Source organism: Phocoena sinus, chromosome 10 (assembly GCF_008692025.1).
Source record: "Phocoena sinus isolate mPhoSin1 chromosome 10, mPhoSin1.pri, whole genome shotgun sequence".
Classification (NCBI taxonomy): Eukaryota; Metazoa; Chordata; class Mammalia; order Artiodactyla; family Phocoenidae; genus Phocoena; species Phocoena sinus.
The window spans coordinates 87,216,591-87,288,679 of record NC_045772.1 but is presented as its reverse complement, the minus strand read 5'-3'; positions in this window follow the sequence as shown (position 1 = coordinate 87,288,679).

Sequence of the window (72,089 nt, the reverse complement as noted above, 5' to 3'; positions counted from 1 at the left end):
ACATTAGCTCCTCAGACCTTATTCGTCTTATAACTGAAGGTTTGTACCCTGTTACCATCCTCTCCGTATTTCCACCCACTACTGCTCTTGGCAACCACCATTCTACTCTGTTTCTATGAGCCTGAATTTTTTTTTTCAGATTCCACATATAAGTAATATGGTGCACTTATATTGTCTTTCTTTGTCTGGTTTATTTCACTTAGCATAATGTCCTTCAGGTTCATCCATGCTGTCGCACTGACAGGATTTCCTTTTTTTTTTCTTGAGGCGGAATAATATTTCATTGTTTGTGGTTGACCCTTGAATAGTGCGAGTTTGAACTGCATGGGTCCACTTATACGTGAATATTTTTCAGTAGTGAATACTACACGGCGGTAGTCACAACCCCTGTACTACACAGTCTGTGGTTGGTTGAATCTGTGAATGTGGAGGAACCAAAGATATGGAGGGCCTACTATAAATCATACACAGGTTAACTCCTGTGTTGTTCAAGGGTCAACTGTATATATACCACATTTTCTTATCCATCCATCCGTCACAGGACTTGTAGGTTTTTTCCATATCCTGGCTATTGTGAATAATGCTGCAGTGAACATGGGCATACAGACATCATCTGAGATAATGATTTCATTTCTTTTGGATACATACCCAGAAGTGGGATTGTTGGATCATATCGTAGTTCTGTATTTAATTTCTTGTGGAACCTCCATACTGTTTTCCATGGTGGCTGTACCAGTTTACATTACCATTGATAGTGTACAAATATTTCCTTTTCTCTACATCCTTACCAACAGTTGTTATCGCTTGTCTTTTTGATAACAGAAATGTGAGGTGATATCTCATTGTTGGTGTGACTTGCATACCCCTGATGATTAGCGATGTTGAGCACCTTTTCATGTACCTATTGGCTATTTATATGTTTTCTCTGTGAAAATGCGTATTCAAGTCCTTTGCCCATTTTTAAATCAGATTATTTGCTTTTTGGCTATTGAGTTCTATGCATTCCTTATACATTTTGGATATTAACCCCTTTTCAGATATATTTTCAGTATTTTCTCTCATTATGTAGTTGAATTTTCATTTTATTGGTTGTTTCTTTTACTATGCAGAAGCTTTTTAGTTTGATGTAGTCCTGTTTTTTTTTCTTTTCTTTTCTTTTTTTTTTTTGCTTTTGTTGCCTTTGCTTTTGGTGTCAAATCCAAAAAACATCATTGGCAAAACCAATGTCAAGGATCTTATCCTCTATGCCTTCTTCTATGAGTTTTATGATTTTGGGTCTCATGTTTAAGTCTTTGATCCATTTTGAGTTGATTTTTTATGTTTTGTGAAAGATAGGGTCCAGTTTAATTTGTTCGCTTCTGTATATCTAGTTTTCCCAGCACCATTTATTGAAGAGACTATTCTTCCCCCTTTTGTATTCTTAGTGCCTTTGTAAAAGATTAATTGACAGGGACTTCCCTGGTGGTGCAGTGGTTAAGAATCTGCCTGCCAATGCAGGGGACACGGGTTCGATCCCTGGTCCGGGAAGATCCCACATGCCGCGGAGCAACTAAGCCCGTGCACCACAACTACTGAGCCTGCATGCCACAACTACTGAAGCCTGCATGCCTAGGGCCTGTGCTCCACAACAAGAGAAGCCACTGCAGTGAGAAGCCCGCACACTGCAATGAAGAGTAGCCCCTGCTCTCTGCAACTAGAGAAAGTCCGTGAGCAGCAACAAAGACCCAACACAGCCATAAATAAATAAATAAATAAACAAACAAATAAATGTATTTAAAAAAATATTAATTGGCAGTACATATGTGGGCTTATTTCTGGGCTCTCTGTTCTGTTCCATTGACCTATGTGTCTGTTTTTGTGCCAATACCATACTGTTTTGATTACTATAGCTTTGTAATATAGTTTGAAATCAGGATGCATGATGCCTCCAGCTTTGTTCTTCTTTCTCAAGATTGCTTGGGCTTTTGAGGTCTTTTGTGGTTTTGTTCAAATTTTAGGATTTTTTTTCTACTTATGTGAAAAATGTTATTGGAGTTTTCATAGAGATTGCAATGAACCTGTAGATTGCTTCAGGCATTGTGCACATTTTATTACTTCTTCCAAATTCATGAGCATGGGATATTTTTCCATTTATTTGTGCCTTCAGTTTCTTTCATCAGTGTTTTATGGTTTTCAGCGTACAGATCTTTTACCTCTTTGGTTAAATTTATTCCTAAGTATTTTATTGTTTTTGATACTATTGTGAATTGAATTGTTTTTGTAATTTCTCTTTTTTAGTTTTTTTGTCGGTGTATAGAAATGTAACTGATTTTTTCCCAAATATTTATTCAGTTGTTCCAGGTGAAAGGCACTCTGCTTAGGCATGTACATGTATGTGCTCATGCTTTTTAGACCATTTTAGGTGGAAGTATTGAGGGAAACGCAAATGCAAAATATTAAACATTTTTGGAGTTGACTTTCATGTTATTACTCTTCAATTCTATGTGAGCAAATAAAATTCAGATATAGGTCAGGCTCAACTAGTAGATGAAGGTAAGACTATTTGTGTGTTAAAATATCTGGTCTAGAGGCATGCCACTTTGGCCATTTTCAGCTGGTGGTTTTCTCCTTCTTTCTTATGAATAATTTTTCACTAAAGAAAATGTTTATATGTGAAGGTAAAGAGCCAATAGTTAATCATAGAATTTGTTTTTAATTTTAAGAAAAACAAGGAACCTTCACACAGTAATGACTATACTTCTTGAATAAATACTTTATTCACTGTAGTCATACTCTCTATCTTTTATAATGTTCACTCTTTCAGAATTTAAAAAATAAAATTTGTACAAATTCCTAATAAAAAGATGAGCAGAAATTAATATCTACTAATAGGAAGTAGGCTAAATAATTTTGATTGAAATACTCTATGGGCATTAACAATTATGGTGTAGATGTAGGTTCAGTGATATAGAAACACCTTGAAGCCACATTATTGAATAAAAATGTAAGTTACTCACAGCTAGGACTGTGTTATTTCATCTATGTGAAGAGTGTGTTTATATGTACATGTATGTAGAAAAATGACTAAAATAATGTTTACCAAAATACCAATGTCTGGGTAGAGGATTTAAGGTTTTCTTTTAAAATCTTATTCTTTACACTTTATATGCTCTTGGGATTTTCAAGGTCACCTCTCAAATTTATAAATCTTCATTCTGAAGAAGAAATGGATAGATCTGTCAGTTTTGTCTAGTTATATCACTTGTTTTAGTTATTCATATACTGCATTACATATCACTTTTAGTGTTATATAATTCATATTATTTTACTCTTTATATATTTCAATTCGACATTATTTTGTGCACCTGCTAAAGGGTATAGTGGAAAGTATACGTGTGTCGAATATTTTCTATCTGGGTTAAAATTCAAAATCCCGCACTTAAGAGTGGTGTGGTACTAGCCAAGTTACATATCCTCTTTCTGCCTGTTCCCTCATCTGTGAGATGTATTTCAATAAAATCTACTTAACAGGATTATTGTCATTATCAGAGATACTATTTAGAAAGTTGTGAGCGCAGTGCCTAGTTCTTGTCGGGTATTTCATAAATAATATACTTTTATTACTACTAGGATCAGGCATGCAATCAGATGCCCAGTGCAATAGCGTGCTAAGCAACAGGAATTCAAAGATAAACACTCTCTGACTCCTGCAGTCTGCCCTCAAGAACTCATCAGCTAAGTGGGGAGATAGAAACATAAGCAAAGCAGATCTTATGTCATATGATTTACCGCGTGCTTGTGAGAAAAGGAATGCAGATGCAATACGTGGGCAAAAGCAAGGGGATTTGAGGCAGAGAGAACAAGCAGTCTAAAGTTGTTTTACGTGTATACTATACCTCCATTCTCTCTCTCTCTGTCTCCTCTCTCTGTCATTCTTAGATAAATGGAGTGAACTTGGTAGGAAATATTTTGGGTTTGTATAATATACTAGTGCTATTCTTCTGTGTACTAAGTAAACGTTTCAGATTTATAGATTGTCAAGCTCTTCCCGTTATAGAGAGCTTGGGGATGATGCATTTTGTGAAAAACTGGATAAAGTAGCTTTTAAGTTCTCCTCCAACTTGAGTGATTAATTTCTATGATCTGTTAATAATATGGGTTTTATATCTTTATTATGCATATAATTAAGCTATAACATTCAAACAACCAAACAGTGATAAGTTTACACAAAGAAAACGTACTGTTGCAGAGAACCAACCTTCCCCTGCCTTTGGGATGCAGTGCAAGTGCTCTATTGTCAAATGCTGTATTTTGAGTAGATTTGATAACAACCACTCTTCTTTTTCATTATCTTGTTTTTTACCTTGTTATTCATTTTTTAAAAAAAAATTTATTGGAGTATAGTTGCTTTACAATATTGTGTTAGTTTCTACAGTACAACAAAGTGAATCAGCTACATATAAACATATCCCTTCTTTTTTGTATTTCCTTCCGGTAACAACCATTCTTAAGGGGTCCATTGCAGTGAAGTTCAGGAGCTCATTTAAGAGCATTTTACTTTCTGGCCTGTTTTCTGATTTACAAGCCAAGTGTGTCTTGTTTTTTCAACCTAATGTGGCCCTTTTCTGCCTTGTTATTTTGCATCTTGATACAGGAAGAGTTAATGATCAGAAAAGGTGTTGAAGAAGGACTTTTTCCTGCGTCAGTACTTTTGGAGTTGACTTGATGAGCTTCCATCTAAAGTAGCACTTGGCTTCATACCAAGCCATGGGGCAGCTAATTCAAAAAGTTGTCACATGGGCTAGAAATTGTTGAGAGACTGAATGAACCTGATATTTGAAAGATTTGGATTCATGAAGTTTCTATATGAATTGGTATCTCCTGGGTGATATTGTTTCTTTGGTCTTTTGTCTCTTATTTCCCTTGTACTTATGATCTGCTATATCCAATGATAGTACAGTGGGCTTTAATTAGACTAAGTGAGGAGAAATTTGGTTATTTTTGCTGGAGCAAGGACATGGTTAACTTCTTTCTTTGTTCCCATAATTATTACTTTTGGCTTATTTTTACCATAGGCTCACTCTGGTCCCCGTATAATATAGCTAAACGGAGAAGAAGGTCCTTTTCAACTAAATTTTAAAACCTGTTGAGTTATGGAATAAAGCAAAATTGGTGATGGTTGGGAAAAGGGAAAGATTTTCCCTTTGGAAAATCTAACTAGATCTGTGACAAAATTCTTACCTGATAAAAAGAAGGAGGGAGAAAATATTTAAAGGGAAAAAGAGCCAAAACAGGAACCGTATTTATAATTAACAAACATGAAACATAGCCTCTTGCAAGTTTTTTTTTTTTAAGTTAAAAAAATTTTTTCCTTAAATATCATTTATTTAGCATGGTGCAAATTACCATGAGCTTTACACACTGTAACAAGTAATGGATTGTGTTTAGCTGTTAGTACAGAGAACTGACTACAGTTGGTTATATAAACTGCAGAGTTTTTTCCTTAAAAAGAAAAAGTCTAAAGGTAGCCCAGGGGCATCCACACATTCATCACCGACTTCCTCCTTTCTGCTCCACCATCCTTGGCATATAGCTTCCTTCCTTAAGACTACCTCATGGCCAAAGATGGCTGCTGTAGCCCTTGCAGTCTTGCTTGTGTTTCTAGTAGAAGGAAGGAGGATGTAGCTGCACGTTTTAAAATAATAACTTGCACCATTTTATCTTCCATTTCTTTTTTTTTTTTTTTTTTTTTGTGGTATGCGGGCCTCTCACTGTTGTGGCCTCTCCCGTTGCAGAGCACAGGCTCCGGACACGCAGGCTCAGCGGCCATGGCTCACGGGCCCAGCTGCTCTGCGGCATGTGGGATCCTCCCGGACCGGGGCACGAACCCACGTCCCCTGCATCGGCAGGTGGACTCTCAACCACTGCGCCACCAGGGAAGTCCCCATTTCTTCATTTTTAGGTAACACAACAAACAGAACACTTGTAGCAGGAAAGACTAATTAGCTCATAAGAGAATGTTATTTCCAGGTTTTTTGATACTCAGGGATTTTAGATACATTGGATTAGATTCTAATGTCTCATTCAGAGTGGATTCGTACTCTAAAGACACCCTCCAAATGACTCAGTTGTTGTTTCTAATAGTAAAGGAAAAGAAAGAAAGAATTGGAGAGGTCGAGGAGGAGAAGAAAGAAAAAAACAAGGATTTCCAGAATAAAATAAGCCTTAGATGTGCCTTTTTACTAAGGCATTGCTGGCAATTGAAGGTTAGGGGAAATGATTGAGTGACTGTGTCCTTCATCAGACACCCCAGGGGAGCTGATGAATAGCTATGTCTTACTTCCACCTACTTGAAACAGTGTCTTTTTGAAACAAAAAAATATTGATTAGATTAATGAAATTCTGTTGTATTATGGCCAGATAGGGGATTCTTTTACCAGATGCAAAAGAAAGTGGTTTTGCTTTAATTGGCAAACTCTCCTGGCATTGTATATGCATCCCCTCCCCTGAAAAGCCTGAGATTATAATTGATTAACCAATAAGACGGTTAGTAAAATATTCTCATCCTGTATGTATCTGATGTTGATTCTGATTGCCTTACGTTGATAAACCTAATGGTAGTGATTGGTCATTTTAAGTTGTTGACATAAAACGACATCGTTTTACTACATGGGGGAAATGAAATTTAAAAAGCAAAATAACTTTTAAGCTGAATTTGATTCTTCCTCTCTGGTTTACATAACCTAGTGTCCTGGGTGCTTGTGAAAACTACAGATACCCAATCTCCAGGCCAGTTTCTCTACATCAGAAATTCTGGGGATGGGCTCAGCCTCTGCATCCTCCCTAAGTGCCCCAGGTGAGGCCGCCCATCAGGCCCTACGGAGCTGGAAATTGTTAAGGGTGCTGCAATGGCCTCTCAATTGTTTGTATTCTCTGAAAAGTGGTTCCTTCAGCTTAATTTGCAGCTATCTAGCCAAGACTTCCTATTTCTTGTCTTTCTATTCTGGTTCCTCCTCTGCTACCCAGAGAAGTCTCTGCTCCTCAAAACATATGGTGTTACTGGGAGTCTTTTATAAAACCTACTCTGCTTCTCAAGTCAGTGCAAGCAGCATTTAGATGAAGTGTGCGAATTAGATGGTGGTGGCAAAAAAGGCCCCTCAGCGACTTCTTTCTTTATCTTCCTTCAGCAATAATGCAATGAATGATTTCTTCACATTTCAAGACATGATCCCAGGGAGGAAGTTCTCACTGGTAGCTGTTGCCAGATGACAAGCCACTTGCACCAGGTCATTTAATAGTTCTCCTTGGCTCTCTGACCACTCTAAAGATGGGGCCAACATTTTTGTCTATTTTGACTTTGACTGTAATGATCCTTTCCTCACCAATAATTATAACGTTATATTTAGTTGTAAATATCTTTGGCTCCGGTAATGCTAGTGAGGTATTGGTCTAGGTATTTCATAATAAAAAGTATGAATTAAATATGCAAGTTGCCCATAAGGTGTTTATAGCCTAGGAAGAGAAATAAATCACACATTAGTAATTAAAACCGAAAGGAGAAGTTCAGTGATTGCAGTCAGGGGAGTACAAGCTCATCGCTATGGGGAGTTTGGGGAGGGATAAAGTCCTTCTAACTCGCAGCGAGGGATTGTGGAGAAGGTGATTTGCAGATCCAACCTTGAAAGTCATCTAGATAAGGACCTCTGGAGATGGGCTCGTTGACAGAGCAAAATGACAAAGGCACAGAAGTGGCAGAGTGTGAGGGACTTTGTAGGAGGGTGGTGAGTTGTTCAGATTGGTTCCTAGAGAGTGGGGTCGCACCAAAGAGAACCTTGTCAGGTTAGGGCATTCAGACTTGCCCTTTGGTTAATGGGGAGGCAGGAAAAGTGTTTATATTAGGAAGACATTCTTTAGTAAGATTATCCTGGCAGCAGGAAGTAAAACTGACCAAAAGAGGAAGACGCTAGAAAGAACCAGGACTTATTTGAGGTGACGATGGTCCAACTTTAGTCTTGTTTTAAAATTAAACTCACCCTGTATGTCTCCAAGATGTTTAAAATTCATGGAGCAGGGCTTCCCTGGTGGCGCAGTGGTTGAGAGTCCGCCTGCCGATGCAGGGGACACGGGTTCGTGCCCCGGTCCGGGAAGATCCCACATGCCGCGGAGCGGCTGGGCCCGTGAGCCATGGCCGCTGAGCCTGCGCGTCCGGAGCCTGTGCTCCGCAACGGGAGAGGCCACAACAGTGAGAGGCCCGAGTACCGCAAGAAAAAAAAAAAAAAAAATCATGGAGCAGTCAAGGCATTAACTCTTCTGTGGAAAAATTCCATTAATGACAGAATCTGACAAGGAAACATTATTAATGATAGAGTATTTGAATTTGAAGGGTATATCCACATGATGTTTCTGCTCCTCCTACTTTATTTTTCTGTGATGCAAATAATTCTTTAAAGTTTTTTTACACTCGTATGGCACTGCATTCTTGCTTTGTTTTAACAGCATATAGTTAAGATAACCATAGCTCTCCGTAAGTCCTTTGAGCCTAGGCAGGGTGTACACAGAGAATTAATGGCTTCCCTTGAAGCGTCACTCAGATCTTGCAGCTCTTAGTCTTTCTGTGTTCCCATTGTCTTCCCTTTGCCGATGCTCCTGAAGTTAATACAGAGTGCTGGCTTACATCAGAAGCAGTTATTAGCTTGTATAGAAGTCCTTTTTCTATTCAGTTAAGGAAGAGGTTTTTTCCTTGTTTATACAACCACAAGTTCTATATTTTCTTTCAGGAATCAGACTCTTCAACTATCTTAAAATGGTAAAAGATGGTCGCAGAGGGGATGAAAGCATAGCTATCTTTGGGAATAAAAGTGTACGTTAAATTCCAATTAAAAAATTGGTCAGCCATTGCATGAAATCTGCTCCTGTGTTTCTTCCTACATTTATAAGCTCTGTGGGGTTAAACATGTCTCAAACAGTGTCTAGTGTTGGCGGATTTAAATGCTGATGAGATGGTATTTGAACTGATCTTTTCCTTCCTTGCTGCGCCTAATGGATTACTAAATTTAAATGCTCAGGGCATAGTTTTGCCCTCTTTTGTGGGTACGTGGCTCTCATTGACGTCATTGGGAGCCCTGTGTCTCTGCAGGGCAGAATTTGGCACTTCCATGTAGAATATTTTTAAACTATAAAATTGAATTACAAAGGTATTGCATCTGCTTTTTATATAGACATTGTTTGCTTTATTAAAGAATGTTTCATAAAGCTAGCCAATTCTGCAGGACCTACATATTTAGCTAGGCAAACTATTTTTAGAAATTACATAAAAAGGAGACTGAACTTTTAATTTAAAATCAGGGTTGTTTAGTCCTGGATTTATAGAAATCAGAATGATACGCTTATTATTAAACCATGCTTTTATTTTTAGCAGGTGTGCTGGGTAGCAAAATTTAGTTTTGTGAAAACACAAATGAAAATGGTAAACAGAATATTAAAAAGACGCTGCTACCAACTGAAGTATATTTTTTATCTTTTCTTTTTTCTTTGAAATATAGCTGATGTACAATATTGTATTAGTGTCATGTGTGCAACATAGTAATTTGACATTTATACATATTATGAACTGATCATCACAGTCTAGTAACCATTTGTCACCATACAAAGGTACTGCAGTATTACAGACTGTAGTCCCTGTGCTGTATGTTACTCTTCCCCATGACTTATTTAGTTTATAACTGGAAGTTTTTACTTCTTAATCCCTTTCACCTATTTTACCCAACCTCCCATCCCCCTCCCCTCTGGAAACCGCCAGTTTGTTCTCTGTATCTTTGAATTTCTCTGTGTTTTGTTTTTTAGATTCCACATGTAAGTGAAATCATATCGTGTTTTTCTTTCTCTGTCTGACTTTATCACTTAGCATAATACCCTCTAGGTCCATCCATGTCATCACAAATGGCAAGATTTCATTCTTTTTTACAGCCAAGTAATGTTCCTGTCTGTGTGTTTGTATGTGTGCTTGCGTGTGTACGTATGTACATATGTATACGCCACATCTTCTTTATTCATTCGTCTATTGATGGCCACTTAGGTTACTTCCATATCTTGACCATTGTAAATAATGGTGGAATGAACACAGGGGTACATTTATCTTTTTCGAATTAGTGTTTTTGTTTTCTTTGGATACTCAAAAATGGAATTGCTGAATTGTATAGTAGTTCTACAGGTCACCCGTGAACAAAGTGGGGGTTAGGGGCACTGACCCTCTTTGTGTAGTACTGTAATACATACTTATTGAAAAAAATTTGTGTATAAATGGACCTGCACAGGTCAAACCTGTCCTTTTCAAGGATCGACTGTATATTTAATTTTTGGAGGAACCTCCATACTCTCTTCCATAGCATCTGCACCAATTTACATTCCCACCAACGGTGCACAAGGGTTTCCTTTTCTCCACATCCTCCCCAACCCTTATTTGCTGTCTTTTTGATAATAGCTATTCTGACAGGAATGAGGTGATAACTCATTATGGTTTTGAACTGCAGTTCCTTGATGGTTAGAGATGCTGAGCATCTTTCCTTTGTCCGTTGGCCATCTGTATGTCTACTTTGGAAGAATATCTATTCAGGTCCTCCACCCATTGTTTAATCAGATGGTTTGATTTTGGGATATTGAGTTGTATAAGTTATTCATATATTTTGGATATTAACCCCTTGTTGGACATATCCTTGGCAGATACCTTCTCCCATTCACTAGGCTGCCTTTTCATTTTGTTGATAATTTCTTTTGCTATGTAAAATCTTGTTACTTTGATGCAGTCTTATCTGTTCATTTTTGCTTTTGTTTCCCTTGCCTGAGGAGACAGATCCAAAAAAATATTGCTAAGATCAACGTCAAAGAGATTATTGCCTATGTTTCTTTCTAAGAGTTTTATGGTTTCAGGTCTTACATTTAAGTCTTTAATCCACTTTTAGTTTATTTTTGTATATGGTTTAAGAAAGTGGTCCAGTTTCATTCTTTTGATAATGGCTGTCCATTTTTCTCAATATTATTTATAGAAGAGACGGTCTTTTCCCCACTGTATATTTATATAATTGATTATACACACATGGGTTGATTTCTGGGATCTCTATTCTGTTCCATCCTAATTTTATGCCAGTACTACAGTTTTGATTAGTATGGCTTTGTAGTATAGTTTGAAATCAGAGACCATGATACATCCAGCTTTGTTTTTCTTTCTTAACATTGCTTTGGCTATTCATGGTCTTTTGTGGTTCCATACAAAATTTAGGATCATTTGTTCCAGTTCTGTGAAAGATACAATTGGTATTTTAAAAGGAATTGCATAAATCTGTAGACTGCTTTGGGTAGTATGGACATTTTAACAATATTAATCCTTTCAGTACATGAGCAAGGTACACACATGCCTTGTTTTATTACACTTTGCTTTAATGCACTTCACAGTTATTGCGTCTTTTACAAACTGAAGATTTGTGACAACCAGGCATGAAGCAAGTCTATCAGCACCATTTCTCCAACAGCATTTGCTCACTTTGTGTCTCTGTGTCACTTGTAATTCTCACAATATTTCAAACCTTTCACCAGCAAAAAAAAAAGCGTACAACTTGCTGAAGTCTCAAATGATGGTTAGCCTTTCTCAGCAATAAACTATTTTTTAATTAAGGTATATACATTGGTTTTTTTGTTTGTTTTTTTTACATAACGCTGTTCCATCCCTAATAGACTACATTATAGTGTAAACATAACTTTTACATGACCTGGAAAACCAAAAAAATTATTGTGGCTTGCTTTATTACATTATTCACTTCATTGTGGTGGTCTGGAACTGAATACTCAATGTCTCTGAGGTATGCTTGTATGTATTTTTTTTCTTCCATCTGTCTTTTTTTTTTTTAACATCTTTTTGGAGTATAATTGCTTTACAATGGTGTGTTAGTTTCTGCTGTATAGCAAAGTGAATCAGCTATACGTATACATATATCCCCATATCCCCTCCCTCTTGCTATGCGGCTGCTTCCCACTAGCTATCTACTTTACATCTGGTAGTGTATATATGTCCATGCCACTCTCTCACTTGGTCCCAGCTTACCCTTCCCCCTCCCTGTGTCCTCAAGTCCATTCTCTATGTCTGGGTCTTTATTACTGTCCTGCCCCTAGGTAATTCAAAACGATTTTTTTAAATTCCATATATATGTGTTAGCATATGGTACTTGTTTTTCTCTTTCTGACTTACTTCACTCTGTATGACAGACTCTGGGTCCATCCACCTCACTACAAAAAACTCAATTTCGTTTCTTTTTATGGCTGAGTAATATTCCATTGTATATATGTGCCACGTCTTCTTTATCCATTCATATGTCGATGGACACTTAGGTTGCTTCCATGTCCTGGCTATTGTAAATAGAGCTGCAGTGAACATTGTGGTATATGACTCTTTTTGAATTATGGTTTTCTTAGGGTATATGCCCAGTAGTGAGATTACTGGGTCATATGGTAGTTCTATTATCAGTTTTATAAGGAACCTCCATAATATTCTCCATAGTGGCTATATTAATTTACCTTCCTACCAACAGTGCAGGAGGGTTCCCTTTTTTCCACACCCTCTCCAGCATTTATTGTTTGTACATTTTTTGATGGTGGCCATTCTGACCACTGTGAGGTGATACCTCATTGTGGTTTTGATTTGCAATTCTCTAATGATTAGTGATGTTGAGCATCCTTTCATGTGTTTGTTGGCAATCTGTATATCTTCTTTGGAGAAATGTCTATTTAGGTCTTCTGCCCATTTTTGGATTGGGTTGTTTGTTTTTTGGATATTGAGCTGTATGAGCTGCTTGTATATTTTGGAGATTAATCCTTTGTCAGTTGCTTCATTTACAAATATTTTCTCCCATTCTAAGGGTTGTCTTTTTGTCTTTTTTATCGTTTCCTTTGCTGTGCAAAAGCTTTTAAGTTTCATTAGGTCCCATTTGTTTATTTTTGTTTTTATTTCCATTTCTCTCGGAGGTGGGTCAAAAAGGATCTTGCTGTGATTTATGTCAGAGTGTTCTCCCTATGTTTTCCTCTAAGAGTTTTATAGTGTCTGGCCTTACATTTAGATCTTTAATCCATTTTGAGTTTATTTTTGTGTATGGTGTTAGGGAGTGTTCTAATTTCATTCTTCTACATGTGGCTGTCCAGTTTTCCCAGCACCACTTATTGAAGATGCTGTCTTTTCTCCATTGTATATTCTTGCCTCCTTTATTAAATATAAGGTGACCATATGAGGGTGGGTTTATCTCTGGGTTTTCTACCCATTACACTGATCTGTACTTCTGTTTTTGTGCCCATACCATACATCTTGATTACTGTAACTGTGCAGTATAGTCTGAAGTCCGGGAGCCTGATGCCTCCAGCTCCGTTTTTCTTTCTCAAGATTGCTTTGGCTATTCGGGGTCTTTTGTGTTTCCATACAAATTGTGAAGTTTTTATTCTAGTTCTGTGAAAAATGCCATTGGTAGTTTGACAGGGATTGCATTGAATCTGTAGATTGCTTTGGGTAGCATAGTCATTTTCACAATGTTGATTCTTCCAATCCAAGAACATATTATATCTCTCCATTTGTTTGTATCATCTTTAATTTCTTTCATCAGTGTCTTATAGTTTTATGCATACAGGTCTTTTGTCTCCTTAGGTAGGTTTATTCCTAGGTATTTTATTCTTTTTGTTGCAATGGTAAATGGGAGTGTTTCCTTAATTTCTCTATCAGATTGTTCATCATTAGTGTATAGAAATGCAAGGGATTGCTGTGCATTAATTTTGTATCCTGCTACTTTACCAAATTCATTGATTAGCTCTAGTATCTTTCTGGTAGCATCCTTAGGATTCTCTTCGTATAGTATCATGTCATCTGCAAACAGTGACAGCTTTACTTCTTCTTTTCCAATTTGGATTCCCTTTCTTTTTCTTCTCTGATTGTCGTGGCTAAAACTTCCAAAACTGTGTTGAATAATAGTGGTGAGAGTGGACAACCTTGTCTTGTTCCTGATCTTAGTGGAAATGGTTTCAGTTTTTCACCACTGAGACCAGTGTTGGCTGTGGGTTTGTCATATATGGCCTTTATTATGTTGAGGTCAGTTCCCTCTATGCTTACTTTCTGGAGGGTTTTTATCAGAAATGGGTGTTGAATTTTGTCAAAAGCTTTTCTGCATCTACTGAGATGATCCTACAGTTTTTCTCCTTCAACTTGTTAATATGGTGTATCACATTGACTGATTTGTGTATATTGAAGAATCCTTGCATTCCTGGGATAAACCCCACTTGATCATGGTGTATGATCCTTTGAATGTGCTGTTGGATTCTGTTTGCTAGTATTTTGTTGAGGATTTTTGCATCTATGTTCATCGGTGATATTGGCTTGTAGTCTTCCTTCTTTGTGACATCTTTGTCTGGCTTTGGTATCAGGGTGATGGTGGCCTCGTAGAATGAGTTTGGGAGTGTTCCTCCCTCTGCTAGATTTTGGAAGAGTTTGAGAAGGATAGGTGTTAGCTCTTCTCTAAATGTTTGATAGAGTTTACCTGTGAAGCCATCTGGTCCTGGGCTTTTGTTTGTTTGAAGATATTTAATCACAGTCTCAATTTCAGTGCTTGTGATTGGTCTGTTCATATTTTCTATGTCTTTCTGGTTCAGTCTCAGAAGGTTGTGCTTTCTAAGAATTTGTGCATTTCTTCCAGTTTGTCCATTTTATTGGCATAGAGTCACTTGTAGTAACCTCTCATGATCCTTTGTATTTCTGCAGTGTCAGTTGTTACTTCTTTTTCATTTCTAATTCAGTGGATTTGAGTGTGCTCCCTTTTTTTCTTGATGAGTCTGGCTAATGGTTTATAAATTTTGTTTATCTTCTCAAAGAACCAGCTTTTAGTATTATTGATCTTTGCTATTTTCCCTTCATTTCTTTTTCATTTGTTTCTGATCTGAGCTTTATGATTTCTTTCCTTATGGTAACTTTGGGGTATTTTTGTTCTTTCTCTAATTGCTTTAGGTGTAAGGTTTGGTTGTTTATTTGAGATGTTTCTTGTTTCTTCAGGTAGGATTGTATTGCTATAAACTTCCCTCTTAGAACTGCTCTTGCTGCATGCCATAGGTTTTGGGTCATCGTATTTTCATTGTCATTTGTTTCTAGGTAATTTTTGATTTCCTGTTTGATTTCTTCAGTGATCTCTTGGTTACATAGTCATGTATTGTTTAGCCTCCGTATGTTTGTATTTTTTACAGATTTTTTCCTGTAATCGATATCTAGTCTCATAGCATTGTGGTTGGAAAAGATACTTGATACAATTTCAGTTTTCTTAAGTCTATCAAGGCTTGATTTTGAACCCAAGATATGATCTATCCTGGAGAATGTTCCATGAGCACTTGAGAAGAAAGTATATTCTGTTGTTTTTGGATGGAATGTCCTGTAAATATCAATTAAGTCCATCTTGTTTAATGTATCATTTAGAGCTTGTGTTTCCTTATTTACTTTCATTTTGGATGATCTGTCCATTGGTGAAAGTGGGGTGTTACAGTTCCCTACTATGATTGTGTTACTGTCACTTTCCCTTTTATGGCTGTTAACATTTGCCTTATGTATTGAGGTGCTCCTATGTTGGGTGCATAAATATTTACAATTGTTAGATCTTCTTCTTGGATTGATCCCTTGATCATTAGGTAGTGTCCTTCTTTGTCTCTTGTAATAGTCTTTATTTTGAAGTCTGTTTTTTCTGATACGAGAATTGCTACTCCAGCTTTCTTTTGATTTCTATTTGCATGGAATATCTTTTCCAATCCTGTCACTTTCAGTCTGTATGTGTCCCTAGGTCTGAAGTGGGTCTCTCGTGGACAGCATATGTATGTATGGGTCTTGTTTTTGTATGCATTCAACCAGTCTATGTCTTTTGGTTGGAGCATTTAATCCATTTACATTTAAGGTAATTATTGATGTGTATGTTCCTATTACCATTTTCTTAATTGTTTTGGGTTTGTTATTGTAGGTCTCTTCCTTCTCTTGTGCTTCCTGCCTATAGTTATTCCTTTAGCATTTGTTGTAAAGCTGGTTTGGTGGTGCTGAATTCTCTTAACTTTGCTTGTCTGTAAAGGTTTTAATTTCTCTTTCTGATCTGAATGAGATCCTTGCTGGGTAGAGTAATCTTGGTAGTAGGTTTTCCCCTTTCATCCCTTTAAATGTGTCCTGCCACTCCCTTCTGGCTTGCAGAGTTTCTGCTGAAAGATCAGCTGTTAATGTTATGGGGATTCCCTTGTGTGTTTTTTGTTGCTTTTCCCTTGCTGCTTTTAGTATTTTTTCTTTGTATTTGATTTTTGATAGTTTGATTAATATGTATTTTGGTGTGTTTCTCCTTCGATTTATCCTGTGTGGGATTCTCTGCGCTTCCTGGACTTGACTATTTCCTTTCCCATATTAGTGAAGTTTTCAACTATAATGTCTTCAAAAATTTTCTCAGTCCCTTTGTTTTTCTCTTCTTCTTCTGGAACCTGTATAATTCAAATGGTGCATTTAATGTTGTCCTAGAGGTCTCTGAGACTGTCCTCAATTATTTTCATTATGTTTTCTTTATTCTGCTCGGCGATAGTTATTTCCATTATCTTATCTTCCTGGTCACTTATCCGTTCCTCTGCCTCAGTTCTTCTGCTATTGATTCCTTCTAGAGAATTTTTTATTTCATTTATTTGTTGTTCATCATCGTTTGTTTGCTCTTTAGTTCTTCTAGGTCCTTGTTAAACGTTTCTTGTATTTTCTCCATTCTATTTCCAAGATTTTGGATCATGATTACCATCTTTATTCTGAATTCTTTTTCAGGTAGACTGCATATTTCCTCTTCATTTGTTTGGTCCAGTGTTTTTTTACCTTGCTCCTTCATCTGCTGCATATTTCTCTGTCTTCTCATTTTGTTTAACTTACTGTGTTTGGGGTCTCCTTTTCACATGCTGCAGGTTTGTAGTTCCTGTTGTTTTTGGTGTCTGTCCCTAGTGGGTGAGGTTGGTTCAGTGGCTTGTGCAGGCTTCCTTGTGTAGGGTACTGGTGCCTGTGTTCTGGTGGGTGGTGCTAGATCTTGTCTTTCTGGTGGGCAGGGCCATGTCCGATGGTGTGTTTTGGGTTGTCTGTGAACTTAGTATGATTTTAGGCAGCCTCTTTGCTAGTGGGTGGGGTTGTATTCCTGTCTTCTTAGTTGTTTGGCATGGGGCATCCAGCACTCGAGTTTGCTGGTCATTTGGTGGAACTGGGTCTTAGTGTTGAGACGGGATCTCTGCAAGAGCTCTTGCCGATTGATATTATGTGGGGCCGGGAGGTCTCTGATGGTTAGTGTCCTGGACTCGGCTCTTCCACCTCAGAGACTCAGGCCTGACACCTGGCCATAGCACCAAGGCTGTGCCAGCCACATGGCTGAGAAGAAAAGGAAGAAAAGAAAGGAAAACGAATAATAAAATAAAAAATAATAAAATAAATTTAAAAAAAGGAGAAACCAAACCAATAAACAAAGGTACCAGTGGTAACAACCAGTGAAAGCTAAACTAAAATAAACATAAAAATCAGAAACAAATCAGTCACAGGAAGCAAACCCCAGTCTACAGTTGCTCCCAAAGTCCACCGCATCAATTTTGGGAACATTCGTTGTCTGTTCAGGTATTCAACAGATGTAGGGTTCATCAAGTTCATTGTGGGGTTTTAATCCACTGCTCCTGAGGCTGCACAGAGAAATTTCCCTTTCTCTTCTTTGTTCGCACAGCTCCTGGGCTTCAGCTTTGGTTTTGACCCTGCCTCTGCATGTAGGTCACCCACAGGCACCTGTTCCCCACCCAGACAAGAGGGGTTAAACAGTGGCTGATTAGGGCTCTCTTGCTCACTTAGGTCAGGGAGAGGGAGGGGTATGGTAGTCATAATTGGGATGTGGGGCCAGCCTGTGAAGTCAGAGACCAGCGTGACATTGCAACAGCCTGAGGCACGACATGTGTTCTCCCGGGGAAGTTGTCCCTGCATCTCAGGACCCTGGCAGTGGCGGGCTGCACAGGCTCCCCGGAGGGCAGGTGTGGAGAGTGACCTGTGCTTGACACAGGCTTCGTGTTGGCAGTGACAGCAGCGTTAGCCTTTCATGCCCGTCTCTGGGATCTGAGCTGATAGCCGTGGCTTGTGCCTGTCTCTGGAGCTCACCCAGGTGGTACTCTGCCTTCTGTGGGCACACGGGGAAGGAATCGCCTCTCCTCATGCACCCTGAAACAGTGGTCTCTTGCCTCTGTGTCAGGTCCAGACGTTTTCCCGGACTCCCTCCCGGCTAGCTGTGGTGCACTAGCCCCCGTCAGGCTGTCTTCGTGCAGCCAACCCCAGGCCTCTCCCTAGGGTCTGACCTCTGAAGCCCGAGCCTCAGCTCCCAGCCCCCACCCACCCTGGCGGGTGAGCAGACAAGGTTGGTCTCAGGTTGGTGAGTGCTGGTCGGCATCGATCCTCTGTGCGGAAATCTCTCCGCTTTGCCCTCTGCACCCCTGTTTCTGTGCTCTCCTCTGTGGCTCCGAAGCTTCCCCCCGGCCCAGCCCCTGTCTCGGCCAGTGACAGGGCTTCCTAGTGTGTGGAAACTTTTCCTCCTCCACAGCTCCCTCCCAGAGGTGCAGGTCCTGTCCCTATTCTTTTGTCTCTGTTTTTTCTTTTTTCTTTTGCCCTACCCAGGTACATGGGGATTTTCTTGCCTTTTGGGAAGTCTGAGGTCTTCTGCCAGCATTCAGTAGGTATTCTGTAGGAGTTGTTCCACGTGTAGATGTATTTTTGATGTATTTTTGGGGAGGGAGGTGATCTCCACGTCTTACTCCTCCACCATCTTGAAGGTCTCCCTTGCTTGTTTATATTTCTATTTATTTATGTTATCCTCAGTTTTTTTCATCAATGTCTTATAGTTTTCAGAGAACAGGGCTTTCACCTCTTTAGTTAAATTTCGTCCTAGGTATTTTATTCTTTTTGATGCAATTGTAAATGGGATTGTTTTATTTCTTTGATAGTTTGTTATTAGTATATAGAAATGCAACAGAGTTCTTTATACTGATTTTGTATCCTACAACTTTATTGAATGAATTCATTAGTGCTAATAGGTTTTTTTTGGTGGAGGCTTTAGGGTTTCCTATATGTAATATCAGGTCATCAGCAAATAATGACAGTTTTACTTCTTCCTTTCCATTTTCGGTTCCTTTTCTCTCTTTCTCTCTCTCTGTCTTTTCATTGTCTGATTGTCCTGGCTAGGACTTCTAATAGTATGTTGAAGAAAAGTGTCCATAGTGGGCACCCTTCTAAGATTGTTCTAGATCTTAGAGGAGAAACTTTCAGGTTTTCACCTGAGTATTATGTTAACTGTGAATTTGTTATATTTGGCCTTTATTATGCGGAGGTATATTACTTCTATACCAACTTCATTGAGTTTTCATCAGAAATGGATGTTGAATTTTGTCAAATGTTTTTTATGCATCTCTTGAGATGCTCATATGATTTTTATCCTTTAAACAAAGGATAACATGCTGTATCACACTGATTAACTTGTGGATATTGAAACATGCTTGTATCCTGGGATAAATCCCACTTGATCATGGTGTATGATCCTTTTTATATTTTGTTGAATTCAGTTTGCTAAAATTTTGTTGAAGGTTTTTGTATCTGTGTTCCAGGGATATTGGCCTATAATTTTCTTTTTTTGTAGTGTCTTTATCTGGTTTTGGTATTGAAATAATGCTGGCCTTGAAGAATGAGTTTGGAAGCTTCCCTTCCTCTTCACTTTCTTTGGACTCAATGGAGAGGATAGGTATTAACTCTTTAAGTGTTTTGAGAATTCACCTGTGAAGCTATCTTGTCTTGGACTTTTGTTTGTTGGAATTTTTTTGATTACTGGTTCAATTTCTTTACTAGTGATCAGTCTGTTCAAATTTTCTATTTTTTTCTGTTTCAGTCTTAGAAGATTGTATATTTATAAAAATATATCCATTTCTCCTAGATTGCCCATTTTATTGGCATATAATTGTAGTAATCTCTTACGATCCTTTGCATTTCTGTGGTATGGGTTATAACTTCTCTTTCATTTTTGATTCTATTTGTTTGTTCCATCTCTTTTGTTCTTGATGAATCTGGGTAAAGGTTTATCAATTTTGTTTATCTTTTCAAAGAATCAGTACTTAGTCTCATTGATCTTTTTCTGTTGTTGTTTTCTTTCTTTCTGTCTCCATTTCATTTATATCCACTCTAATAGTTATTATTTCCTTCCTTCTACTAACTTTGGGCTTTTTAATAGTCCTTTTAAAAGAGGTAAGATTATATTCTTTGAGATTTTTATTATTGCTTGAGGTATGCCTCTCTTGTTATGAACTTCCCTCTTAGTACTGCTTTTGCCATGTCCTGTAGATTTTGGAAATTTGTGTTTACATTTTCATTTGTCTCTAATTATTTTTTTTTAATTTCCTCTCTGATTTAGTCATTGCCCTGTTGATTGTTTGAAGTAGCGTGTTGTTTAGCTTACACACATGTGTGTTTTTTCCAGTTTTCTTCTTGTAATTGTTTTCTAATTTTGTACTGTTGTGGTTCAAATATGCTTGATGTGATTTCAATTTTAACTATTTTGAGACTTGTTTTATGGCCTTACATGTGATCTATACTGGAGAATGTTTCATGTCTACTTGAAGAGAGTGTGTATTCTTCTATATTTGGGTCAAAAGTACTGTATATATCTATTTATTTAGTGCATCTGGTCTAATGTGTCATTCAAGGCCAATGGTTCCTTATTGATTTTCTGTTTGGATGATCTGTCCATTGATATGAGTGGAGTGTTGAGGTCCTGTACTAATATCATATTACTGTCAATATCTCCCTTTGCGTCTGTCAATATTTGTTTTGTGTATTTAGGTGCTCCTATGTCCGGTGCATAAATATTTACAAGTGTTATAACCTCTTGTTGGATTGGTCCCTTTATTATTACGTAATTCCCTTCTTTGTCTCTTGTTACAGTTTTTGATTTAAAGTCTATTTTGTCTGAGATAAGTATTGCTACTTCAATTTTCTTTTTGTTTGCATTTGTATGGTATATCTTTTTCCATTCCTTCACTTTGTTTGTGTGTCTTTAGATCTGAAGTGTCTCTTGTAGGCAGCATATGTGTGGCTCTTTTCTTAAGATCTATTCAGGCACCTTACATCTTTTGACTGGTGCATTTAGTCCATTTACATTTAAAGTAATTGTTGATAGGTATATACTTATTGCCATTTTGTTAATTGTTTTCTGGTTGTTTTTGTAGTTCTTCTCCGTTCCTTTCTTTTTCTCATGTTCTCTTCCCTTGAGATTTGATGACATTCTTTAGTGTTATGTTTATATTTCTTTCTCTTTATTTTTTTGTGTATCTGTTATGTTTTTGGTCTGTGGTTGCCATGAAATTCATATATAAATATACCTATGTATATAGCATTCTGTTTTAAGTTGATGGTTGCTTATGTTTGAGCAAATTCTAAAAGCACTACATTTTTACTCCCCCCACCTAAATTTCATGTTTTTGATGTCATGTTTTACATCTTTTTATTTTGTGTATTGCTTAACTAAATATTTTAGTTATGGATGATTTTAATATGTTTGTCTTTTAACCTTCATACTAGCCTTATAGGTGGTTGGTCCACTATCTTTATTATATGTTTGCCTTTACCAGTGAAATTTTTTTTTTCATAGTTTTCTTGATTCTAGTTAAGGGCTTTCTTTTCCATTTAATGAAGTCTCTTTACTGTTTCTTTTAAGGCTGGTTTAGTGGTAGTGAAGGCCTTTAGCTTTTGCTTTCCTGGGATCTCTTTATCTCGCCTTCAGTCCTGAATGATAACCTTAATAGTTAGAGTACTCTTGGTTGTAAGTTTTTTCCTTTCAGTACTTTGATTATACCATTCCAGTTGCTTCTGACCTGTAAAGTTTCTGCTGAAAAATAAGCTGATGACCTTATGAGGGTACCTTTGGACTCGATGGAGAGGATGGGTATTATCCTTTTGTGCATAACTAGTTGTTTTTCTGTTGCTGCTTTTAAGATTCTCTCTTTAACTTTTGACATTTTAATTATCATTTGTCCTGGTTCACATTGTTTGGAACTCTCTGTGCTTCTTGGACTTGGATGTCTGTTTCCTTTCTCAGGTTAGGGAAGTTTTCAGCCATTACTTCTTCAGATAGGGTTTCTTTCCCTTTATCTCTTCTCCTTCTGGGACCTCTACAGTGGAATGTTAGTATGCTAGATATCCCAGATATCCCTTAAACTATCTTCATTTTTTTGTATTCTCTTTTTTTTCTTTTGCTGTTCCAGGTGTGTTATTTCCACTGCTCTGTCTACCAAATCACGGATCTGTTCTTCTGCATCCTCTGATATGCTGTTGATCCCTTCTAGTGTATTTTTTAATTTCAGTTATTGTATTCTTCATTTCTGATTGGTTTCTTTTTAAAAGTTTTTGTCTCTTTGTTGAAGTTCTCACTGAGTTCATCCATTCTTCCCCCCCAAGTTTGGTGAGCATTTTTATGACTATTATTTTGAATTTTTTATCTAGTCAACTGCTTATCTCCATTTCACTTAGTTTTTTTTCCTGAGGTTTTGTCTTGTTCTTTCATTGGGAAGGTATTCTTTTGTATCGTCATTTTGCTTAACTCTCTGTCTTTGTTTATATATATTAGGTACATCAGCTATATTTCCTGGTCTTGAAAGAGTGGCCTTATGTACAAGTTGTCCTATGGGGTCCAGTTGCTCAATCCCCCTGGTCACCACAGCCAGGTGCTCTAAGAGTATTTCATGTGTGGGTTGTGTGCACCCTCCAGTTGTGGTTGGATCATGACTATTGCCCTGATGGGTGGGGCTGTTCCCTGGCCTACAGCATGCCTACTACAGACATGCTGGTAGTTAGGACCAGCCGCTTGGAGTGGGAGCTGCTTTGGAGGGGTGCCGGTGCCAGCAGAGGCTGCCCACTGGGTGGGCTGAGGCAGAGCTACTTTGGAGCTTCTGGCCAGCTTGGGTGGTTTGGGCAGGGCTGGTCCTTAGGGGAACACTGGGGCCTGGCACAAAGTGTTAGGTAGGTTGATGGAGAGTGACAGAAATGGTGCCCTCCAGCACTGGGCCCGCTAGGTGTAAGGAGAGTTAAAAAAAAAAAAAAAGTATCCCACTAGTGCTTCTATACCTAGAGACAGTTGCACCAGATCCCTGCCCCTCTGGCACATACCCTAAAATTAGCCAGTCATCCTTCCCCTATGACCCAGGTACTTTTCAAGCTGCTGTATCTGGAGTGGGACTCAGAGTGAGTGAGTCTATGGACAAGCCCTTTTAGGGTGGAGTCTGTTTCCCACAGCCCTCTGGCTCTCCTGGACATAACCTTGTTAGTTTTCAAAGCAAAATGTGATGGGGACTTGTCTTCCTAGTGCAGGTTCCCTGGGCTAAGGAGGTTTGGACCTCTCACTCTCCATGGGATAACTTCACGATGGTGACATCCTTCCTGCTTGTAGGTCACCATACTGTGGGTGTGGGTTCTGCCTGGATCACGTCTCTGTCCCTCCTACCCCTCTTGATGTGGCCTTTTCTTTACATCCTTAGTTGTAGAAAGTCTGTTCTTCTGGTCATCAGGTCATTCTCAGAAGCAGCTGTTCTGTATGTAGTTGTAGTTTTGGTGTGTCCGTGGGAGGAGGTGAGCTCAGGATCCTCTTACCCTGCCATCTTCATCCAGATCCCTCTTTACCTCTTTTTCTTTTCCTGGTAGAATTTCATGGAGCATATTTATAACAGCAGGGTCAGGATGAAGGTAACTGAGAGAATTTTTCTCTCTGGATCCTACATCTGCAGCCACAATTTTTATTTTAAACCTCCTCTCCTATATCCCTTCTCTCCCACCTCTCTCCACTCCAGTCCAGAGGTTGGGTAGATGTTTGTGGGGGTAACAGTAGATGGATAGTGAGCCCTCCCAGAGGTAGTAGTTGCCAAATGAATTAGACCCATTCTACTTAATCTGTCCATGATTCAACGGTTGCCACAGTCCCTAAGGTCCTGACCCTGTCTTGGAAACTTGTTTTCTGAGCGGGAACAATGCTGACTGAGTTATCTTGATAGTGCAAGATCCTTGATAATGTGTCAGGACTTTCACATCCATGGGTCTGCAGCACTTTGCATCCTGTAAGTCATTGGGTGTTATCATCATGGACAGACTCATTGATGTCATTCTTTTTTTTTTTTTTTTCATTGATGTCATTCTAATGTCACAAACCACAGTTCAACCCATTAGAGATTGCTTTTTTGAGGTATTGCTTTGAAATGTCCAGAAAAGAACTTATATTTAAAATCTTTGGGCTTTTGCTAGCTGTGCATCTTTACCTCTATCAGCAGGTTTTCCCCCCGAGATAGAATAATGTTCATAATTTTAACTTTTAAGAGTATACACCTTCAGTGAAACCTAGTGACTGTCTCCTGGGGACAATTACCTATGAATTCCAACACAAAAGCCTGGGGAGAAATTGGTACTATGAACAAAAATACTAACAGAGGCCAAACTCAAATGCCGATGGTGATGCATTGTCTTAGGCTAGATGTAGGAATTCCCCATGATTTTGTACTTTATTGTGTCAAGTCTGCTTTTTTTGAAAGCATGCCAGCAAGAGGACACTGCGGTGAGAGCCAGACATTTCTGTGATCCTGGCATGTTTGAATGTTGCTTCGGTAGACATGAAAATAAACAATGGCAACCTCCTGCTCCAAGTGGAAACATTTCTCCTTCCTAACTGAAAAATTATAGAACCCCCCAGGATACAGTAGGAGACATTATAATTCAGCAAGACTGGAGCACTTGGAATCACTGGGCTTATACATCATCTTGTTTTACCTCTTCCTTTTACAGATGAAGAAACGGTGAATGGGAGAAATTAAGTGATAACTACACAGCTACATAGTGACAGATTTGGGACTGAAACCAAGTTTCCCCGTTCATTATTCCAGTGTGGTTTCTTCTGCATTGGGGCTGATTAATTTTTGGAAAGTAGTTTTTGTCCCCTTTCCCCTGCCTTTCTCCACGCTTCCCACACTCAGATTTCCAACATCTGTCTCTGGTGGTGAGGAGATGGAGTGGTGGCACTGTTAATACTTGAACACTTTCTCCAGTTGAGAGATCTCTCCCTCTCATGCCACCAGTTTCCCCATTCCTGCCATCAGACAACATCCTGATATGATATTTAGGTCTGTCCTTCCTGGGTAGTAGTCATACTCTGGGTTTTTGAAACACACCAAATACACTTGCTCTGTGTTCCATCCCTTCAAAGCCTTTTTAGGTGACATTGGAAAACCTGAAAAAAATTGTGTTTTTGTTAAATACTTCAATCCATTTACTCAAAAGTTTTGATTGAGTGGACATTCCTAGGATTCTGTCAGGTTGATGGAAAGAACTTTTGGGCACAGAAATCTTTTGATATAATACAAGTTACAAGTTTTCTGCTCCCTTGTAAATCAAATGTTAGCCCTGGTTTTCCTACCTTTGATTAAACAGGGAGGGACATGTATGCTCAAGAGTCTTAACATGAATGACATTGGTGCATAAAAGCTGTGGAGGGACCCACAGAGGACTCCTGACCATTATAATAACTGAAGGACTTAACTCCAAAGCAGAAGTGGATTTTAGAGCCACCGAGACAAGATCAACTTATAGGTGCATTTTTTCCCTTCCTTATTGAGATGTAACTTACATAGAGTGAAGTGCACCAAATGTAAGATACAGCTTGATAAATTTCCCACGTGTACACCTCAGTGCAGCCCCTTCCCAGGTCAAACTATAAAATATTTTCAGCACCCCCGCAGTGGGCTTGCTCATGGAGATACGTGTTATAATTTTCTCATAGTCCTTTGTGACACCTCTGAAGGTTTATTTGGCCATTGGTATTGATTATCTTGGTGGCCATGTGTCTCCTCTTCCACTTCACCCTCTAAACGTAAGAATGTATATTCATTAACAGTAATTATTAGGACAGCAGACAATGTCACTTACTCAGCAAATGAAACACTTAGCGCCGAAATTTTATAACTCACTAAACTTGGTTGGCAGTAAGAAATGGGCCTAATTCTCCTCTAAATACTGTTTTATTCACTGTAGAGGACTTGACCTCAACATGTTTCTAATAAATCTCTTGCCTTAATTCTTTCAGGCTATTATAACAAAATGCTGTAACCAGGTGGCTTATAAAAAACAAAGTTATCTCGACAGTTTTGGAGGCTGGAAGTCTGAGTTCAGGATTCCAGCAAGGTCAGATGAGGGCCCTTTTCTACGTCACAGACCTCTCATTGTATCCACAAATGGTGGAAGAGGACTGGGGATCCCTCTAGAGTCTCTTTTGTAAGGGCATCAATACCATTCATGAGGGCCCTGTCCTCAAGACCTAATCACCTCCCAAATGACCCACCTCCTAATACTATCACATTGGGCATTAGGATTTAACATTTGAATTTTGAGGGGGGACATGGATATTCAAACCATAGCATCTCTATTCACAAATTCCTTTACAGGAATTATTTAAAATATATTGCAAATATAGGGACAGTAGTTGTATTCTGATTTCAGATTTTACTTGCCTCTAAGGAACTAAAGAACTCTGTGTCATATTTATTCTCAGGGTGTTTTGGATACCTAGACGGTTTGAATGGGGAGAATTTAGTTGTGGACAATTAAGGGATTTATTTCAGACCATAAAGAAAGGACAGCCTAAACCATATGAGAATTTTTTTTTTTTTTTTGAGAAATGAAAATATTTAAAATGTTAGAGGCTGGAGGCTCATTCTTCCAGACTTTACTTGATTCTTCCAGGCTTTCTGCCTGACAGTCTTCCTTTGACTTTTAAAATCTTGACCATTTCATAAGCAATGAGAGAAACACGGTTTGGCAGTTGACTACATTTAAGATCTGTGCAAGAGCCTTCAACACCTCACTACTCCTGCTCTAGATAATGACTCATCTCTTCTAGGAATTTAGCAAATATGACTTCCATTTTAATGGTTTCCTAATAAGGAAGAAACTATTTCTTTTTTTGTTTTCTGTTGAACATTTCTTCTCCTTGAAATATTGCAAAATAGCACATCAAGGTATGAACATTTGTCTGGACTTAAGACGTTGCTTTGCTTTCTATCTGTGGGGATAACCCTTGCTTTTTGTCTTCTTTGCTTGAACTTTTCCCACAAAGAGGAGAGCACTATCTAATCTCATATTATGCTCATTAGCTTCTGAGAGTGTTAAAGAAATGAGTGGATTGTGTAAATAATGAAATGTTTTTGCTTCAGACTATTTAGATTATAAAATTGAGCTGACTTTCTTAAAACAATAGGCTTTTTTATGGCATAATTTAAGATTTTGAAGTCTGGGCAGGATTGGTAATTCTAATAGTAAATGTCCTAATTGTATTTAAAATTTCTGCTATTTTGGGGTAAGATGGAAACTTTAGAGCATTAAATATATTTTTATATACATATATAAATGGAAGGCAAAGGTGCAGTGAAGTTAGGCCATTTTCTTAAATTATTTTTACTCATGGAACACTCATATTGAAGGGTAGCAGCATATGCCACCCCAAAATATGACTCTTTGACGTAAGCATTATTTTGAGTTTTTTATTTTGAGAAATGCAGACACAGGAGAAGCTCTGAAACAGAGCAGGAGTTACCCTTTTGTTAAGGAAATTTACCTTAGAAAGAGGGCCTGAACCAGGAAGAAAGATACTGACATTACCAGAGATAACTCCACCTGAGAGACTTATCCTACATGGTAGGGCAAACGTTATTTACCCAACATTTTCTCTTCTCCCTTTCCCATGAGTTACCCTCCCACCCCTTTGAAGCCCCAAACCCCTACCACTTTTCTTAGCTCAGGGTGATGTCCAAGCCTCAATCATCTGGTGGCCTTTGGTGTCTCATATCGCTGAGAGGTTCCTGTACATACATACATAATTAAAATTGGTTTTTTTCTTCTGTTAATCTGTATTATGTCAATTTAATTCTTAGACCACACACACAGAACCTAGAAGGGTAGAAGGGAAAATTTTCTTCCCCTACAATATTATTTGGCCTGTTGACCCCACTGTCACATCCTCATTGAGTATGTCATCCAAAAGAGGGATGGTGAGTTTCCTGCTGTATTCTCAGCTGGTAAACATTCTCAGCTGTGACATGATAAAGTTGTATTCTTTGGGAGAGTCACACTTGAAAAAGCCATTAATAGGTAAGAGAGAGACCGAGAAGGTGGGAAAGTTAAAATTCATGGCATGTGAAATAACGTGGAAGGAACTGGACATATTCAGCTCATCAAAGAAGAAAATGTAAAGATGTGAAGTTATTTTTAAATATTTAAAGGGAAAAGGGTGGTGATAACATATTAAATTATTTATGACCCCAAAGGGTAGCGGTAGAATCGCTGGATGAAGCTAAAATGTGACAGATTTTTGACTTCCTTTAGGAAGTTTATTTCTTGTATTCAGGGCTTTCGTCTGACAGAATGGACTAATTTGAGAAATCAAGGGTTTCTAATCATAAAAAATACTTGAACATCTGCTAGGGAGTCTGTTTGATAGGAATGTTAGAGAAGTGGGATAATTAATCATTGGTTGGATGTTTCGCTTGAATGACTTTCCAACCTACTGTTCTGTTTTTATTTATAAATCTAATTCAAAAATCGACAAAAACCTGATGGCTAAGACGTGACACTTTGGCCAGCTTTTCTCAACTCTCTGATAAGAGTCATTTCTTTCATATATCAGATTTCTTCCACTACTGTGACTTTGAAGTATCAGTCTTCTTTATTTCCATTAAGATATTGGATCTAGCCAGGATGAATTTAAATTTTCTTTTATTTAAAGTTTATTAATTTGAGGGAGAAGTGTACTTTTGGAGTAAAAATTTTAATTACTACTAATATTAACAAAGATCATACTTTAAAAAAGTATTATTAATGTAAGTTGAGTTTTATTGGTTTTTTTTTTAAAAGCCTAGTTTAGTTACTCTGTTTTAAAAGTAGATTATATGAAGCCAGGCCTTATTGCTAATAAGGAATATGACTGGGAATATCAGGGGTTTTGTCCTTAATTGTTGATTGCTTTGAATTTATGGTTTGGGAGAAGGGGAAAGAATGTCTCAATCCCACAGAAGAAAATCCTTTCCCAAGTTTTCCAAAAATTAATAGTAATTTCCTAGAGAACTAGATGATGCTTTAATTTTTTTAGACTTCATGGTACATTAGAAGATTTGAGTATGAATATATGCATCTAAAAGAGAATATATGGAATAAAATTCTGTCCCTTTATATTTAACAGTGAAAACTTTGACTACATGGAGAAGGAAAGTTCCTTTGAAAAAGAAGAGAAATAGTAAGATCAACCTTATATAACCCAGTAAATGGACTTGTATTAATTTATTACATTAAATACACTGGTAATCAAGATAAAATAAAATATTGTGTGTAGGAATAACAGAGAAGACTTCACATAGAAGTAGAGTTTGAAGGGGGCTAGACGTTAGGTGGGAGGAGTTTTAAGCGTTTGTTATGAGTGGGGGGATGGTATAAGGAGAGATGGGAATGAATCTAGCTGTGTTGGTCCATGTTGGGGGGAATAATCTCATGAAAGTGCAGGTGGCATGTTGCAATCAGTGAGAAATAATATTTATCAAAAGATTAGGTCAAAAGAGAGACCAGTTTCTTAATGAGAGACTTAATCATTGGGGAACAGAAGTAGGCCTTGATATATTTGGAAATAGGTATACATTATACTTCTTGAGTAGGGAATGCAGACGTTGACAGTTCTATTTAAGATTCTTTCTGAATCTTGTACATTGCTCCAGGCTGTAAAAGTTTCTGAAGTGCCACAGAAGGGACAGTTTGAAATACTGGTATATAATTGGACCCTAGTAACTGGATAACTTCCGTTGCAGATCAGATAATATCAAATTCTTTGCTTTCAACAAAATTAAAGGCAATCTAGTTGTGTAGTAAGAGGTACAAGAAGATACAAATCCAGCACCCCTTTTAAAGGAAAAAATGGACAGATTTTGATATCACATTGAACGTAAGAAGGGAAACCCAAGCTAGTGAATTGGAATCTGCAAGAAGATCTCAACGTTTTCCAGAGGTACTCTCGCCCCTTCAAATCTATCCGGCTTACAATCCTTCTGATGATTTCCTCTAGCTTTTAGGAGAAGGCCCGAAGACCTGTGCCAGTATTCTCTCATAGCACCTAAATAATTTCACTGAACTGTCTTCCTATATCCCATCATTTTATGTTTGCCTTCAGTAGCCATATATCAAGAACTTAAATATTTATTCACTGAATGAAAAGATGAGAGAAGGAAATGATACATTTATTTCCCACATCAAATTTTAGTTACTAAACCATTTTGGTTCTTATTCTATAATGTCTTTCACTCTTTTCAAAGGTAATATTCTAGTCCATATCCTCTTTAATACTTTCTAATCTATAGGAAGGTCTCTATTTGCCTCCTTACTTTGAACAGTTTCTTCTCCCAATCCAATCTGTATATTGTTTCCATCTTCATATTTCTAAAGCACACTTATAATTGTATTACTTCCTTGATCAAAAACTTTCTGTTGGGACTTCCCTGGTGGTCCAGTGGTTGAGAATCCACCTTCCAATTCAGGAGATGTGGGTTTGATCTCTGGTCGAGGAACTAAGATCCCACATGCCACGGGGCAACTAAGCCCCAGTGCAGCAACTACTGAGCCCACGCGCCTCAACTAGAGAGCCCACACATTGCAACAAAGAGCCCGCATGCTGCAGCTAAGACCTGACACAGCCAAAAATAAATAAAAACTGTCTGTTGTCCCCTGTTGCTAGCAGTCTTATAACTGGGTGCATGTGCCCCAGGAAATATACAAACACTTCCCAGGAACTTTCCAGGCATAGATAATTTTATGAGCATCAGTTTGTAGATTCTCAATTTTTTCAAATTGATCTGCCATCTTTGGAGGTGTGGGATGCAAACTGTGGGTTTTCTTTTCCTGTGACTTCTTTTACAACTGTCCCTTTCTCATCTGAAAAAAGAAATGCCTGCCTTAACAGGTCATCCTGAATCTTACACGTTAGCTCAAGTCATGAAATTTTTGAAGTGTCGAAATAGGGGCAACGTAAATATTGGTGATAATTGGACTCTAATAACGTCTTCTCCTTGATTAGATAATATCTAATTCCTTACTTTAAAAAATGAAGGTGGATCCAGTAGAATTGTCAGATGATAGCTAAAAATAATTTTTGATGCTAGAGCATTGTGATTTTGGTGTATAACTCAAGAGTTCAAAGAATTGAGTGATATTTTTATAACAGAACTCCTTTTACTCTCATACTTATTTATATAATATCTAGAAGTATCTATAAAAGCCAAAAAATGGAATTAGAATTGATGCAAATCTGCTTCTGTAATACGTGATAGTCATCCATTGACGCATGAAATAAGCTTTTTTCTTTTAATGGCCTCACCTTATTAAGGGATACATTTCCAATAATATTTTTACCTTTATATTTAATCATTTATTAAAATTTGTAAAATATTTGTTTTGATCAATTGGGTACTGATAATCATGGTAATGATAACTTAGTCTGAAATATTATTGTAAAATCACAGCCTTAGGGAACAAATTAAATTCTATTTATATATTATATATATATATATATATGCACATATATATATCTGTGTGTGTATATATATATATATTTTTTTTGTTGTTGTTGTTGTTGTTGTTGTTGGTATGTGGGCCTCTCACTGTTGTGGCCTCTTCCGTTGCGGAGCACAGGCTCCGGACGCGCAGGCTCAATGGCCATGGCTCCCAGCCGCTCCGCGGCATGTGGGATCTTCCTGGACCGGGGCACGAACCCGTGTCCCCTGCATCGGCAGGTGGACTCTCAACCACTGCGCCACCAGGGAAGCCCTAAATATATTTTTTTCCCAGAGAAATATGGAAGCTTTATCGATAAGACTTTTGAGAATTTTAGGATAAAATTAAGTGGGAGAAGGGAATGGAAGCAGGAGTTCAAGAAAGAAAAAGAAGGCTTCCCTCATTGCTCAATGGTTAAAAATCCGCCTGCCAATGGAGGGGATATGGGTTCGAGCCCTGGTCTGGGAAGATCCCACATGCCGCGGAGCAACTAAGCCCCATGTGCCACAACTACTAAGCCTGCACTCTAGAGCCCGTGAGCCACAACTACCGAAGCCCGTGCACCTAGAGCCCATGCTCTGCAACAAGAGAAGCCACTGCAATTAGAAGCCCACGCTCCGCAACGAAGAGTAGGCCCCGCTCACCGCAACTAGAGAAAGCCTGCGCGCAGCAACGAAGACCCAATGCAGCCAAAAATAAATAAATAAATTTTAAAAAAGAAAGAAAAATAATGTGGAATTTCTGATTATTTAAGAAGAGTGTATGAAGATATTTTTAAGTGGATGATTGTGAATTACAGTAGACATTAAAAGAATGATGTAACAGGGTTTTTTTTTAATGTCAGTCTTTATGATATTGCTGGAGATTACATCCTTGCCACTATGTAAACTTAAGACAAAATACTGTAAAGAAAAAATTATGCAAGGAACTATACAGTTTTTAAAAATTCCTTTGGGGAGCTTCCCTGGTGGTGCAGTGGTTGAGAGTCCGCCTGCCGATGCAGGGGACACGGGTTCGTGCCCCGGTCCGGGAAGATCCACATGCTGCAGAGCGGCTAGGCCCATGAGCCATGGCCGCTGAGCCTGCGCTCCGCAGCGGGAGAGGCCACAACAGTGAGATGCCCGCGTACTGCAAAAAGAAAAAAAAATTCCTTTGGGGGTACTTGAGCAAAGATATTTAAAGACCCTGGAATAGAACCCAAAATCTTTAGTGTGGCAGTGACATTTCTGTCTACCTTTTCAATTTTCAGCTTTCTACGATTCTTCATCTACCTTAAATATTTCCAAACTCTCCTATTTTGTATACTTTCTATTCCTGGAAAATGGTCTACATTTTTCATTGTTTCTACATTGTCTCCATGTTGAATGGTCTTCTCTTCCCATTTTCCACTCTAAAAATCCTACCCACCTTTCAAAGTGCAGATCGAGAGCTTCTCTTCCCTGAGCTGTTCTTGGTTCTAGTCTCTGACGTTTTTTCCTTTTATCTTTTTTTAAAAAAATAATTAATTTATGTATTTTTGGCTGCATTGGGTCTTCATTTCTATGTGTGGGCTTTCTCTGGTTGCGGTGTGTGGGGGCTACTCTTTGTTGCGGTGCATGGGCTTCTCATTGTGGTGGCTTATCGTAGCAGAGCTCAGACTCTAGGCATGTGGGCTTCAGTAGTTATGGCACGTGGGCTCAGTAGTTGTGGCTCATGAGCTCTAGAGCACAGGCTCAGTAGTTGTGGCGCATGGACTTCGTTGCTCTGAGGCATGTGGGATCTTCCCAGACCAGGGCTTGAACCCGTGTCCCCTGAATTGGCAGGCGGATTCTCAACCCCTGCACCACCAGGGAAGTCCCTCCTTTTACCTTTCCTGTGGCATTTTGACACTGCATCTGATATTATGGCTGTTTGTCTTCACATCTTAGAGGGCTACATTTTAAGCTCTTTAAAGGCACAGCCATTCTTTTTTGGATCCCTGATGTTTCCTTTCACATAATGATTGTTCACAAGATACTTGTTACATGAATTAATATGTTTTATCCATAAGAAGATTGTTTTTTTAAAATTTATTCTAAGTGTCCATTCAGCCCAATTTTGGCTCTTGTTACTTTAATATACACAGCTGACCCTTGAACAGCACAGGTTCGGACTGAGTGAGTTCACTTATACATGGAGTCCTTTTTTTTTTCAGTAAATATATTGGAAAACTTTTTTGAAATTTGCAACACTTGGAAAAAACTCACAGATTAACCACGTAGCCTAGAAATATTTTAAAAAATTAAGAAAAAGTTAAATATCTTAATGCCTAAAATATATGTAGATACTAATTTATTTTATTGTATACTTCCATAAAACATATACAAATCTAATATAAAAAGTTAAAATTCATCAAAACTTAGGCACACAAACACTAACAGATTGTATATGGCACAATTTTCAGTCGAGAGAAATGTAAACAAACAAAAACAGTATTAAATCATGAATGCATAAAATTAACTGTAGCACACACTGTACTACTGTACTGATTTCTTAGCCACTTCCTGTTGCTATTGCGGTGAGCTCAGGAGTTGCAAGTATCTGCTAAAAATGTCATGTGAGGCTAATCATGTACACGTGAGCAGTTCATCTCTCCATTGGATTGCGTATCACAGTAAAAAGTGATCTCTCGAGGTTCTAGAGTATTTTTCATCATGTTTAGTGCAATAGCGTAAACCTTGAATAACACCATGGGACCCATACAAAGTACCACTAGTGATGCTGGAGGTGTTCCCAAGAAGCAGAAAAAAGTCATGACGTTACAAGAAAAAGTTGAATTGCTTGATATGTACCGTAGATTGAGGTCTGCAGCTGTGGTTGTCCACCATTTCAAGATAAATGAATCCAGTATAAGAACCATTGTTAAAAAAAAAAAAAAAAAGGAAATTCTTGAAACTGTCACTGCAGCTACACCAGCAGACATGGAAACCTAGACTTTTTGTGAAATACAATTTTGTCTCATATTGAAAATGCAGCTTTTACGTGGGTGCAGGATTGCTTTAAGAAAGGCATACCTATAGACTGTAATATTATTTGAGAAAAAGCAAAGTCATTATATGACAATTTAAAGCAAAAGGAAGGTGAAGGATCTAAAGGTGGAGAGTTTAATGATAGCAAAGGATGGCTTGAAAATTTTAGAGTGATGTTCGGCTTTAAAAATGTCAAGATAACAGGAGAAACAACTTCTGCCAACCAAGAGGCAATAAATGAATTCCCAGATGCCATTAAGAAAATAATTGAGGAGAAAAGATACCTGCCTGGACAGGTTGTTAATAATATAGACAAAAGTGCCCTATTCTGGAAAAAAAATACTCCAAAGGACCACTTATTAGTAAGGAAGAGAAACGAGCCCTGGGATTTAAGGCAGGAAGGGACAGGCTAACCCTACTGTTTAGAGCAGATGCATTGGGTTTATGATCAGGACTTCCCCTATCTGTAAAGCTGCTAATGCCCAAGCCCTGAAGGGAAAAAATAAATACCGGGTGCTAGTCTTTTGATTGTACAAGAAGACCTGGACAACAAGACCCTTCTTCTAAATTGATTCCATCACTGCTTTGTTCCTGAAGTCAGGAAGAACTTTGCCAAGTTAAGGGACTGCCATTTAAAGATTTTTTTAGGTACTGGACAATGCCCCCGGCCACCTAGAGCCCCATGAGTTCAACACCAAAGATGTCCAAGTGGTTACTTGCCCCCAGCACAACATCTCTAATTTAGCTTCTAGTTCAGAGGGTCATAAGGACCTTTAAGGCTAATTACACATGATATTCTATGGAAAGGATTGCCAGTGGTATGGGATCACATAGAACATCATGAAAATCTGGAAGGAGTATACAATTGAAGACGCCATTGTGGTGTTATGAACAAAACCTGAGTAAGCCATCAAGCCATAAACAATAAATTCCTGGTGGAGAAAACTGTGTCCAGATGTTGTGTATGACTTCATAGGATTACAACAGAGCCAGTCAAGGAAATCACGAAAGAGATTGTGGATATGGCAGAAAAGGTGGGAAGAGGGTGAAGGGCTTCAAGATATCGATCTTGAAGAAATTCAGTAGCTAATAAACACCACACCAGAGGAATTAACAGAAGATGATTTGATGGAAATGAGTTCTTTCAAACCAATGCCAGACGATGTGGAAGAAGATGTAGAAGAATCAGTGCCAGAAAATAAATTGACATTAGACAGTCTGGCGGAAGGGCTCTGATTATTCAAGACTGCTTTTGACTTCTTTTACGACATGGATCCTTCTGTGATACGGCTACTGAAACTAAACCATAAGGTGCAATGAAGGATTGGTACCATAGAGAAACATTTTTTAGAGAAATTATAAAGCAAAAAAAAAAAAAAATCAGCCAGAAATTATGATGTATTTCTGTAAAGTTACACTGAATGTGCCTGCCTGCCCTTCCCCCTCCTCTGCCTCCTCGGACTACTCAACATGTAGATGATGAGGATGAAGACCTTCTTGATGATCCACTTCCACTTAATGAATGGTAAATAATCACCTTGCCATTCAGTTAATAACCTTGTCTGTTGTGTGTATGTGAGTGTCTTCCTGTGAAAATCTACTAACTGTAAGGCAAGAACTGTATGAGATGTCCTTGTGTCGTCATTATCATTATCAGGTAGACCTGTAGACCATTGTGTGCTAGACCTGTATTGAAGTGGATAGCCTATCCTTGCATAGGCGTAAGGTGAGTGATATTTAATACAGAATTAATAATGTGTTAGTTTTCTTACTGTTTTGTAAGTGCTTTCAAAGAATTACTGTACAGTAGCTTCTCTTGTAATTGGAGAAACTATGTATCAGCCTATCATCACTGGTAAGTGTTTTTTTAAAAACTGGTAACAATATTTCCAATACTGTATTATGAATATGACTGTAATACTGTAAGCCGTAAAATTTTTTGTAACAGTTTATTCATTAGTGTATAGGCTAAGCTACTGTGAAGCATTATATCTATTATACTAGGATATCATAAAGCAATCATATTGCTGTCTCTCTTCATTATTAATGCATGAATTGAACTGTTATGCCTGTAAATAAATACAAATTTCCTTTACACATTACCTTTTCATTTTAAAAAATAAATTATATATGATTTATAATATTAGTCTCAGGTGTACAACATAGTCAGTATATTTATAGATTATATTCCATTTAAAGTTATTACAAAATAATGGCTGTATTTCCCTGTGCTGTATGATATGTCCTTGTTTCATATTTATTTTATGCATAGAAGTTTGTATCTCTTAACTATTAGTAAGGCTTCCAGTCAATGGTAGGCTATTAGTAGTTATGTTTTTGGTGAGTCAAGTTATATGTGATTTATCAACTCAGTGGGAGTTGACTCCCAATCCCCAAGTTGTTCAAGGATCAACTGCGCGTTCCTTGAAATGCTAATAAAAAGTACAAACTGGTCTTTGAAATAGTGTCTATTTTGGCAATTAAAAGTATTTTTATCCTTGTATCGGATGCAAAGGAAGCTCCAGAGGTTTCGTTTTGCACTGGGTAGTAGGGTACAGAAAATTGCAAGTCAGTATATAATCATGCCTTAACTGACAAGGTGTCGGTTAAGAATAATATTAATAAATGATAGTTAATCAGTTGCATTGTGGTTTATAAGTGACGAAGCAAAAACATCATCCACTGTTTCTCTCGAAGAACCTTGAAAGCGAAATAGGTTATTTACCCAGGTCAAATTACCACAGGTGAATTTCTCTTTAGCACAGTTCTCCCTCAGTACCTGCCAGGGATTGGTTCCAGACCCCCTCCTCCCAAAACCAAAATCCACAGATGCTCAAATCCCTTATATAAAACGGCATAGTACTGTGGGGCCTCCATATCCATGGGTTTTCCATCTGTGGATGTGGAGCGCCAACTGTATGTCTCACAGCTGTTCACCTCTTCACACCTCTTGCTCCCTCTAAGAGGTTTTCTTAAAAGTGGCATCTGCCTCCAATTAGGTTGGTTAATTTTTTCTCTTTATCTTGCCCCTCTTCTCCTTAATCCTCCTCAAATCTGTGTCTCTTGTGTGTCTTTCTACAAAGGTCACGTGCAGGTGATTTTGAAGCTCATTTCTATAATTGTGTTTATTATTGATAATGTACTGTGCTTTTGGGTGTAGGTAACACATGCTCATTTTTATTCCTGTTTCAGTGCCTGACTATAAAGGAGGACTGTAATGCTGAGACTGTTTGGAACTGTAATAGCACATGAGGAAAGACAGACTTCTTTTGAGTTGGGTGCAGTTTTTGAAGGACTTACTCCCACCTACCCAGAATGTAGAAATATTCTTAGATTATCTTACAGATTACGTGAAAGTTATAAAGTAAGAAATGATTTGTATTATAGGACTTCAAGAAGTAAGAATATAATTTCTTCTCTGTCCTCATCCAAGATGATGGCATGTTGAGCATTAGCTGAAATGTAGGGAAATGAAATCATAAGTTAGTTGCTTATGACAGCAAGTACGGCAATCGTTAGCTCCGCCCATCCCTGGAGGAACCAGTAGCTCCTCCCAACCGTGCCACTCCTCTCGTCCAAGGTGGGATCTTTTTGCCGCTCCCCCTGGGTCGTGGCTGACTTTGTAACTTGCTTTTACCAACAGAAGGAGGCAGATCTAAAAGTGTGCCTGTTCTGGGCTTGGGCTTAAGAGTCCTGGCTGTCTCTGCTATTCTTTTGAAGCCCTGAGCCACTAGGTGAAGAATTGCAGCTAGCCTGCTGGAGAGAGTGAGATGAGGTCAGCCCCCAGCTTTTTCAGCATCTCAGCTGTGGTCGCAGGCATGTGAGTGAAGCCATCTTGGATTCTTGAGTCCTAGGAGAGATCCAGTTGACATCACGTGAAGCAGAGATGAGGCTATCCTTGCTGAGCCCTGCCCAAGTTATAGAACCATGAGCAAGTAAATGGTCGTTACTCTTTTAAGCTACTGAATGTTGAGGCAGTTTGTTATAACTGAATACACAACTGAATAGATACCTGAGTATCTATGTAGATAACTGAAATAGATTGCTAGAAACTGAAACTGATGTTGAGATAGCAGCCAGAGGAAAATTTTCTGCATCTAAGGAAAAACAGACACTGTATAGGGCTCAGAGTATAGAAAATACTAGTGGAGAGATTGGGTCTCTGGACAAATGGAGAAACTGAGACTTTCATCTTTGGAGAAGTTTCTAAAACTGAGACCAGTTATCTTAACATATGGGTAATCAGTGTCTCATGTAAGTGGTACGCTGAATTGAGTGGGAAAGTATTTTGAGTAGGCTACTCTGTGTTTGGGCATCTCTACAGATAACGTCTCTTGAGGCTCAAATGGAGAACTGCACAGATGTGTTTGGCTGTCTCAAGAGTCTTCTCATCAGCACTTCACGGCCATGTGTAGCACCCTTCTTTCCTATTTTTTTTTTTTTTTTTTTTTGAGGTTAAGGGGTTGGGAAGACAAAAGAGGAGCTGATATCTAGCTGTATAGGGAGTTTTAGCTATTGTTTCTTTTTGTGAACTTTGTGTTCTGCTTTGAGTGGCCTTAGGTGAAACGATTCACTACAGTGGAAACTTACAAGGAAATCTAGTTATTTGAAATCATTCAAAACTACAGTAGGCCTTTAGGGGTTTCGGAAAACATGTTATATAGGCAACTATCTATGTACAGAGTCACTCTTGAATATATATAAAATGTGTGTCTCTCTTAAGTGGTTAAATTCCCGACATTTTCTAACATAGTTGAGTTCCTACTAATTTATTTGAAATATTATGGCCCTAAGTGCATTAAAATTGGTTCAGTTTTTGGTTAATTTATTCATAAATCATTAAAAATTTATTGGTAATTGATTTTCTCCTATTTTGTCCATGTATTAGGATATCTGTGGTATAAAGACGAAGAATTATTCCAAATTGTTTAATACACTGATATTGAGGTCTTGCTTTCTTAATTTCTTAACCAAAATCATTTTCTTCTAATTTTGTGAATCCAAACCTCATACCGAGTGGCTTAACTACATTCTTTCCATCTATTACACACTTACTGCTGACAAAGATCATATAATCTGGAAAAAATGGATTTGCACCAGATAATTCACCAGCTGTGTCTTCTGTTTTATTGATGACGCATTACTCTGTAACAAGGTCCTACTTATTCACAAAAACATTTAGACACATCTAGTGATGGGAAAAATCTAAAATAGTTTAAGAGAATGCCACTTCCTTTTTTGCAAAGAGAAGGTAATAGTTCACCTGGAAAGGTCTGAAAGGGAAGAAATGCCTTTTAGAACTTGATGCACTGGAATGAATCTGGATCATGGTAATGTTTAAAAAAACAAGGTGCAAATGAAAATAAGATGCTATGCAGTTAGGTTGCCTCAGACACCAAAAAGCCTGTATTTCTATGTTGTGCCTGCTGATATAGAGGAACACTCACTTGTTTTGGACAAAAGTTCTAATTGATTGAGACCAGCAGTGACGTGGGTGAGGGGAGACAGTGGTTACTAGACAGTGAGGTCCCTGAAGGCAGGAGCTGTGCCATCATTGTTATCCTTGTTCCTGTTTACAGAAAGCAACTATTATATTTTACCTTATTTGTTTCCAACACTTACAACCATCCTGCAAGAGAGGTGTGATGGTTCTCATTTTACCAATGATGGAACTGAGTCTCAGAGATGTAAAGTAACTTGCCCGAAGTGGCATCTTAGGAATGGTGGACTTGGGATTCAAACTCAGATCTTTATTTATGGCCTTATTTCTCAAATACCTTATGTGATTATGGAATAAAAAATGGTGAACATTCTTTAAAAGTTTATCCAGTAGAAAAAAAAGCTTTGTGACAGGAAAATTTGCAGGTTCTCCTAGGCTTTGATGAGGGGAAGAGGGGGTGCTAGAGAAGTAGTAGGAATAATCATAACGGTCAAGTTTTCAGATTGGATGGGACCTAGCTTTGGGAACCGTGATTGGAAGAATTCCTAAGCCTCGCTTATTGAAGTTTTCCTGACCATTAGGTACATGTAAAGACCATTAGGTGGCATTTCAGGGAAGCAATTGAGAAAGAGGCATTTCCTTTGCTAAAAGAACAAGGTTTGGCTTATTATTTCTCATAAATGGAATTCAAGAATCCCAGTATTTGGACTAGAGATAATTTGTGTGTTACAGTACATAAACTGGGTAGCTGCCTGATGCACAATGATTCCTCCTTGGTTTCAAATTCCTTGGGAATTTGCTCTTCTTCCTGATATTTTAGACACTTGTTCTGAATGGAACTAGCCATTTTTAAAACAGTTTGCTTCCCTGTCAAGCAGTAATTGGTGCAAGCGGTCCAATCATACATAGGAAGACCATATAATTACTCACATGGGGTCATTTTTCTCCTGACTTTTTATTTTGAAAAATTTTAGAATTTTTCAGAAAGAATAATACAGTGAATATAATCTGTTGAATTATCTAGATTCATTAATTTGTTAACATTTTGTGACATTTGCTCTGTATCTCTCTTTGGATGTAGCCTTTTTTTTTCCCCCAAATCATTTGAAAGCAAGATGTAGACATTATTGACATTTTCCCATTAAATCCTTTGGTGTGTATATCACAGAACAAAGGATATTATTTTTCTACATAAGCACAGTATTGCCATCATATACAGTTGTTCCCCCAAATGTTCCTTATAGGTGTTCCCCCACTCTCTATGATCATACATTTCATTGGGTTTTCTAGTTTCAATCTTATTTAAAAAAATCTTTTACAACACTGACATTTTTGAAGCATCCATTATGATTGTAATAGAATGTCCCACAGTCTAGATAGTTCTAATGTTTCCTTATAATTAGCTTCAGATAAAACATTTTGGCAAGAATACTGCATAAATAATGTTATTGAAATTGGGATAGTTTAGAGAGTGCAATGTGCACTATTGGTCATTATGCTGAGACAACAGGTATAAACTGGGCTACTTGGCCACACTAATCATAGAACCCCACCTGCAGTCAAAGTGGCTAGTCCAGATATTGGCACATCATCTAAACTGGGCCAGTCGGAGTCCTCCTCTGAAATAGTTTATATTGATTGGAGGAAAGAAGGCTCTTTCACACTGGTTGCTAAGCTCTTTGTCCGAAGTTGGGAAATTTTGAAATGTAGATAGAAATAAAATAGAATAAGTGAATCCTGATGGCACTCATCCTCTGGTTCCACTTGTCTCTAAAATTAGGTTCATTTCTGCTCTTTAAAAAAAATTATCGAACGTTTATCATGTGCCAAGCAATTTTCTAGGGCTTTACACATATTAAATGATACCATTTTCCTTAAAGTTTCAGGAGATCGTTTTTATTTCTGTCCCCATTTTATAGGAGCCAAGGAAGGAGAAGCTTAATTGGCTCACCAGAGATGGCACAACTAAAAAAGGGCGGAGCCAAAATAAGAATCCATGGTACACGATGTCAATTACAGTGGTAAGATGCCATCCACTGTTCACTCTTGTGCATAAACTGGTTAGCTTAGATTTCTATCATTTGAAGTTCTAGAGTCCAGGTTAATACCCATATGACCTCCAGTTCTCTAGGAATTGAAGAATCAAGTCAAGTCTGAAAAGATGAGATGTGAATGGGAAAAGCCCCCTTCTTAGGCCCTGTTTTCATTTGTCTTCAGGTGTGCTCTTGATTTAGCATTTTCCAACAGTTTGTTTGTAGGGACCTGCGGAGTGTTCCTGTAATGAGTACATTAATAATGAAAGAATTTTGGCAAAGACAAGGTTGAAGCTTTGATAATTAGTGTTTAGTCAAACCACTTAAAATGTTTAGGACATAAATTAAGAGGACATAATCTTTCACATATTGAATCTTTCACTGTATTACCACTCTCAGAGCCAGTTGTTTTAAGAGGCTCTCTTCTTAATGTGTTGGATGACTGTGTAGTCAGTTTTAAAATATAAAACAAGTTCGTATGAAGGAAGTGGTCTTCTTGATGACAATGACAGATGACAGCGTATTGTGAAATTTTAATGTGTAGCATGATTGGTTGCAAATTGCTTCCATGTTTGCTGAGGTAATTTGCAAATAAGAGATGAGTCAGGAGAGACCCTCAAGATGGCAGAGGAGTAAGTAAGACATGGAGATCACCTTCCTCCCCACAAATACATCAGAAATACATCTACACGCGGAACAACTCCTACAGAACACCTACTGAACGCTGGCAGAAGACCTCAGACTTCCCAAAAGGCAAGAAACTCCCCACGTACCTGGGTAGGGCAAAAGAAAAAAGGAAACACAGAGGCAAAAGGGAGCTGTGAAGGAGGAAAAGTTTCCACCCACTAGGAAGCCCCTTCACGGGTGGAGACGGGGTTGGGGGTGGGGGGAAGCTTCAGAGCCGCCGAGGAGAGCGCAGCAACAGGGCTGCAGAGGGCAAAGTGGAGAGATTCCCACACAGAGGATCAGGGCCGACCGGCACTCACCAGCTCGAGAGGCTTCTCTGAACACCCGAGGGGGCAGGCGGCGGCTGGGAGCTGAGGCTCAGGCTTCGGAAGTCAGATCCCAGGGAGAGGACTGGGGTTGGCTGCGTGAACACAGGCTGAAGGGGGCTAGTGCGACACAGCTAGCCGGGAGGGAGTACGGGAAAAAGTCTGGAACTGCCAAAGAGGCAAGAGGCTGTTGTTTCCGGGTGCGCCAGGAGAGGGGATTCAGAGCATCACACAAACGAGCTCCAGATACAGTGCGAGCCACAGCTTTCAGCGCAGACCCCAGAGATGGGCATGAGATGCTAAGGCCGCTGCTGCAGCCAACAAGAAGCCTGTGTGCAAGCACAGGTCACTCTCCACACCTCCCCTCCCAAGAGCCTGTGCAGCCCACCACTGCCAGGGTCTCGTGATCCAGGGACAAATTCCCCGGGAGACCACACGGCGTGCCTCAGGCTGGTGCAACCGTCACGCCGGCCACTGCTGCTGCAGGTTCACCCCGCATTCCGTAACCCTCCCTCCCCTCGGCCTGAGCGAGCCAGAGCCCCCTAATCAGATGCTATTTTAACCCCGTCCTGTCTGGGCGGGGAACAGTTGTCCTCTCGCGACCTACACGCAGAGGTGGGGCCAAATCCAAAGCTGAACCCCAGGAGCTGTGTGAACAAAGAAGAGAAAGGGAAATCTCTCCCAGCATCCTCAGGAGCAGCGGATTAAATCTCCACAATCAACTTGATGTACCTGCATCTCTGGAATACCTGAATAGACAACGAAACAACCCAAAATTGAGGTGGTGGATTTTGGGAACAACTGTAGGCTTGGGGTGTGCTTTCTGCATCTAATTTGTTTCTGGTCTTATGTTTATCAAATGCTAACAGCCATGAAAGGGAAAGTGACAGTAAGACGATCACAGTAGGGAACTGTAACACCCCACTTTCACCAATGGACAGATCATCCAAAATGAAAGTAATAAGGAAACACAAGCTTTAAACGATACATTAAACAAGATAGACTTAATTGATATTTATAGAACATTCCATCCCAAAATGACAGAATACACTTTCTTCTCAAGTGCTCGTGGAACATTCTCCAGGATAGATCATATCTTGGGTTCAAAATCAAGCCTTGATAGATTTAAGAAAACTGAAATTGTATCAAGTATCTTTTCCAACCACAGTGCTATGAGACTAGATATCGATTACAGGAAAAAATCTGTAAAAAATACAAACATATGGAGGCTAAACAATACACGACTAAATAACCAAGACATCACTGAAGAAATCAAACAGGAAATCAAAACTTACCTAGAAACAAATGACAATGAAAATACGATGACCCAAAACCTATGGGATGCAGCAAAAGCAGTTCTAAGAGGGAAGTTTATAGCAATACAATCCTACCTGAAGAAACAAGAAACATCTCAAATAAAAACCGAACCTTACACCTAAAGCAATTGGAGAAAGAAGAACAAAAAAAACCCCAAAGTTAGCAGAAGGAAAGAAATCATAAAGATCAGATAACAAATGATAAAGAAACGAAGGAAAAATAGCAAAGATCAATAATACTAAAAGCTGGTTCTTTGAGAAGATAAACAAAATTGATAAACCACTAGCCACACTCATCAAGAAAAAAAGGGGGAACACTCAAATCCATTGAATTAGAAATGAAAAAGGAGAAGTGACAACAGACGCTGCAGAAATACAAACGATCACGAGAGATTACTGCAAGCGATTCTATGCCAATAAAATGGACAAACTGGAAGAAATGGACAAATTCTTAGAAAGCACAACCTTCTGAGACTGAACCAGGAAGACATAGAAAATATGAACAGACGAATCACAAGCACTGAAATTGAGACTGTGACTAAACATCTTCCAGCAAACAAAAGCCCAGGACCAGATGGCTTCAGAGGCAAATTCTATCAAAAATTTAGAGAAGAGCTAACACCTATCCTTCTCAAACTCTTCCAAAATCTAGCAGAGGGAGGAACACTCCCAAACTCATTCTACGAGGCCACCATCACCCTGATACCAAAACCAGACAAAGATGTCACAAAGAAAGAAAACTACAGGCCAATATCACTGATGAGCATAGATGCACACATCCTCAACAAAATACTAGCAAACAGAATCCAACAGCACATTCAAAGGATCATACACCATGATCAAGTGGGGTTTATCCCAGGAATGCAAGGATTCTTCAATATACACAAATCAGTCAATGTGATACACCATATTAAGTTGAAGGAGAAAAACCGTAGGATCATCTCAGTAGATGCAGAAAAGCTTTTGACAAAATTCAACACCCATTTCTGATAAAAACCCTCCAGAAAGTAAGCAAGGAGGGAACTTACTTCAACATAATAAAGGCCATATATGACAAACCCACAGCCAACATTGGTCTCAGTGGCGAAAAACTGAAACCATTTCCACTAAGATCAGGAACAAGACAAGGTTGCCCACTCTCACCACTGTTATTGAACATAGTTTTGGAAGTTTTAGCCACAGCAATCAGAGAAGAAAAAGAAAGGGAATCCAAATTGGATAAGAAGAAGTAAAGCTGTCACTGTTTGCAAATGACATGATACTATACATAGAGAATCCTAAGGATGCTACCAGAAAACTACTAGAGCTAATCAATGAATTTGGTAAAGTAGCAGGATACAAAATTAATGCACAGAAATCTCCTGCATTTCTATTCACTAATGATGAACAATCTGATAGAGAAATTAAGGAAACACTCCCATTTGCCATTGCAACATAAAGAATAAAATACCTAGGAATAAACCTACCTAAGGAGACAAAAGACCTGTATGCATAGAACTATAAGACACTGATGAAAGAAATTAAAGATGATACAAATAGATAGAGCGATATACCATGTTCTTGGATTGGAAGAATCAACATTGTGAAAATGACTATGCTACCCAAAGCAATCTACAGATTCAATGCAATCCCTGTCAAACTACCAAAGGCATTTTTCACAGAACTAGAATAAACAATTTCACAATTTGTATGGGAACTCAAAAGACCCCGAATAGCCAAAGCAATCTTGAGAAAGAAAAACGGAGCTGGAGGAATCAGGCTCCCGGACTTCAGACTATACTGCACAGTTACAGTAATCAAGACAGTATGGTATGGGCACAAAAACAGAAGTACAGATCAGTGTAATGGGTAGAAAACCCAGAGATAAACCCACCCTCATATGGTCACCTTATTTTTAATAAAGGAGGCAAGAATATACAATGGAGAAAAGACAGCATCTTCAATAAGTGGTTCTGGGAAAACTGGACAGCTATATGTAGAAGAATGAAATCAGAACACTCCCTAACACCATGCACAAAAATAAACTCAAAATGGATTAAAGATCTAAATGTAAGGCCAGACACTATAAAACTCTTAAAGGAAAACATAGGGAGAACACTCTATGACATAAATCACAGCAAGATCCTTCTTGATCCATCTCCTAGAGAAATGGAAATAAAAACAAAAATAAACAAATGGGACCTAATGAAACTTAAAAGCTTTTGCACAGCAAAGGAAACGATAAACCAGACGAAAAGACAACCCTCAGAATGGGAGAAAATATTTGTAAACGTAACAACTGACAAAGGATTAATCTCCAAAATTTACAAGCAGCTCGTGCAGCTCAATGTCCAAAACCAAACAATGCAATCCATAAATGGGCAGAAGACCTAAATAGACATTTCTCCAGGAAGGTATACAGATTGCCAACAAACAGATGAAAGGATGCTCAACATCACTAATCATTATAGAAATGCTGATCAAAACTACAATGAGGTATCACCTCACACCAGTCAGAATGGCCATCATCAAAAAATCTACAAACAGTAAATGCTGGAGAGGGTGTGGAGAAAAGGGAACCCTCTCGCACTGTTGGTGGAACTGTAAATTGATACAGTCGCTGTGGAGAACAGTTTGGAGGTTCCTTAAAAAGCTAAAAATAGAACTACCATACGACCCAGCAATCCCACTACCTGGCAGATACCCTGAGAAAACCATAATTCAAAAAGAGTCACGTACCACAATGTTCATTGCAGCTGTATTTTCAATAGCCAGGACACAGAAGCAACCTAAGTGTCCATCGACAGATAAATGGATAAAGAAGACGTGGCACATATATACAATGGAGTATTACTCAGCCATAAAAAGAAATGAAATTGAGTTATTTGTAGTGAGGTGGATGGACGTAGAGTCTGTCATACAGAGTGAAGTAAGTCAGAAAGGGAAAAACAAATACCATATGCTAACACATATATATGGAATCAAAAAAAATGGTTTTGAAGAACCAGGCGCAGGACAGTAATAAAGGTGCAGACGTAGAGAATGGGCTTGAGGACACGGGGTGGGGGAAGTGTAAGCTGGGACGAAGTGAGAGAGTGGCATGGACATATATACACTACCAAATGTAAAATAGCTAGTAGGAAGCAGCTACATAGAACAGGGAGATCAGCTCTGTGCTTTGTGACCACCTAGAGGGGTGGAGTAGGGAGGGTGGGAGGGAGACGCAAGAGGCAGGAGATACAGGGATGTATGCATATACATAGCTGATTCACTTTGTTATAAAGCAGAAATTAACACACCCTTGTAAAGCAATTATACTCCAATACAGGTGTTAAAAAAAACCAAAACGAGATGAGTCAGATCTTCCATTAGGATCATAGCAGATTAGAGTGAAAAAATCCAAAAGTTAACAGAGATGTTGTTTAACTTTGATTGCCCTTGTTAACTCTTAAATAGAATCAATTGAATTCCATTCTTGAGACCCCAGGTATAATTTTTAGGTATTTATGTTTTTAAAGATAAAATAGAAGATATTATTCACAAGTATAAGTTATTATGACCATTTTTATACCAAACCGTAAGTTTTCCCTGTGTACTGAGTGACATTATGTGTCAGTCATTGTTCTGAGTTATTTTCACACATGAATCTGAAATCAGAGTTGGAATAAGAATAAAGAACAGTGAGAAGGATGGGCTAAAGGGAACCATGTCTCTATTGGTAAGCCAGCTTTCTTAAATCTTCACGAAGGGGCTATTGTCACTGTTATTCTACAGGAGGAAAAGCTGAGCCCTTAAGTTACTTGTTTAAGGTCAGTTAGTAGATGGTGGTCTGAGTTTAGAACTCAGGTCTTTCTTGCTGCAAAGAGCAAGTTCTTTCCATTATCACATGCTGGCGTTCAGGAGAGAATGAATGATGTTGAATGAATAAAAGAAAATAATCGTGAGCATGTAGGCTGGGATTTGAGGTGAGCCTTGATCTACAATATTTGTCCAATGTAATAAATATATGCTGTTGTTTAAACATACATAAATATGTATGTTCAAGGGCTAAACGCTGTGATTTTTCCCAATTATTTAGATTCAGTGTGTAATTTATTTCCTTTATAAGTAAAGACAACCAACCTTAATGCGTGATATATAAAGGTGACCTATATTTCAGCGAATATAGATTAGGCTTTAGTATGTTGGTAACACCGTATTGCTGTAAAATGTTAGAGCTTAGAATGTTTTTGCACACATTTTATTCCAGATTCCCTCATTTCTAGGGGCATAGAGGAATGAAGTATTATGGTGCCAGGTTATATTTTCAATTTGTAGTGGCTTTCCCCCTGATTGTAGGCTAAAGTATTTCAGTCAGACTTCATTTCTTTTAGGGCTTATTTTACGGGGCCTACACTAATATTCAAGAGTAGGTTGAGTTATTTTTTATACTCATGGCACATCTATATTTCTCTTATCTGTTTTTCTCTTGTAGAAACAATTTGTTGTCTTTTAATTACATGAGAAATAACACACTTATTAGCCTCCACTCTCTCCCTATTATGTATACATGCGAACAGGGATTTCATCTTAAGTTAATCCCTCAAATGCTATCAGGGAAGACATTTTAAACAGCCATGATAGGACTTGGTGGATGACAGCTGACTTGGAGCGAGGGTAGAGTGTGATTCAACCATTGTTAAATGTCTGTGTCCCTTTCATTGCATTCCTGTTTCTAACTTCCGTAACCAGTTAGCAACAATAGGTGAACATATCTAATTCTTTGCGTTGGTAAAATCACAGTTCAAGAAGACATAGTTTCCTTAGTTACTTTTAAGGAACACTCTTTATGGCGCTTGATATAGTTAGATGAAAGAAAATTCTCTCAAACGTTTCTTTGAACTAAAATGAAAAGGCTTAAATGTTTAGTTACATCACCCTAATGAAATGTTTTCTTCTGTCTGCATGGATACAGGTTATTCTGATGGGATGCAGAACCAAATGACATGTAAATGTCAAATGCATTAAACATTCTGCAAGACCTTATACATTTAAAAAGTCTGGATTCTCTTCCTAGATAGTTGTGTGTGTATATGTACACACACACACACAACTATCTAGGAAGAGAATATACATATATATACTCATACATGGTATTTTGCTTACGATTTAAGTTGTTTGTGAACCTTCTGATTCTCATTCAGGGATCCAGATCAGACACCTATGGTCCATTTATAATTGATGTAGCTCCTATGTAATTGCTGGGTAGCATATTTTTAAGTCACTAGATTGACCCCTAAGGTTAAACACCTGTTGGATTTTGCCTCAACCCTGATTGGAGTTGGGGGGATACCTGTGTCTCTTCTGTACCTGTAGCAAAACACTGTGCTCCCTCCGCATTGCTTCATTAGCACTAAACACAGGGCAAATTCTCACAATGATTCCCCATGATAATTGTCTTTTTGGGAAAATATCTTATTAATGGCAATAAATCAAAACATGGCATTTCACGTTCTGATTCACGTGCTACACCTAAGAACATGTTTGTGTTTGCTTGGGTTTTCAGGGAGGGTTCCTTTTGCTCCATAAACCTCCCTCTCCCCAACCCTAATCTCTTTCCCCTGCCAGCAAAGTTGGGAGTGTTGATCTTTATTTACAGCTTTTCTGTCCCATTATTACCTTTCTTAGAAAAACTGTTGTTATATCAGTGAATGGAAGAAATGGAATTTGCTCTTGCCAAAAAGTCATGAGATACAGGGCTGCATTATTTCTCTCTTAGAGTGGAAGTGCTTTTTGGTGAATCAACTGTGGCATAAATTAACTGGACAACAACAAAAAGAATAACAACAACAAAAGCTTTAGAAATTCATTAAAAAATTATTCACAGTTCCTTTGAAAATTACCTAAATTCGTCCATACATTCATAGGCTTATGTTTCATAGGAAATAACATATGAAACAGTAACTGATACATTTGTAAAGATCACAGGAAGGTTTCAGACATTTTTATTCCCACAAAGGCCCATATTATTAAAAAGACCTTGAAAATCAGTCTTCTGTATAATATTGACTACCAAAAGGAGAAAAATCACATACAGCCATTGGCTATGAGTTCTCTTTACCTTTGCAAGGCAATGTTTTAAAAGTTTGGAAATGTGAAAGAGAACTGATGTAATTACAAACTTCAGAGTGTGTTGTGTATGGTGGATTATTGGCAAACAAAGCTTGGAACCAATCCTGGACATAAAAATTAATGGTACAGGGAAGCTTTGCAGACATACAACTGAAATTCCTGATGGAGTATTTCAATTTAAACTCTGCTGAATCTGGGTACTCCCACAACCAAAGCTTCAGTCTTGCTTCAGTTGGAAAGAATTATTAAGGAAATTTCCAATTAAAGTTGAAATGATTATGACAAGCCTTTCTCATGACTATGTGGTGAATGTCTAGACTTAGCTTTAATTGGTCTTATTTTAATGCATTTACTGTTTAATTGCTGGTGAGAATGATTTACTCTTTCTTAGAACTGAGATTAATGACAACTGGTGGCTTTGCTGGCATTGCTATCAGAGAAATGACCAGAAGTCTCAAAATAGAATTGAGAAGACAGATTCTAGGCACAGAGGAATGTCAGACTAATAAAGCTTCATGAAAATTTGTTTTAAAAGTATTACTACTTCAGTGATTTTGTAATGTGCCCATTAAAACTGTTTTTAATTCTTATTTTTAAATGTATGGGGTTGAGCCCATACTATGGCATTGAATATAATTACGTTTTATAGGGTGTAGGACTGACATTTTAAAAATGGATAAAAATCCAGCATCTAGAGCTATTAATTTGAAATCATAAGCTTTCTTACAGCCTCTGGATAATAATATTTTTGGTAGAATTTTTTTTTTTTTTTTGTGGTACGCGGGCCTCTCACTGTTGTGGCCTCTCCCGTTGCGGAGCACAGGGTCCGGATGCGCAGGCTCAGCGGCCATGGCTCACGGGCCCAGCCGCTCCGCGGCATGTGGGATCTTTCCGGACCAGGGCACGAACCCGCGTCCCCTGCATCAGCAGGCGGACTGTCAACCACTGCGCCACCAGGGAAGCCCCGAGTACATTCATTATCACTAATGTATAGTATTTAATTATATGGATATACCACAATTTTTATGTATCCTAGTGTTGGGATACACTTGGTGTATTTCCAGCTATGAACATTTTGTACTGGTTTTCTAGGGCCACATAGGTACCAGTTTCTCTAGATGTGAAATTGTTGAGTCAAAGGGAATATAAATCTTCAATTATATAATGTCAGAGAGTTTTCCAGCAGTACATGAGAGTTCCCATTGACACATCCTCATCAATACTAGTATAATTAAACTTGAAAAATTTCTGTTAGTCTGATATATATGTAATGGTTGTAGAAATTTGTGTGACCCTGATTACTAATAAAATTGAGAATCATATTTTATGTTTATTTTCCATTTGAACTTTTTTTGTTTGCGGTATGTGGGCCTCTCACTGTTGTGGCATCTCCCGTTGTGGAGCACAGGCTCCGGACGCGCAGGCTCAGCGGCCATGGCTCACGGGCCCAGCCGCTCCATGGCATGTGGGATCTTCCCGGACCGGGGCACAAACCCGTGTCCCCTGCATCGGCAGGCGGACTCTCAACCACTGCACCACCAGGAAAGCCCCAGTTGAACTTTTTTTTTTTGGTCACTTTGGTAGTTAAAACTTTTGCCCAATTTTCTACTGTACTATTTTTAAAAATCTATGAATTTTTATATTCTAGATAACAGTTTCTTTTTGTGTTTATATATTGCAAATATCTTTCTGTATGATTGCAATTTTCTTTGTAGTTCTTTAGATAAGCAGCTGTTCTTAATGTTATGTGGAAGAATTTGTCAGTCACTTTCTTCTTGGGCAATTTTGTTTGTATTTTATTTAAGAGATCTTTTGCCATTCTAAGGTCATATGGATATGTTTATTATTTTCCAAAAAATTATAGTTTTACTATTTTCATTTTGGTCTTTTCCAGTTGATTTTAGTAGATTGTATGAATGAGTCTGATTTTATTTTACTCACATGGATATCCATTTTTCCCAGCACCACTTACTTAAAAAGCTGCCATGTCTTTACTGATGGTGCCACTTCTGTCATATGACTGCCCATACCAATGTGGCTTGTTTCCTAGCTGTCACTGGACTAATACCATGCTGTTTTATTTACTTGAGCCTTATAATGAGTCTTGATATCTGTTAGAGCAAGTTTTCCTAACTTGTTCTTCAAAAATGTTTTTGTTATTTCAGACCTCTTGAAATTGTGTGTGTGTGTTACTTGTTTATTTTAAATTTTATTGGAATATAGTTGATTTACAATACTGTGTTAGTTTCAGGTGTACAGCAGTGATTATACATACACATATATCCACTCTTTTTTAGATACTTTTCTCATACATATTTCTCTCACAGAATATTGAGTAGAGTTCGCTGTGCTATACAGTAGGTCCTCGTTGGTTATCTATCTTATACATAGTAATGTGTGTATGTTCATCCCAAGCTCCTGATTTATCCCTCCCCCTCATATTTCCCCTTTAGTAACCATAAGTTTGTTTAGGGTATCTGTAAGTCTGTTTCTGTTTTGTAAATAAGTTCATTTGCATCATTTTTAAAAATTAGATTCCACATATGAGTGATATCATATGATATTTATCTTTGTCTGAATTACCTCACTTAGTATGATAATCTTTAGGTCCATCTGTGTTGCTGCAGATGGCATTATTTCATTCTTTTTTATGACTGAGTACTATTCCATTGTATATATGTACCACATCTTCTTTATCCATTCCTCTGTCAATGGACACTTAGGTTGCTTCCATGTCTTGGCTATTGTAGATAGTGCTGCAGTGAACATTGGTGTGCATGCATCTTTTTAGGTTATGGTTTTCTCTGGATATATGCCCAGGAGTGGGATTGCTGGATCATATGGTAGCTCTGTTTTTAGTTTCTTGAGGAACCTCCATACTGTTCTCCATAGTGGTTGTACCAATTTACACTCCCACCAACAGTGTAGGAGGGTCCCCTTTTCTCCACACCCTCTCCAGCATTTATTGTTTGAGGACTTTTAGATGATGGCCATTCTGACTGGTGTGAGATGATATCTCATTGTGGTTTTGATTTGCATTTCTCTGATTATTAGTGATGTTGAGCATCTTTTCATGTGCTTTTTGGCCATCTGTATGTCTTCTTTGGAGAAATGTCTATTTAAATCTTCTGCCCATTTTTTGATTGGGTTGTTTTTGGACATAGAGGTGCATGAGCTGTTCGTATATTTTGGAAATTAATCCCTTGTTGGTCACTTCATTTGCAAATATTTTCTTCCATTCTGAGGGTTGTCTTTTTGTTTTGTTTATGGTTCCCTTTGCTGTGCAGAAGCTTTTAAGTTTAATTAGGTACCATTTGTTTGTTTCTGTTTTTATTTTCATTACTCTAGGAGGTGGATCAAAAAGGTATTGCTGAGATTAATGTCAAAGAGTGTTCTGCCTATGTTTTCCTCTAAGAATTTTATAGTGTCCAGCCTTACATTAGGTCTTGGATCCATTTTGAGGGTTTTTTTTGTGTATGGTGTTAGAGAATGTTCTAATTTCATTATTTTACGTGTAGCTGTCCAGTCTTCCCAGCACCAGTTATTGAAGAGGCTGTCTTTTCTCCATTGTATATTCTTGCCTCTTTTGTCATAGATTAATTGATCATAGGTGTGTGGGTTTATTTCTGGGCTTTCTATCCTGTTCCATTTATCTATATTTCTGTTTTTGTGCCAGTACCAAAAATTTTGTATATGTTTTAGAATTATCTTGTCAAACTCTACAAAATGACTGTTGAGATTTTGTGTGCAATTGTATTGAATCTATACAGCTGGGGAGAATTTCTTATCTAAAAGATAGAAATTTCAACCTATGAAAATATTTTCTATTTCCATGTATTTTGTCCTTTTTAATATTTCTCAGCTTCATAAATTTCTTTGTAGAAGTCTTATGTATATTTTCATAAATTTATTCTTAGGTATTTTATATGTTTGATCACTATTGTAAATGTGTCACACTTTAAATTTTATTTCTTCTTGGGAATACATTTTTATATTGATTTTTATGGCTAGGAACCATGCCAAATTCTCATTAAAAAATTATCAGTAAGCTCTTTTGGATTTTATGCATACACAATTATTTCTTCTGTAAATGTTGATGGTTCTTTTTCTTCCTTTTCAATCCTTGTACTTCTATTTATTTTTCTTACCTTATTGCACTGACCAGAACCTCAAATGCAAAGTGAAACACAGTTGTAACACTGGGAAATTTTATCTTGTTGCTATCTCAAAGAAAATGGTTTCATCATTAATTGTGATAAGTACCAGTGGCTTATGTTTTCTAGATACCCTTTAACTCAGGAGTTGGCAGCCTATGGCCCACTGGCCCAATCTGGCCTGCCACCTGATTTTGTAAGTACAGTTTTACTGGAATACAACCATGTCATTCACGTAAATACTATTGTCTACAGCTACTTTTGCACCACAATGGCAAAGGTGAGTATCGTGGTAGAGACCATATGGCCTGCAATGCTGAAAATATTTATTGTCTGACTCTTTAACAAGAAAAAGTTTGCCAACTTCTACACTACCAGATTTAACAGCATTTATTCTCTTATAATCTTTATAAGATTCTCTTTATTCCTTTATTTCTTTTTTGCTAAATATTTTGATACCAAGAACAAATATTGGATATTATTAAATCCTCTTCCTGCATTGAGGTAATATGATAATGTGAATTAAATTGTCTTTTTCATGTCAAACTAAACACATTCTTGGAATAAATCCTCTTTTGTTAAAATATACTATTTTTATATATTTCTGGGTTTAGTTTGCCACTACTGTCTTTATTGAGAATTTTGCATTTTTGTTTATAGTTAGGTTGACCTGTAACTCTTCTTTTCCCTTACTTTTGGTATCAAATGATGCTAGCCTCTTAGGATAAGCATGAACATATTTGGTTAACTGGACAGTGGAACCATTTGTGCCTGGAGTTTAGTTGTGGGAAGACTTTTAATTATTGACTCAGTTTCTTTCATGGCTGTAGGATTATTCGTATTTCCTCTTTCTCCTTGAGTCATAGTTATATTTTTCTGGGAATTTATCCATTTGTCCTAAATTTATTGTCATAAGCTGTTCATAATATCTTCCTAATCTCTTTAATGACTGCAAGATGTTCCTTTTGTCATTTCTAATAAGGGTGTGTCTTCTCTTTTCTTACTTGTTCACTAGTATGTTATCAGTTTTATTTGTCTTTTCAGAGAGTCAACTTTTGTCATTGGTCCTCTCTATTGTGTTTATGCTTTCTAGTTCATTAATTTCTCTTTGAATATTTAGTCTTGTTTCTACTTTTTTTAGACTTTAATTTGATGTTCTTTAACTTATGGAAATGAATGTTTACCTCAAGTTTTTCTGTCTTTTTAAAAAAATATGACTTTAAAGAATAAAATTTCTTTAAAATAAACAGATGTTCTTAATTTTGGTATCTTCTATTTTAATTTCTTTTAATTTATACTCTTTTCTGATTTCTAACATGGTCCTAACCCATGGACATTTTCTGATATTTGAGAAATACTGTTTTATAGATTAATTGTGTTGTGCTTATAAGACCTTCGTATGATTTTCTTAGAAATTTGTTGATAGTTGGTTTATGACTCAATATATGGTCAATAAATGTTCCATGTCAATTTGTAAAGAAAGTGAGTGTGATGCAGTGTTATATATGTCCATTGGGTCAAGTATGTATACCTCCTTGTTCTCTTGTTCTATATCATTAAATTTGTGTCCGCTTGTCCTATCAATTATTGAGAAAAGCATACTAAAATTTTCCAGTATAACTGTGGATGTGTCTACATTTCTTTGTTCAGTTAATTTTTGCTTTAATTATTTGAGGCCATATTATTATAGGAAAACTAGAGAAGAAGAGAAACAGCGTTGTTCAGCAGAACCCACTGGAAAGCCTTAAAGCAGGCATTGAGGATTTAAGATGATAATCATAACCCTTTATATTTGCTCAGAATGCTTTCACATATATTCTCTCCTTTTATAATTGTCAGATCTGTGAACTTAGATAGATATTATTAACCAAACCTGATGACATTAGGGCAGTAATATTACCCCAAATCAAAACTTAATGGCTGGGTCAGGTCTAAGGAAATGATTTTTTTTTAAACATCTTTATTGGAGTATAATTGCTCCACAATGGTGTGTTAGTTTCTGCTGTACAGCAAAGTGAATCAGCCATATATACACATATATCCCCATATCCCCTTCCTCTTGAGTCTCCCTCCCACCCTCCCTATCCCATCCCTCTGGGTGGTCACAAAGCACGGAGCTGAATCATTTCCCAAGCCTGTTCTACCCCACTTTCCTTAGCATGTTCTGATCCAGGCTTTCTGGCTTTCTTGCTGTGTCCTTAACTCACCACAGGCATATTACTCTCAGTTCTTTGTACTTAGTGCTCACTTTACTTGGGCAGGTAGACCTCTCTTCATATGTTAGCTCTTTAGAGAGGCCTTCCCTGATCACCCTCTATTCCTTGAGCCTGTTTTATTCTTCAGAGCACTTAACACTGTCTGACATTATATTATCGGGGTATTTCATTATCACCTCTCTCCCTTATAGTATATAAGTTCCAAGATACCAAGGTCTGTATTAAATTCACAGCTATATTTCCAGTATAATGGCTGACAGAGAGTAGGTATTGAATAATTTTTGATTCAGTGAATGAATGAGTGAACTTACCTTTTCTTAAAGTAAGTATGTTGATCAGTCAAAAATGGTTTCGGGCTTCCCTGGTGGCGCAGTGGTTGAGAGTCCGCCTGCCGATGCAGGGGACACGGGTTCGTGCCCCGGTGCAGGAAGATCCCACATGCCGCGGAGCGGCTGGGCCCGTGAGCCATGGCCGCTGAGCCTGCGCATCCGGAGCCTGTGCTTCACAACGGGAGAGGCCACAGCAGTGAGAGGCCCGCGTACCGCAAAAAAAAAAAAAAAAAAAAAAAAAAAAAAATGGTTTCATCAGGAAATAATTATTGAGACTTTCTAGGTGCAAGGAATTCTTTTTGGTTTGATAAAACAAGATTGCTGACTTCAGTTTGTAATCCAGTTAAGGATATAAGATGTACAAAAGATAGAACCTGAAAGTGATATATTAAGAAAATGGTGATGCAAGAGACATTATAGGACCATAAACAATAGCCAAATATATTATTTAAATAACAAATGCTGTTAATTCAATTGAAATAAATGTCACTGGATTCTTAGTATTACATAAAACAATAGAAATATAAGATTATGATCTGGGCACATTATTGGTTGTTCAAGGATTACTTTTTGTGTTAAAGGAAGCAGAAAAAGGGAATGAAGAAGCTTATAGTCATCAGAAGAGAGATTGGTAAGACCTAATTTGTTACCTCCACCAGACTATGAGTATCTGTAGGGGAAAAAACAAACAAAACAAGACAAATATATGTTCCTGGGGATAAGATATGAATATGATAAGAAATATATTGTATTCATATCTTACCCCCAGGCACATAGGAATCTCTTAAATTTCAATTTAAGAATATTAATGTAACTTCACTTAAATTTCTATTTTCTGTAATACTAAGAATCTAGTGACATTTCCTTCCACTGAATTAACTTTAAGTGCCTGAATTTGAGAAATAGATTCAGGATAAAGGAAGAACAGCTAATGAGAGTTGATAGCAGAATAAAAGGACAGAAATAAATTGGAGAGTATATCAATACATTTCTATGTATACTTTCTATCTATGTATCTGATTGGTGATTGGCAATCGTACACCATGATGTAGGCATAATACTTTGTAAAATGTATTGGTAAATTTAAGAGTACGCTGGTAGATTTATGTACCATTATACCCTAAACTATCATTTTGCTTTTTCTCCTCCATCTTTTCTCTGCCTGAGAGACAGAGACCCTGGATTAGGGATCGTGCTTAAGAGATCACTTTGGTCCCTGACAAACCAAAAATGGCATTCTTTTCATTAGAATTTAGTCTTCTTACCTTGTTTATCCTGGACATGTCTACCTCCTAGTTTTCTAAACATTTTAAGAGAAGTTCTGTACTTGAAATTCAAAGTCAGATCATGTAGAAAAAAAAAATCTAATGAAAAAACATATTAGATTTTAAGTGGCATGGTAGGTAGAAAGAGGATTTATTTTGTTTATTATTATTTAGTCTTCATAGTGTTTGACTAGAAGATTGATTGTTCACAGAAAAATAATTATTATACATTTTACATCTAAAAATAAAATTCTACCCACCAATTTTTCATTCTTAGATAAATCTATAATAAGAATTACATCATCAGTTCCAGCAAACTCTACAACCTGAAATATTTTTTTTGGTTGAACTCTAAATTATATACCGGCATTAAGATAAACTTTTCTTTAAAAACTGTGAGCAACTAAAATAGTGCACTTATTTGCTAAATTGATGATAAAACCCTCTCAGTTTTTATTTTTCATCTGACCTAAAAGCATATCTGGAACTGTGAGGTCCGCTGGTTCTTTAGGGAAGAAACAGATTCCAGCTGAATCCCAGTAATCTCCTTTCCTGTCGACGTTATTAACAAGGTAGCTTTCCTCTTAAAGTTCTTCATGGTTTTTATTTACATTTATATGTCAATGCCTTGCAATTTTATATCTTTGTCCCCATCATCTCTCTTGAGATATAAACTATTTTTCCGAATCACTGCTTACTGTACCCAGTTGGATATTCCACAGGTGCCTCAAAGATCTGAAACAGAATCCTTCACTTCCCAACAGACCTGCTGATTTCTTACCCATTGTTTTTCTATCTCATTTAAGGCCATAGTCAAACGCCCCAAGGCACAGTTGGAAATGTGGGTTTTTTCTTAACTTTTCCTACTCATAAAATGTTACCAATTTTCCTTAAATATTCCTTGAAATACTTTTTCCCTTAAGCACTTCTTGAATTCCTTCCAATTATCCTGACTCCCAGCTTTACATCTTACTTCATTACTGCATTGCTCTATTACTTTCAGGCGAGTCACTTAATATCTTCTACCTCATTCATAAAGTGGGGATAATAATAGGTCTTACCTTATAGGTTTTTTATGAGCATTTAATGAATTAAAATCTGTTAATTGCTTAAAAGAGTGCCTAGAGCAGAGCAAGTGCCACAATATGTTAAAATTATTATTATTATTGTTACCACCAACACGTGCTGATCAATTGCTGTCTGGATTATTTCATCTGCCTCCTGTGCTTCCTTCTGCAACTATTCTCGTGACATCTGATTTTGATGATGGCTTCAGGTTACTCTGTCTAAATCGTAAACTGGACTCTGGTCCTGCTGCTTAAAATCCTCTGATACCGGGCTTCCCTGGTGGCGCAGTGGTTGAGAGTCCGCCTGCCGATGCAGGGGACGCGGGTTCGTGCCCCGGTCTGGGAGGATCCCACATGCCGCGGAGCGGCTGGGCCCGTGAGCCATGGCCGCTGAGCCTGCGCGTCCGGAGCCTGTCCTCCGCAACGGGAGAGGCCACAACGGTGAGAGGCCCGCGTAACGCATAAAAAAAAAAAAAAAAAAAAAAAAAAAAAAAAATCCTCTGATACCTTATTAAAAGAATCAAGTCTGTATTTCTTATCCCGGCGTATACAAAGCCTTCCGCGAATTGTCCTGGTCTGCTCTACCTCAGACCTCACCGTGCTGTGTCTTAACTGTTTTTCTCCACTAATTCTGACCTGCTAGCATTCCCCTGCCCACATATGCCATGTCCTGCCACAGCACCTTTACTTATGCTGCTTTTGTGCTCATAGGATGCTCTCTGTTTCCTCTTTTTCCTACTCTCTTTGGCCAAATGAGCTTCAAAGGCTCATCAGATGACTTAGTTCCTCCCCTAGGTGTTCCCATAATCCTCCCACATAGGTGGGGCTGAGACTGCACCTCTGAGTTCCCCTGTCCCTCCTGGAGAAGAAGAAGTCTTCTAAAAATGTTTGTTTATCCCACAACAAATCAGATCATATCTCTCTCTTGCTTAAAACCCCCCTATAGCTTCTCTTTGTGAATAGAATGCAATCTAAATGTAATATCACATTTCTCAAAGGCCCCCAGTCTTTGCTTCTTAATCCGTTGCCTATGATTCTCCACCAAAGTCACCACCACTTACCTTGAGCTAGTCATCATCATCCAGTCAAACTTGCCTCCTTTTGTCCCTTAAACCTATGGGGCTTTTTCCGCCTCAGGGGTTTTGTCATTGCTGTTCCCTCTGCTTGGATCCTCATTCCCCATATATTCACATGGCTGCTTTCTCCTCATTTATTTCTCAGTTTAAATGTTTTATCATTTAAGTGGCCTTCACTGACTGTTGCTGTTACCAAATGCAAGTTCGTGTGCCCGATGCACTGTGAGGCCAAACAATAATGAAATGTTTGGAGCAGAGAAAGGTTTATTGCAGGGCCATGCACGGAGATGGGTGGCTCATGCCCAAAAAACCCCAACTCCCCAAAGGGTTTCAACAAAGCATTTTAAAAGGTAAGGTCAGAGAGAGGCTTGGTTGGTTGCTGCAGACTTCTTGGTGCCGGAGTCCTTTGTTCTTGCAGCTGTCCATGTAGGTCAGGTCACAGTGTTCCTGTAAACCTCCAACAAGACAAATGTTATTCTCTGTCCTGCAACTTTTTATCTCTAAATGAATGGAAAAGTGTTACACCTTTAAAGGTCAGAGCCTTGAGAACGGGCTATCCTGTATATTTCAGGCTCTAGGCAACATTCTTGTACAAAAGGTGCACGACTTAGCCAGCATGACTAAGCACAGGAAAAGGAACAGATCTGATACAGAGTCAGATTTGTTCTTCCCTATTACATTGCTACAATACTCTTCCTGTCCTCTGTTCATTATGGAGTTGCACTCCATCCCATTACCACTTCAAAAAATTTAGTACTATTTGAAATTCTTACATATTCATTTGATGACATGTTTATTGTCTGTCCCTCCTACCAGAATGTAAACTCCAAAGAGGGCAGGGACTTTATCAGTCATGCTCATTTCTGAATCCATAGTTCCTCGAAGTAGTAGATTCTTAAACAGCTGCTGAAAAGATTCACTGAATGGGCAAACAAATAAAAATGTCTGGGGTATCTCTGTAGCGGAGCTTCAGTAAATGGTATTTGAATTATGAATAAATGAATGAAATAATTCAAATTCGCAATATAATTGCTTGTAAGTTTTCAAGTTTGTCGCTATATTTTCCTAATTATTTTTACTGTGTAATCTTTTTGTTTCCATAAAGTCGAGTCAAAATGTAACTTAATTAATCTTGTACTGATTTTTCTTGGGGCTCTGTCCTTGGTGATCTTCTCTCAGCTTCCAATTATTATTATTTTACTTTGAAAAGACTTTGCTTTTAATTGCTCCAAACACCTTCTTTTTCTAAATTTCTGTCTGGATGTGCTTTTCCAGCATAATTAGTTTCACTCTTGATCTTTCTTTCCATCCATGGGAAAAAGAACATCACACAGTAGCTTTAGTCATGTTTGCAAGCACAGCGTGGCTTCCTCTCTGTCATTACTCTATTCTAATCTATTCTAGACGTACCTTTCATATTCAGATCCACTAATTATACACCTGAATATGCATATGTGCAAATCCCAAGAAAATAACATTCTAATCAGTAAGTGACATCCAAAGCTGGTCATCTGCTGAACTCTGAAAAAGCCAGAGTTGGCACCTTCCGCTTCCCCTTTCAGTGTCCTTCACCTTTTTCTTGTGATATAACCCAGGCAAAGACTTCCTCCCAGTTATCTCCTAACATATTTCTTTCTAAGGTAAATGAATGGTGTTAACCTTGCCTAGGATATTTGCATTTTGACTGGAAAGTTCTCAGAGATGGGATGCTGTCCAGGGCCAAATGAATATTCTATTGGTAGAATTTAAGGCACAGATACTGAGACATATCTTGGCACAAGAGGCCCTTCCTGGAAATCTCAAGTCATAACAAAAATGTATTTATAGAGATGGCTCCCATTTTATCCATTATGAAGTCCTAAAGCTTGCGAACTTGAAGAGCATAGCCAGGTTTGTTATCATGCTTCTTTCTACAGAGTACCAGAAGCATGAAAGATGACCAGAGAATGAAGGTGAGGTTGAGAGAGAAAACTTGGGGCGAAAGCCTGAAAGTATCCTTCCCATTAACATCCTCCTCATGCAGTTTATCACAATGATCTGTATATATTCAACCCCCAAATATGTCATGAATTGATTGATCTTCTCCCATGCCTTCATTACCTTCTTTACTTAAGTCTAATCCATTATCATCTTTCCACTCTACCACTGGAAGAACTTCCTAATTGGCCTCCGTCCTTCTACTGTTATCCCCCTACGGTCCATCTCCACACTGGTATTCATGGTGATTTATTTAAAATGCAAATAAGATCATGTCATCTCCTTGCTTATCATCTTTCAAAAGTCCCCCATTGCAATGAGGATAAAATACAGACCCTTAACTTTGCCTTTGAGCTTCTGCAGGCTCCAGCCCCTGCCTCTCCCACCAGCCTCATCCTGCACCATCTCTTGTTGTTCACGATCAGCAGGTACAACCAGCCTCCTTTCGGTCCCAAGCACGGTAGCACTGAGCCCTTCACCGAATCAGGACTTTCACTCACGCTGTTCTTCTGCCTGGATCACTTTTTACTCATTTCTTCAAATTTCAGTGGCCTCAGCCTACTTCATCAGATATGCGTAATAAGCCTCCTCCTGTTACCTTTTCTCGTCGGTGACAGCACCCTGATCTTTCCCTTCACAACAGTAATTCCATTGGTAATTATGTATATTAGTTTATTCATTATTTACATGTCTGCCAACCAGACTGGGTGAGATGGTCTTTTGTTCTGCATTTGACACTTGACTGAGGCTCTGTTGAGGGATGCTTTTGTATGTTTTTCTCCATTCTAACAATTCAAAATTTTGTCTATTTTTAGTTTTCTGTTTACCCCACTCAGCTGGAAGCCCTACTGCTGGGGTTTTGTTGTTGTCGCTCAATGTACCCCCAAATTCTCTGCAGATCGTAGTGAGTTAATAAATGATGACAAGTAACAAAATTATGCTGATGCACGTACCTTGGTGGCTGAGAGTCTGGTGGCCAGATGATTGGAAGAGCACAGCTTGGAAACCAGTAAGATTGTAGAGACTTGACTATGCATGTCGTTTTAATTGTATGTGGTGTCTACCTGTACATGTGGGATGGCATACGTTGTAATTTTAGAACAGTCCCAATTTCATGGAATTTCATTCTTTTAAAGAGGTAATTCTCTAAATGCAAAATCACCTCTGATTTCACCTTTTATGCTTTCTTGTCCAGTATAGAAGAAACAGTTCACATGTCACTTTTTCAAAAAGGTAAAAATCTCTTACCCTACCATGGGTTTCCATTTTTGTTTCTGAACTATGGAATTTATGCCAGCAAAAGAGAAAGAAAGCAACCAGACCTGAAATGTCATTCAAGGCAGACTTGAGCGAGATGCACAGTTGCCAGCCCTTCACTGGAGTGAGGGGAGGGTGTGGGACAGGGAGGAAGAGAGACAGAGAAGGAGGGAGGGGGAGGGGGAGGCAAAGAGGGAGGAGGGCAGAGGGAGGGCGAAAAAGAAGGAGCCAGGAATAATGGCGAAGTGCAGTATCAGAAATAACGCGCTTCGGAGGAGTAGCAGCTTTTGAATGTCTATTAAGAAGTGTAACATTTATTAGCTCTTTGACCCCCAACATGTCAGTCTCTCTGGTTCTTAGCTCCTTTTCCTTGTAGGTGAAAGGACTAAACCCCATTAGATATACTTTCCTGCCTTAAGATTCTTCCATTCTTGTTTTCTCTGTAATGGTGGGATGGGACAAAGATGATCCGTTGTTGCAGAATAGAGATGCAGAAGAGAGACATGGATGGTGGATAGGAAAGGGAAAGTACCTGAGAAAGGTAGGATTCAGTTCTTCTGCCCCCACCCCCCAGCTTATTTATTTTACAAATATTTATTGGTATTGATAAATACTTACATAGCATTACTATGTGCCAGCTCTTGTTCTAAGGCTTTACAAAGATGAACTCATTCATTACTCAGGAGATGAGTACTACCGTTTCCTCTATTTTATAGCTGAAGAAACTGAGGCACAAAGAGGTGAAGCAACTGAGCCCAAGTCAGATAATTAGTCAGGGCTGGGGCTGGATTTCAAACCCCAGCAGGGTGGCTCCAGAGTCATGCTCTTAGAATGCATATTTTACAGTTAGAATTTACCATGCATTTTCCTCAATGAAAATGTCCACATCAAAGGCAAAAAATGTATTGAACTGTAACAAAAAGAATAAATCAATCCAGACATATTTAGGCTAACACATACCCTATTTGTTTCTGTGTAATTAGACTTTCTCAGGAGCCAGCCACACTGGGTATCCCTGTTTTCTTATGAACCCTTCAAGCAAGACTAATGCAAAATGGAGAGGATTGTTCTTTGTTCAGCTGTAAACCAGGTGGCACAGAGCACAGAGAAGAAAGCTGGGCTCCAGAGAACATGTGAGGGAAACAGACAAAGGCAAGCTCAGGCAAGGCTGGCATTTAGGAAGAAGTTTCATTAAAAACTTGCAAACTTTAACAAGTTTGAAGTGTATATCCTCTTTTCCTTCCACCACCCTAATTTTAAAAAAAGTTCAAAAAGCAAGACTACTAAAATAAAACAAAATAGTTTGGTTTTGCTACTAGGAGATATTTCAAGTTTAAGCACTGTGTTTGTCATGTACTGTAGGAGATGGCATCTCATTAATAAAACAATGACCACATGGGTCCCTTCCCCCTTACATTTTTTTTAAAGCATTGCAACTATGATGGTAATTGTCCCATTTGCTAATGCAGCTTCGTTTCTAATCAGAAAGTGAAGAACTTATAGGTTCTGTAAAAGGGTGGCTCCAAGGATTGATTGTTGCCTGTTTATGTAAAATTTAATCCTCCTCTTTCCCTATTCTTTCCATCTATTGTTAAATTTAATTTTTTGAGCTCACAATGTTTAAGAGTTTATTTAGCACCTTAGGGTTGGAAGGAGCTAGGAGATCCTTCTCTTGACTGAATGCTCCTATTTGACATATATGGAAATAAGGCCAGAGTGGTTAAATGGCTTGCCCAGGACAGCTAGTGGCTTAACCAGGGCTGGCTTCCAGGCTTTTCACTGCTGGTTCTGTGCCCTGCACATGAGAAGCTTGTTTGCTTAGTCTGGGGTTCAAGCCCCTGGAACACGCTCTCTTTTCTCCTCCGCAACCAAAACCACACATCTTTCGCCACGTTTCCCTTTATTTTCTTTCTTCCAGTTCAGTTTGTTTCAGAAGAAGATTAATGTGAGTATCTGGGGAGTTCATGTTGATGTCTAGGGCGCTGTTCAGGTTTGCTAATCTTCAAGCAGTGAGGTGTCTAGAGAGTGTGCCTCATAGTCGCTTTGGGGCTGTGCTTGCAGAGAGAGAGAGAGACGTCCTGACTGCTGCGGGCTGGGGCTTCCCTTACCCCAGGGTACTGCAGTCGTGCTGTCAGTGTGTGTTAGAACTCAGCTTCGTTCCCCTGGTCCAGCTGCCCTGCTCTCCCCTTCCCACTCCTCTTCTTTTTATGTTTTACTTAAATATACATGTAATTTTTATGAACATTCTTTTTCCTGTATCTCCACTCTTAAGACTTAGACTTGGTATCCAAGGATAGACCTTGAACTCTTCCTCTCTCCAGAACCCATTTTATAAATTTTCTCTTTCTGCTTCTTTCCTCAAAAAAAAAAAAAAAAAAAAATTGATACATTTCACTCATCAAAGTTCATTCAGAAGGCCCCAGTCCTGGTAATCTTGTGTTCCTTTAACCTACAACATCTGTATCAATTGATAGCTCTCTGTTACTATGTCATGTTCAAAGTCTGGCCTCTCCAACTAGATTGTGACCTTCTCCAGGACTTACATCAGTCTTGCTCCTGAGAATAGGCATCTATGTAGGGGATTCGCCAACTCAAGCCCCTGCCCCTTGTCCTAACCCTTCTTCCTGACCTCATTATGGTGCTAAATCACCATATTGTGGTTAATTTGATCAGATTTCAGGGTGCTGTTTAAGCCACATTTGCATAAGAGTTAATATTTGCTTAAAACGTCACCCATGAATGTGGCGCTTACTTCCAGGTGGCAAACTGACCCAAAGGACAGGTTTGGCTTCCTTTTACTCTCTTCATTTACAAGAGCTGGGGTATCTGCCTGATAATGAAATTTAGATTTGGGTTTAGGTGGAAGGAGAAGTTTCCCCTTAGGCCTTAAACCCAGTTTACCAGAGAGTTCTGCTCTGGGGCTTCAGGCATGAGCTGAGCCAAAAATAACAGTGTCCTTTGATTTTGCCCTTGAACCTTTGCTTCCAGGAGATTTTTGGAGAAAAAAATCTCCGTGAGATTTTTATGGGAGATGGTGTGACTGATGCAAGGCAGGATTTGGGCATTTTTAAGACTTCTTTTTTTTTTTTTTTTTTAAGAGACTACATAAAGATTTCTCTCTCTCTCTTTTTTTTTAACATTCCTATGAACTATTTATAACTTATTTTATAATTTATTTCTGTACCTTTTGACCCCCGTCATCCATTCCCTCCCTCACCCCCAAAACGCCTCTCTTACAATGGCAATTACCAATCTGTACTCTGCATCTATGAGCTTGGTTAGGTTTTGTTATTATTGTTTTATTGATTACACACATAATTGAGAGAGCATAGTATTTTTCTTTCTTTGTCTTTGTTTCACTTAACATAAAGCCCTCAAGATCCACCCATGTTATCACACATGGCAAGATCTCATTCTTTCTTTTTTTTTTAGGGCTGAATAATATTCCTGTGTGTGTGTGTGTGTGTGTGTGTGTGTGTGTGTGTACGCGCGCCCATTCTGCATTTTCTTTATCCATTCATCCATTGATGGACACTTAGGTTGTTTCCATATCTTGGCTATTTTTCTAACTTTTTAATGAAAGAGCCAGAAGTAAGGTAAATCTGGTTCAAAAGAGTATAGTAGAGGAAAACGTTTTTAGTCACTTGAAGAATGAATACTGAATGAATGATTGCTAAGTTAGGTGCAATCCCAGTGAATATCTAAAGAGCAATTAAAGTATAATACTTGGGGTTATCTTTTTTTTCCTACCAGGTAGGAGTCATTTGTGTCTTTACTAGATAAAATCTCTACTAGACAAAATTTATTTTTCCTGTTATTGGACAAGAATCATTTACATCATTTTAAGTTCTCTACAAGTTCACATCTATCCACAGAGTTGTAAAATACCCTAACGAATAGTAGATAGTAAATCAAAGGTATATACCCTAGAGAATTAAATAAACCTTAGATATGTTTGTTAGACAAGTTCCAGCAAGACATTGAAAACAATGTGGCTTTTTTTAATAGTCATCCATTTGCCTATTTCCAAGTTTTGGATATTTTTTCCTTAATAGTCCCAACTTAAAATCACAATAATCACAAATAATCTCCCAAATTAAATCTTGATCACAGAACTCATTCTGATGTCATTATGTTTTGGTGTGATTCATTTCCAAAGGCATGGCAAAGTATTGATTAACATATATAAGCCACCTTGTACTATGGTCAGCAAATATAGAGACTAGAGTGCTAGGCAACTACTAAGCCAGAAAATTAACTTCTGTCTACAGGTTTCATAAGGAATTAAGATTGTTTTTTTTTTTTTTTTGCGGCACGCGGGCCTCTCACCGCCGTGGCCTCTCCCGTTGCGGAGCACAGGCTCCGGACGCGCAGGCTCAGCGGCCGTGGCTCACAGGCCCAGCCGCTCCGTGGCATGTGAGATCCTCTCGGACCCGGGCACGAACCCGCGTCCCCTGCATCGGCAGGCGGACTCTCAACCACTGCACCACCAGGGAAGCCCAAGATTGTATTTTTAATAGAAATTTTTGAAATATTTTTAAAGTAAAATTTCAAGCATATGCAAAAGTAACAATATTAGTGTAATGAATTCCCCTGGACTTATCCCCTAACTTCAATAATTATCAGCCCAAGCTAATCTTATTTTTTCTATAGTCAAACCACTCTGTCCCAATTCTGAATTATTTAAAAAATTTCTTATGTCTTTATTGAGTACAATAAAATTAGTACAATGAGCACAGTAAAATATTGATGTTTAAAATGTGCATTTTATCAGTTTGGACATACATATACAGCCATGAACTCATCACTAAAATCCAGATGCAAAGCATTTTCAGCATCTTCAAAAGTCTCCTCTGCCCCTTTGTAATTTATCCCTCATCTGTCCCCCTGCAACCACTAATCTACTTTTTGTTATAGATCGATTTGCATTTCCCAGAAATTTGTATAAATTCAGTCATACAGTATATATTCTTTGCTTGACCTCTTTCACTAAGTGTAATACTTTTGATGTCCGTCCATGTAATTCTGTATATCAACAGTTTAGTGTTCCATTGTATGGATATAACACAGTTTGTTTATCCATTCATCTGGCTCCAATAGTTAGGGCATCGATGTTGTAGAACACACCGCATTCAACTGGTTCTTTGAGTTCTTTTTTCTCGTTTGGGTCTAAAACGTCATTAGAATATTTATTCTGGGGCTTCCCTGGTGGTGCAGTGGTTGAGAGTCCGCCTTCCAATGCAGCAGACATGGGTTCGTGCCCCGGTCCAGGAGGATCCCGCATGCCGTGGAGTGGCTGGGCCCGTGAGCCATGGCCGCTGAGCCTGCGCGTCTGGAGCCTGTGCCCTGCAATGGGAGAGGCCACAACAGTGAGAGGCCCGCGTACCACAAAAAAAAAAAAGAATATTTATTCTGAATGCATTTCTGCTAAGCAAACACATAAGAAGCCACAGACACACAGCCTCTTGATTTTTCTTGAATTGAGGGTGTAGGATGTCACCATGCCAAGAAAAGGGTGAGGTCTGAGGTAAAAATTATTTGGAGGGCTTCCCTGGTGGCGCAGTGGTTGAGAATCTGCCTGCTGATGCAGGGGACACAGGTTCGAGCCCTGGTCTGGGAAGATCCCACATGCCGCGGAGCAACTAGGCCCGTGAGCCACAACTGAGCCTGCGCATCTGGAGCCTGTGCTCCTCAACAAGAGAGGCCGCGACAGTGAGAGGCCCGCGCACCGCGATGAAGAGTGGCCCCCACTCGCCGCAATTGGAGAAAGCCCTCGCACAGAAACGAAGACCCAACACAGCCAAAAATAAAAAAAAATAAAAAAAAAAAAAAAAAAAAAATTATTTGGATTAAAATTGCAAAGAGTATAAATGTTTAGATCGAGGGGAATTGATAAATTAATTGGTTTATTATTGGTGATGAAGGAAGACCTATGTTCTAGTGAGAGAGGAGCCCTGGGTTTTGGACAAATCACTTGTCTACTCCATCCCCCAGATGCCTCATCTGTAAAACGAATGGTTTGGACTAAAGCATAGCTTTCAAATGATGTTACAGCAGGACTATTCTTTGAATGAAATAGGAAAAGGAAGCTAAACATGACAAGTAGGAAAGAAGGGAATATGCTGTGGTTGAAGAAGGCTGGGTGTTGTCTGCTAGGCTCTCCCCGGTGTTTTTAAGTTGGCTCCTAAGGAGTCCTCAGAGGATTTTCCCCATCCCATTCTGATGTTACTGGTTTGTGAACCACCACTTGAGAACCCTTGCTCTGAGATCCCTTCAGTCTCCAAAATTCAACAAATCTTTTGTTTCTGAGTTGAAAGTTTATAAGGGTGGATGGAAATTCCACCATTTATTTCTGTTCACTAATTGAAGTTAAATTCTTGAGGAAGAGGTATCTCTACTTCTATCTGAGTCTGATTCCTTAATCTGCGTGCCGCCTCCTCCAATATTTACTTTATCTATTATCTCCTGTCTATCCTATAATCTGTGGATTTTCACTGGTTTCTTTCATATGCTCAAACTTCTTTCACTCCACTTCCTCCCCCACGCCACGCATATACACACACACACCAAAGCAAATAAAATTGCCCTCTCTGCTGACACTTCATTCTCTTTTAGATACCACCCTAGAGAAAAAATTAATACCTGTTTTCTGTCTTTATTTCCTCACTTATTCATATCTTGATCCATGCAATTTGGCTTTCGTTATTACCCTTACATTGAACGTTTTTTCACTAAGTTTACCTTTTAGTTGTCAAATCTAGTGAAAAATTTCAGGTTTTCTTTTACTTAACACTCCGGGTTATTTAACACTCTCTCCTCACCTTTTAAAACAATAAATCTAGTGTCTTGTGATCTGTTTGCTGGTTTCTCTCGTGGGCTCTCTTGCCTCTGCTTCCTTTTCACATGTGCTGTTTTCCTTTGTCCTTGGCATCTTTTCTTTTCAAATAACTAATTTTCTCTGGACAGTTACATCCATGCCCTAGGCTTTGTCACATATCTGTTGACATTTCTAAAACTCCGTACCTTCAGCTCAAACCCCTCTCCATATCAAGACCCATTATCCAAGAGGAGACCCCAAAGGCACCTCAAACTCAAAATTTCCATAATGCAATTCACCCTCTCCCTGCACATACTGTGCCAGTTCTTAATTGATTGCTTCTCAGCTCCAAATCCACTCTTCATTGTCTTGTCTGTGATAGTAGAGCTGGACCCTGTAAACTTTTCTCCTTTACCAGCTGGCTGGATGTCAGAAGAGAGTGTTGAAGGACACCCCACTGGGGGAAGGGCTGTCTCTTCCATATAGCTCCTTCCCCTTGATAGGCTCACCATGGCCAGCAGCCTGCAGCACTTCCCATGGGTGCTTCCTCGGTGCCCCAAAGGTAGCTTTCTGGTGAATCCTACAGCATGGCACTTCCCCATGGATGGCTTCGCCCAGCATCCCAGAGATCGGAATCCTAGTGTGTTTGGCTGGAGTGACAGCTCTGCCAAATACTTGGCCCTCAGTGGGCCGTGCTGCCCCTCTCCATCAAATTCTGGAATCCAACCTTGGTAGGAGATAGGGGCCTCTTCCAGACTTGCTGCTTCCTTCGATATTTTGCCTGAGCCCTAAAGGTAGTGACTGTTCCATACATCTGCCATTTCTGTAGTCTTTACAGTTCTTTTCTCCTTTTAGTAGGTCACCCCCTATTTTATTAATAGTTAACTTTTTCTGTTCAAATTACTACGTGATTTCTGTCTCCTCAGTAGACCCAGACTCACATATAAGACTCCTCTTTGCATTCCTCATCACAGAGACCATCACAACCTGCACTCCTTCTCATTCCTAATATCTGTCAGTCACCAGGTCCAGTTGCTCTCTTAAATACCTTTCTTATGCCGCTTCTCCTCTGCCCCTACTGTCTCTGTCTCTATCGTCTATTACTTGTGCTCTTACATAGCATCCTTCTTGATATTCCTGCATCTTCAATCATGATGTCATTAAAATTCACTTTCTAACGCATACATCTGATGTCCATCCCCCCTCTACGCCTTTATATGATATGAAATGCGCTTTGTGATTGGATTCCCACTTGTCTTTCTGGGCCCTAATTCCGTATCTCCTCCAGCATACTCTTTTACTCCAATAGTGCTTATAATTCTTAACAGCATCTTGTAGTTTCAGCCTCTGTGCCATGAGTATTCTTGTTCTTCTCCTTGAACTTCTCCTGACTGTCTAGAAAACCCTTACTCC